Source organism: Apodemus sylvaticus, chromosome X (assembly GCF_947179515.1).
Source record: "Apodemus sylvaticus chromosome X, mApoSyl1.1, whole genome shotgun sequence".
NCBI lineage: Eukaryota > Metazoa > Chordata > Mammalia > Rodentia > Muridae > Apodemus > Apodemus sylvaticus.
Window position 1 is genome coordinate 2552453 of NC_067495.1, and position 72089 is coordinate 2624541.

At 38.4% G+C, this 72089-nt stretch overlaps 1 non-coding gene across 1 annotated transcript; it reads right to left on the reverse strand.

The window, feature by feature from the left end:
- Positions 1-30120: 30120 nt before the first annotated feature.
- On the reverse strand, positions 30121-30224 carry LOC127675873 (U6 spliceosomal RNA). Its single transcript, XR_007975560.1, has one exon. It is a non-coding gene; the product is annotated as a U6 spliceosomal RNA (small nuclear RNA).
- Between the last annotated feature and the right edge of the window lie 41865 nt (positions 30225-72089).

The window sequence follows — 72089 nt, forward strand, 5'->3', positions numbered from 1 at the left end:
GGCCTAGAACTCATGATCTATCTGCCTCAACTTCTGAGTGATCACGATTAGGATGCCTATTATTTTTTTATCAATCTATTTCAGATAATTTTTTTCATGAAAGTTTCCATTATTTCCTTTAGGAAGAATATAGAGGATTTAAAAGTAACCTCAAACTCAGATCAATAGTAAAAACATCATACTTTAGATTAATTTTAAATTGTTTTAATATGCATGTAATGGGAGGCATATATGGCCAGGGATACAGGCACCCATGGTGGCTAAGGGTAAAGGAACCCCCCAGAGCTGGGGTTATAGGCAGTTGTGAGCTGATGGAATGTCTTAAGTACTATTTACTTTTTTGTTGTTTGATTTATTTGTTTGTTTGCCTGTTTGTCCCTGGCTGTTCTGGAACTGACTCTGTAGAGCAGGCTAGCCTCAAACTCACTGAGACCCACCTGCCTCTGCCCCATGAGTACTGGGATTAAAGGCATGTGTCACCACTGATCACCCTAAGTACTATAATCTTGATATTACACAGTATCTACATTCTTCTAGGGCCCTGAATCAAGGCAGAGATTTTATTCTTTCTTATTTCTGCATATATTTGAAATGTATTTATATATTTCTGTATATGATTCTTTGCATCCATGATACTGGACATTCCCAGATTAACATAAACTGAGTTTTCAACAAGGTGATTCACACCAAGTAAATGTCAAAGGGAGTCTTTAAGATTAAAAGAAAAACACACTTTGGGGCTATAGAGATCGATCAAGAGCATTGGTTGCTTGTCCAGAGGTCCTGACTTCAATCCCCAGCAACCACACGGTGGTTCACAACCATCTGTAATGGGATCTGATGCCCTCATTTAACATGCAGGTGTACATGCTGATAGAGCACTCATATGCATAAAACATATAAATCTTTTAAAAAAATACTTAGAATTCAGTTAAAGAAATAAACAGTACTGTTAAACGTAGCTGCCAGATGGCTAAATATAAAAGCACCATGAATTCATTTTTCATCATTATTGTTTTTCTTCTATATGATGAAAAAGACAGAGAACTCATGATGCAACATATATAATTCTAACATGATGGCTATATAATATAGAAAGATGTATCTTTTGACAACATAAAGGGGGAAATTGCAATATATATGAGCCACTTTGTATGTACTCTTGAAGTTAATAGTGAGCTGAACTAGATTATTATGACTTGGGTTTATTGATAAAATAAAACTTAAATAAGCCTATATATATATATATATATATACACACACACACACACACACACACACACACACACATAAACTTCTCAAGTCTATCTCATCTATCTCTGTTATGTTAACTGATGCCATCTTAGCTGGACTGAGGCCCAAAGAATTCTATAGGTTAGAGAGAGAAAGATGAAAATAAAATTCTTATATGGTCATATGGTCAAAAGCTAGGGAAATTTTCATTGAATAAAGGAACACATTTAGGCTATAACACAAAGAGAAATCAATGTGCAGAAGCACGGTGACAAAGTAAGTTTTTTTCTGGTTTGCACTTTTCCCAAAAGAAAATACTGTAAATGCTTGCTAATTTAGCATTTCAATATTCAGTATATTGTAGAATATTTCAATAGTCAAATATTCAGTAAAATGTAGAAATTATAAATCTGGAAGGTTGTTAGCTGATTTTTTTTTTATTTTGAGCAAATAACTAACTTACAAATGCAAAATTCGGTTCTGTCTAAGGCTGGAGATCCTCTGCCACAGGGCTCCATACCCAGGTGTCCCAGGGAGATAGCTAGTCTTCCAGGAGTGCAGACAGGCTTGTGAGTACAGGTAGGAACACCACTGCTGCTCAGAGGAATCATCTTGGAACCCTCAGGACACAGGAACCCAGGGGCAGTCTGGGGTTGGAAGCTTCCAATTTCTGTATGCACCCAGAACTGATTCTGGGCCACAGAGCTATATACCAACTAGGAGAGAGCTGGTCTCTCAGGAGTGCCTACATACCTGTGAGTACAGATCTGACCCTGTGTCACAGCTCTCCATACCTAAATTTCTCACAGAGAGAACTTGTCTCAAAGGAGTACTGACACACAGACTTGCAGGACAGAAAAGCCACACTCAAAGACAGCAAGACAAGCTAAATCCAAGAGATAACAAGATGGCGAAAGGCAAGTGCAAGAACACTAGCAACAGAAACTAAGGCTACTTGGTATCATCAAAACCTAGTTCTCCCACCACAGCAAGCCCTGGTTATCCCAACACACCAAAACGCAAGATTCTGATTTAAAATTTCATCTCATGATGAAGATAGAGGGTTTCAAGAAAGACATATATAACTCCACTAAAGAAATTCAGGAGAACACAGGTAAACAGGTAGAAGCCCTAAAAGAGGAAACACACACACACACACACACACACACACACACACACCCCTTAAAGAATTACAGGAAAACACAAACAGGTGAAGTAATTGAACAAAAACATCTAGGATCTAAAAATGGAAGTAGAAACAATAAAGGAATCAAAGGGGGAGAGAAATCTGGAGATAGAAAACCTGGGAAATAAATCAGGAGTCATAGATACAAGCATCAACAACAGAATACAGGAGATAGAAGAGTGCAGATAATACCATAGAAAACATTGACACAACAGTCAAAGAAAATGCAAAATGCAAAAAGCTCCTAACTCAAAGCATCCAGGAAATCCAGGACACAATAAGAAGACAAAACCTAATGATAATAGGTATAGGAGAGAGTAAAGATTCCCAACTTCAAGGGCCAGTAAATATCCTCATCAAAATTAAAGAAGAAAACTTCCCTAACCTGAAAAAAGAGATGACAATAAACATACAAACAGCCTAGAGAACTCCAAATAGATTGGACTAGAAAAGAAATTTCTCCTGTTACATAATAATCAAAACACGAAATGTACTAAACAAAGAAAGGATATTAAAAGAGGGGAAAAGGTCAAGTAACATATAAAGGCAGACCTATCAGAATTACACCAGACTTCTCACCAGAGACTATGAAAGATAGAAGATCCTGAAGAGATCTCATACAGACCCAAAGAGAACACAAATGACAGCTCAGACTACTATACACAGCAAAATTTTCAATTAACATAGATGGAGAAAACATGTTATTCCATGATAAAACCAGATTTACACAATATCTTTCCACAAATCCAGTCCTACAAAGGACACTAGATGGAAAACGCCCACACAAGGAAGCAAACTTCACCCAAGAAAAATAAAGAAAGTAATCTTCTCTCAACAGACACAAAAAGGGATAGCCGTGCAAACAAAAAAATAATGTCAAAAAATAACAGGAAGCAATAATCACTATTCTTTAATATCTCTTAACATCAATCGACTCAATTCCCCAATAAAAAGACATAGACTAACAGACTGGAAACATAAACAGGACCCAGCATTTTGCTGCATACAGGAACAAGAAAACAAAAATAAGTGTCAAAGACAAATGCTTCCTCAGAGTAAAGAGCTCGAAACCTTTTTTCCAAGCAAATTGGTCCCAGGAAACAAACTGGAGTAGCCATTCTAATATCAGATTAAAATTGTCATTCAACCAAAAGTCATCAAAAAAGATAAGGAAGGATACTTCATACTCATCAAAGGAAAAATATACCAAGAACTCTCAATTCTGAACATCTATGCTCCAAATGTAAGGGTACCCACATTCATAAAAGAAATGTTACTAAAGTTCAAAACACACATTGCACCCCACACAGTAACTGTGGAGGACTTCACCACACTATCATCAAGGAGAGAAACGTGAAACACTCCCATTAAATTCAGGGACTAGACAAGGCTGCCTCCCCCTATCTATTCAATATAGTACTTTAAGTTCTAGCTATAGCAATTAGACAACAAAAGGCAGTTAAAGAGTTACAAATTGGAAAGGAAGAAGTCAAAATATCGCTATTGGCAGAAAATATGATAGTGTAATGAAGTGACCCCAAAAATTCCACTGGAGAACTCATAATCCTGGTAAATAACTTCATCAAAGTGGCTGGATATAAAATTAATTCAAACTAATCAGTAGCCTTTCTATACTCAAACAATAAATGGGCTGAGAAAGAAATTAGAGAAATGACACCCTTCACAATTGTTATAAACAATATAAAATAACTTGGTGTAACTCTAAGACCTCAGAAGAAGAAGACCTCAGAAATGGAAAGATCTCTCATGCTCATGGACCAGCAGGGATAATATAGTAAAAATGGCTATCTTGCTGAAAGAAATCTACAGATTCATTGCAATCCCCATCAAAATTCCAACTCAATTCTTCATAGAGTTAGAAAGAGCAATTCCCAAATTCAAAATTCACTTGGAATAATAAAAAACCCCGGATAGTGCAAACTATTCTAAACAATAAAAGAACTTCTGGGGCAATCAGCATCCTGAACCTCAAGCAGTACTACAGAGCAATAGTGTTAAAAACTGCATGGTATTGGCACAGTGAAAGGCATGTAGATCAGTGGAATAGAATTGAAGACCCAGAAATGAACCCACACACCTATGGTCACTTGATATTTGACAAAGGCATTAAAATCCTCCAGTGGAAAAAAGATAGCCTTTTCAGCAAATGATGCTGGTTCAACTGTTGATGAGCATGCAGAAGAATGCAAATCAATTCATTCTTATCTCTTTGTAGAAACTCAAGTTCAAGTGGATCAAGGACCTCCACATAAAACCAGACACATTCAAAGATATAGAAAAGAAAGGGGGAGAAGACCCTCAAGCACATGGGCACAAGGGAAAATTTCCTGAACAGAACACCGATAGCTTATGGTCTAAGATCAGGAATTGACAAATGGGACCTCATGAAATTGCAAAGCTTCTGTAAGGCAAATGACACTGTCAATAGGACAAAACATCAACCAACAAATTAAAAAAATATCTTTACTTATTCTACATGTGATAAGGGGCTAATATGCAATATGTGCAGAGAGAACTCAAGAAATTAGATGCCTGAGAAGCAAATAATCCTAGTAAAAATTGGGAGCATAGCTAAACAGAGAATTCTCAATGGAAGAAACTTGAATGGCTAAGAAGCACCTAAAGAAATGTTCAAAATCCTTAGTCATCAGGGAAATGCAAATCAAAAGAAACCTGAGAATCTACCTTACACTAGTCAGAATGGCTAAGATCAAAAATTCAGGTGACAGTAGAGCTGGCAAAGATGTAGAGAAAGAAGAACACTCCCCCACTGCTGGTGGGACTGCCAGCTGGTACAACCACTCTGAAAATCAGTTTAGTGGTCCTCAGAAAACTGGGCATAGTACTACTGGACGATCTTATTAAACCACTCCTGGACATATACACAGAGGATTCTCCAGCATGTAATAAGGACACATGTTCTACTATGTTCATAGCAGCCCTATTTATAATATCCAGAAGCTGGAAAGAACCCAGATGTCCCTCAACATAGGAATAGATATAGACAATGTGGTACATTTATACAATGGAATACTACTCAGCTATTAAAACCAATGAACTCGTGAAATTCTTAGGCAATGGATGGAACTAGAAAATATCATCCTGAGTGAGGTAAACCAATTACAAAAGATCACACATGCTACGTACTCACTGATAAGTGGATATTAACCCAGAAGCTTGGAATACCCAAGATATAATTCACAGACCAAATGAAGCTCAAAAAGAAGGAAGACTGATGTATATATATTCTGGTCCTTCTTAGAAGTATGGCTACTCTGGTCCTTCTTAGAAAGGGGTACAAAAAACCCACAGGAGGAGATACAAAGTGTGGATCAGAGTCTGAAGGAAGGGCCATCCAAAGACTGGCCCAGCTGGGGATCCATCCCATACACAGTCACCAAACCCAGACACTATTGCAAATGCCAACAAGTGCTTGCTGACAGGAGCCTGATATAGCTGTCTCCTGAGAGGCTCTGCCAGTGCATGACAAATACAAAGGAGGATGCTCTCAGCCTGTCACTGAACTGAGCACAGGGTCCCCAATGGAGGAGCTAGAGAAAGTACCCACAGACTTGGGGCTTTACAACCCCACAGAAGGAATAACAATGTGAACTACCCAGTACCTCCAAAGCTCCCAGGGACTAAGCCACCAACAAAGAGTACACATGGAGGGACCCATGGCTGCATATGTAGCAGAGGATGGGCTTGTTGAACATCAAATGAAGGAGAGGCCCTTGATCCTGAGAAGTCTCAATGCCCCAGTATAGGGGAATGCCAGGACAGGGAAGCAGGAGTGGGTGAATAGGTGAACAAGGGGAGGGGGGAAGGGTTAGGGTTTTTTTTGCAGGGGAACCAGGAAAGGGGACATTTGAAATGTAAATAAAAATGATTCTAATAAAAAAGAAAAAATGCAAAATTTGTGATGATTTATTTTTATTGATATGAATCTATTGCCACTTAAGTTAAAAATAAGCTATTAAAATTAATAAAACAAATGGTATACATTTTGAGGGTGACAGTAAAGTGAGAGAACTTATTACAAACCTTGCACATCTGGTAGTAAGCTGAAAGACTTAAAATATCACTAGGCTTAGTTGGTGATTTGGTGTCATAATTACTGATGAGGAAGTATATTATATTTTGTTGTGTGATGTAATTACCAACCCCATGAGATAAATACTTAACTAATATTTCTCTTTTCCCAATATGTATAACAAGCAGTGTATCCAGAGCATAAGTATACTCATTTAATTTTATTATTTTTTTTATTTTTTTAGAGCATAACCTAGTTATTTTGGTTATTTTAAACCAAAATAAATGCAATCTTGCATTCCACATAATTTTTGCTTTTTTTTTCCTTTTATTAAAAAGACATTGTTTCTCCATACAGTATATCTTGATTTCAGTTCCCCTCTCTATACTCCTTTCAGTTCCTCCTACCTACCCTCATATTTGGATCCACTTCATTTTTGCCTTTCATGAGAAAAGAACAGGAGTAATATACTATTGTTAAATGTACCATATTTTCATTAACAATGCCTGTTGAGGGACATGTAGACTGTTTCCAATCCCTGGCTATTATGAATAAAACAGCAATGAACATAATTGGGCAAGTGTTCTTCTGGAAGGATGAAGCTTCATTTGGGTATATGCTCAAGAATAATATAACTGGATCTTGAGATAGATCAATTCCTATCTTTCTGAGGAACCAGCATAGTGATTTCCATTGTAGCTGGACGAGTTTACACTCTCACCGGCATTGGAGGAGTGTTTCCTTTACTCCACATCCTCACCAGTACAAGTTGTCACTTGTGTTATTAATCTTAGCCATTCTTACAGGTGTAAGATTGATTTGTATTCCCTAAGGGCAAACAATGTTGAATATTTCTTTAAGTATTTCTCAGCCATTTGAGATTCCTCTATCGAGAATTCTCTGCTTAGATCTGTGCCCCATTTTTAATTGGGTTAATTTTTCTTCTTGATAGCTAGTTTCTTGTGTTCTTTATATATTTTGGATATTAGACATAAATTGAATGTGTAGTTGGGAACAATCCTTTTCCTTCTGTAAGCTGTCACTTTATCTGATTGATAATATCCCTTGCCTTATAGAAGCTTTTCAGTTTCATGAGGCCCCATTTAATAATTGTTGATCTTAGTACCTGTGCTACTGATGTTCTGTTCAGAAAGTCTTCTCCCGTGATTATAGATATTCCCCACTTCCTCTTCTATCAGGTTCAGTGTATATGGTTATATATATGTATATGGTATATGTTGAAGTCATTGAGCAATATTGGAGTTGAGTTTTGTGCAAGGTATGTATATATTTGCATTCTTCTACCAGTAGATATCCAGTTTCATCAGCACTATTTGATGAAGATGCTGTCTTTTTTTTCTATTGTATTTTTCTGGCTTTATAAAAAAAATCAGATGTCTATTGTCATGTGGATTTATATGTGGATGAATCTTTGATTCAATTCCATTTATTAACATATCTGTTTTTATACCAATGCTATGTGTTTTTTTCTTACTATAGCTTTGTAGCACAGCTTCAAGTAGGAAATGGTGAGAGCTCCAGCAGGTTTTTTATTTTTCAGGATCATTATAGTTATCATGCTTTTGTTTGTTTGTTATTACTTGTTGTTTTTGCTGCTGTTTCCATATGAAGCTGAACATTGTCCTTTCATGATTTCTGAAGATCTCTGCTGGAATTTTGATGAGGATTGCATTGACTCTGTAGATTGCTTTTGGTAAGATGACCATTTTCACTATGTTATTCTCACTGATCCATAAGAATGGGAGATCTTTCCATCTTCTGAGATCTTCAATTTATTTCTTCAAATCTTTGAAGTTTCTATCCCACTAGTCTTTCATTTGTTTGGTAAGTGTACTTCAAAATATTTTATATTATTTGAGGCCATCATGAAAGGGATTGTTTCCATAATTTCACTCTTAGTTCATATTTCATTTGTATATAGGAGTGCTACTGGGTTTTTTGTTGAGTTAATTTTATATCCAGCTACTTTGCTGAAAGTGTTTAATCATCTGTAACAGTTCCCAGGTAGAAATTTTGGTGCTATTTATGTAGATTATCATATCATGTGCAAATAAAGATATTTTTGCATTCTTCCTTTCCAGTTTGTATCCTCTTGATCTCCTTCAGTCATCTAATGCTCTACTTAGAACTTCAAGTACTATATTGAATAGGTAGGGAGAGAGTGGCCCGCCTTGTGTTGTCCCTGATTTTAATGGAATTACATTAACTTTCACTCTATTTAATTTGATGTTGGACATTGCTGTGTGTTGCTGTTATTATAAATGGGGATCTAATCAGAATAATCTAATGATCATAATAAGAAATCCCTGATCTCTCCAAGATTTTTATCATTAAGGGGTGTTAGGTTATGTCAAAGGCTTTTTCAGCATCTAATGAGATGATCATGTAGTTTTTTCTTTCTTTATTGATTTACATATATTGAACCATCCCTGAATCTGTGAAATGAAGTCTACTTTATCATGGTGGATGATCTTTTTTATGTGTGTTTTGATTTTGATTCCAAGTATTTTATTGAATATTTTTGCATCCATGTCCAGGGAGAAATTGATCTGTTATTCTCTTTCTTTGTTGAATCTCTATGTGGTTTAAGTGCATAGTGTTCATTGTCTTTCTATTTTCTGGAATAGTTTGAGGAGTACTGACATTAACTCTTCTTTTAAAGTTCGGGAGAATTCTGTGCTAAAATCATTTGATTCTTGGCTTGTTTGGTTGAGAGACTTTTAATGTCAGTTTCTATTTCCTTAGGAGTTATAGGTCTGTTTAAGTCGATTATATGATCAAATTTGACTGTAAAGTAGTATTTATCGAGAAAAATATTTATTTCCTTTAGATTTTCCAATTGGGTGGAGTATAGGATTTTATTTATTTATTTATTTTATCCGATATATTCTTTATTTACATTTCAAATGATATCCCCTTTCCTGGATCCCCCCTCCCCTAAAGTCCCATAAGCCCTCTTCCCTCTCCCTGTTCCCCAATCACCCTCTTCCCATTTCCCTATCTTGGTATTCCCCCACATTGCTGCACTGAGCCTTTCCAGTACCAGGGGTGTTTTCTTCCTTCTTCTTGGGCATCATTTTATATATGAATTGTTTCGTGGGTATTCCGAGCTTCTGGGCTAATATCCGCTTATCAGTAAGTGTGTTCTTTTGTGATTGGGTTGCCTCACTCAGGATGACATTCTCCAGTTCCACCCACTTGCATAAGAATTTCACAAATTCATTGCTTTTAATAGCTGAGTAGTATTTCATAGTGTAAATATACCACATTTTCTGTATCCATTCCCCTGTTGAGGGATATCTGTGTTCTTTCCAGTTTCTGGCTATTATAAATAGGGCTGCTATGAACATAATGGAGCATGTATCCTTATTACATGCTGGGGAATCCTCTGTGTATATGCCCAGGAGTGGTATAGTGGGGTCCTCTGGTAGTATCATGCCCAGTTTTCTGAGGAACCTCCAAACTGATTTCCAGAGTGGTTGTACCAGCTTGCAACCCCACCAGCAGTGGATGAGTGTTCCTCTTTCTCCATATCCTCGCCAGCACCTGGTTTTTTCCTGAGTTTTTTTGTTTGTTTGTTTGTTTGTTTGTTTTTGGTTTTTGGTTTTCGGTTTTTGGTTTTTTTCAAGACAGGGTTTCTCTGTGTAGCCCTGGCTGTCCTGGAACTCACTCTGTAGACCAGGCTGGCCTCGAACTCAGAAAGCCACCTACCTCTACCTCTCAAGTGCTGGGATTAAAGGCATGCACCAAAACTGCTCTCCCCCCCTCCCCCTGCTTCTCCTGAGTTTTTGATCTTAGCCATTCCGACTGGTGTGAGGTGAAATCTCAGGGTTGTTTTGATTTGTATTTCCCTGATGATTAAGGATGTTGAACATGTCTTTAGGTGCTTCTCAGCTATTCAATATTCTTCAAGTGAAAATTCTTTGTTTAGCTCTGTACCTCATTTTTTTCATTTTTTTCTATATTCTTTGTTTACATTCCGATTGCTTTCCCCTTTCCCGGTTCCCCCCTCCCCATCAGTCTCATATGCCCTCTTCCCTCCGCCCATTTCCCAATCACCCCTCCCATTTTTCTGTCCTGGTCTCTCATCCACTACAATGTTGGATCAAGTCTTTTCAGAACCAGGGCCCTCTGCTTCCTTCTTCTTGGGTATCATTTGATATGCTAATTGTGTCTTGAGAATTCAGAGCTTCTGGGCTAATTAATATCCATTTATCAGTGATTGCATTCCATGTGTATTCTTTTGTGATTGGGTTACCTCACTTAGGATGATATTTTCCAGTTCCAACCATTTGCCTAGGAATTTCATGAATTCATTGTTTTTAATTGCTGAGTAGTATTCCATTGTGTAAATATACCACATTTTCTGTATCCATTCCTCCATTGAGGGACATCTTGGTTCTTTCCAGCTTCTGGCTATTATAAATAGGGCTGCCATAAACATAGTGGAGCATGTGTCCTTATTGCATGCTGGGGAATCCTCTGGGTATAGCAGGGTCTTCCTGAAGTGTCATGGCCAGTTTTCTGAGCAACTGCCAGACTGATTTCCAAAGTGGTTGTACCATATTGCAATCCCACCAGCAGTGGAGGAGTGTTCTTCTTTCTCCACATCCTCACCAACACCTGCTATCTCCTGAGTTTTTAACCTTAGCCATTCTGACTGGTGTAAGGTGAAATCTCAGGGTTGTTTTGATTTGCATTTCCCTAATGATTAATGATGTACATTTCTTAAGGTGATTCTCAGCAATCTGAAGTTCTTCAGGTGAAAATTCTTTGTTTAGATCTCTACCCCATTTTTAATAGGGTTATTTGGGTCTCTGGGGTCTAACTTCTTGAGTTGTTTGTATATATTGGATTTTAGCCCTCTGTCAGATTTAGGGTTGGTGAAGATCCTTTAGGGTTATTTGGCTTTCTGGAGTCTACCTTCTTGATTTCTTTGTATATCATGGATATTAGCCCTCTGTCGGATATAGGGTTGGTAAAGATCTTTTCCCAATTTGTTGGTTGCCATTTTGTCCTATTGACAGTGTCCTTTGCCTTACAGAAACTTTGTAATTTTATGAGGTCCCATTTGTCAATTCTTGATCTTAGAGCATAAGCTATTGGTGTTCTGTTCAGAAATTTTTCCCCTACGCCCATGTGCTCAAGGCTTTTCCCCAGTTTCTTTTCTATTAGTTTCAGTGTGTTTGGTTTTATGTGGAGGTCCTTGATCCACTTGGACTTGAGCTTACTTAGTATATGGAGATAAAAATGGATCAATTTGCATTCTTCTGCATGCTGACCTCCAGTTGAACCAGCACCATTTGTTGAAAAGGCTATCTTTTATCCACTGGATGGTTTCAGCTCTTTTGTCGAAGATCAAGTGACCATAATTGTGTGGGTTCATTTCTGGGTCTTCAATTCTATTCCATTGATCTACATGCCTGTCACTATACCAATACCATGCAGTTTTTAACACTATTGCTCTGTAGTACTGTTTGAGGTCTGGGATACTGATTCCCCCAGAAGTTATTTTACTGTTGAGAATAGTTTTAGCTATCCTGGTTTTTTTGTTATTCCAGATGAATTTGAGAATTGTTCTTTCTAATCCTATAAAGAATTGAGTTCGGATTTTGATGGGAATTAAACTGAATCTGTATATTGTACAAGATTTTAGAGTATGTCCTTGTGATTTCTTGAATTTTCTCCATGTCTGTTGTTATATACCCCCTTTTCGTTATAGATTTTGTTAATAGAGACATTCTCCCTCCCCCTCCCCCTTCCCTCACCCCCCATCTCCTCTGTCCCTCCATCCCTCCCACACCTTTCTCTGGCTTTTTTGTAAGTTTGGATAAGGGTTTGACTATCTTGTTGATTTTCTCAAAAAACCTACATCTTATGTTCATTGATTCTTTGTATTGCTCTTTTTTTCCATTTGTTGATTTCAGCACTCAGTTCAATTATTTCTTTCCGTCTACTCCTTAAGGGTGTGATTTCTTGTTTTTGATCTAGAGCTTTCAGGTGTGCTATTAAGTTTCTAACGTGTGATCTCTCCAGTTTTTTTTCTTATGTACACAGTTAGTACTATGAACTTGCCTCTTAGAACAGAATTTATTGTGCCCCATAAATTAGTCTAGCATGCATGAAGCACTGGGTTTTATTCATAGCCATATCAAAAAGAGGAGAGGATAAAACTATTGTAGATCTCTTATAGAAGTGATGGTTAATAAGGAAGTTCTTATACTTTATTTTGATTTTTTGTTTCTAAATTTACACATTTTTATTGTATTTTCTTTTTCTTCCTTCTTCCTTTAGAAAAGAAAAGATAAAGGCAGGCATGGTTGCACACTCCTTAATCTCAGTGCATGGAAGGCAGAAACAGACAGATCACTCTGAGTTTGATGACAGACTGGTCTATATAGCAAATTCCAAAACAGTCAGTTCTACATGATGAGAACTTACATCAAACAGATGAAAAGATTTTTAAAATGTGGGTTTGTAATGTAGCCCAAACTAACTTTGAACTTACAATCCTCCCACCTTAACTTCCCCATATACTACATTTGCAGAATATAGTAAAAGTTCCCTCTTATAAAGTTAGTATATTAATACAGTAAGAATTGTAATTGCCATTCTATTCTATTACAATATTTTTAAGTTATGTCAAAGAAACTGGATATGTTGGTGTTCCTGTTGAGTGTAATCAGTATTAACTGAAAACACCCACACAATCACCAAAGCACAGAAGGATAGATGATGAAGGAGGGCACAAACAAGCTAAAATTCAATTAGACATTAGAAATGAGTCTGAAGAACACTTTCTAGCCCACAGAGAAATATAATGCCAAGACAGATTATAAAATTAGCCAAAATAATAGGAATTCACTATGATTAATTTAACATACACAATAATATGAAAAAAACAGCAAAATAAATGAATTTGGGGTGCTCAAAGAGACCAAAATAAGGATAAGTCCTATTACTGATAATAAAGCCTTAAAGCAATGTAATAAATGAAATAACAGACAAGTAGTTTAAAAATGTAATTTTATTAAAAATGCCATCAAGGTGTTAGGGAGATGTGTCGGTAAGTAGTAACATTTGCTGCTGTGGTCTTGAGGACCTGAGTTCAGACTCCCAGTGCTCAAGTCAAAACTGGATGCAGAATTGCAGGTCTGTAATCCGAATGCTTGGCTAGGCAGAGGCAGAGGCAGAGGCAGAGGCAGAGGCAGAAGCAGAGACAGAGGGCAGAGACAGGGTGATTATTAGAAAAACAGTCATGATTAAGTCCAGGAAGAGACCCTATCTTGAAGGAAGAAGGCAAAGAGTGATAAAACACAATGAACAATGTCCTCATGTGACATCTGCTCATGCTCACACAAACATATACACCCACATATATTCATGCACTCAAGCAAAAATTAAGTTAAAATATAATTAAAGTAAAAAGTTTGATAGCTAGGATAAATAAAAGGATGAATACACTGAAAGATCACAAAAATAGGGTAGTCTTTCAAAATAAAATAATTTGAGAGTATTACAAATAGGCTGAACAAAATTAACACAAGACCAGAAGGTTTCCCTGAGAAGAAATGGACACAATTACATGAGAACCCATATTTTGCTCACTTACAAAATAAGAGCATGGGTTGGATATGTAGCTCAGTAGGTAGAATGACTGCCTAACATATAGGAAGTCCTGATTTCACTTCTCAGCACCCAATAAAGTGGGAAAGTTGTTATATGTCCATCTCCTCAAAGACACTGTCCACTTCACAACAAGTTTGAGGCCAGTGTGCTACAAAAGACTAAAATAAAAATAATGTATAACTTTCAATAATTGGAAAGACATAGAAACCCTCAGGTGAATAATGAAATTTGTTTAGAAGAATAAATCATTACATATTGATTGAAACAAGAAAAAATATAAGAAAACAGCAAACCATCAGATTCGGAAAGTTGATCTTTAAGGTCATTTGGAAAGCTACATAAGAAATAAGGCAAGTTACAGAGAGCAAGATTTATTTTTCAGCAAAAGATAAGGCTATCTTTTAAAGACTGGATGGAAATATTTTCAACCAGATTTCATAAACAACCCAATTATCACCCAAAAAGAAAAAAAAAAACTTGGGATTTGTAAGGAGGAAGCAATATGGATAGATACTAAAATTGATACTACATGTTGAATACTATAAAAAAATGAGTTGTTTTCTCTTGAGAAATAAAACATTTATGGCTGGGGAACATGTTGTATGGCCCATATAATGATCTAAAATAACTATGCTTTGTGTTTTAAATGAGCGAGTTTATTAAGCATTAGTAAGCAGAAGTTAAATAGGCAGTGAGTACCAGATAGAGAGAAGCAGCATAGTAGTTTTATAGTGAGGCTTCATCAAACTGGGAGTTCACAATATTCAGTAGAGATGGCTGGAGTAGCCTTATTGGGAGAGCAAATAAACACGACACCCAACCCAACTTACAAACATCCAGCAGAAATTGGCTGGGGAAGCATTATGGCGAAGGCCAACAGGAGTTTTCAATTTAGAGAATGTCCCGTGCTTAGCAGAATGTCCTCTTGTGTGAAGTTTCCAAGCAAAAGAACAAATAGCAGCAGACAGATAAGGACACTAGAACAGGTACATATAATCATCCAAGAGAAACTCACTGGGGAAGTTGAGGCTGTCAACTAGAGTACCCCCACACAGTATCTGGTGCAGAGTCCTCTCTGTCCTCTCCATGTATGTGTGCTTTCCATGGCTGAATGTAGGTTTCATGCTCCCACTATAGGCATTTTTATATCATAAGGTAGAAATCATAACCTCTGTTGGAAATGGTTGCATTTTAGCTGTTTTCAAGGACACAATTGTTTTTACTATTAAGCCGTTTTGCTGTTCTTTTTCTCCTGCTCACAGAATTGATGGAACCAGCCTACTTAATACAAGAAATTGTGGAGGATACTCTAAAATGAACATGCTTGGGCTCAAAATAGAGAGACCAATGGGGGAGGCTGCCAGCCTTGCTTTTCAGTGAGCTCAAACAGCACAAGACATTTTGCCAATTCATGACAGGAAGATGACTCAGTTGGAAAAGCAGTTTTGCCACGCTTAAGTACAAGCACGAAAATCCACATATAAGTCAACCATGGTGGTGCCTTCTGTAATCCCAGGGGAGGGGAGGCAGCGACAGGGGGATCCTAGGGCATCTCTGGCCAGCCAGTCTAGCTGTGACACACTGCTTTAAAAACTAATGTGGAAAGTGATTCAAGAAGACCTATGTCACCCTCAGGTCTTAAGATATACCAACACACAATGTACTGGCTGGTTTTCTGTCAACTTGACACAAGCTGGAGTTATTACAGAGAAAGGAGCCTTCCTTGAGGAAATGCCTCCATAATATCTAGCTGTAAAACATTTTCTCAATTAGTGATCAGGGGGGAGGGCCTAGCCCAGTGTGGGTGGTACTATCCCTGGGCTATTGGTCTTATAAGAAAACAAGCTGAGCAAGCCAGTAAGTAGCATCCCTCCATGGCTTCTGTATCAGCTCCTGTTTCTTGACTTGCTTGAGTTCCAGTCCTGACTTCTTTTGGTGATGAACAGCAACATGGAAGTATAAGCTGAATAAACCCTTCAGTAACCAACTTGCTTCTTGGTCATAATGTTTTGTGTAGGAACAGAAACCCTGACTAAGACAAATTGGAACTAAAACCAGGACAGCCAATTTTAGGGACTGAAGGAGTTGGAAAAGAGGAAGCTAGTAATAATGTAATAGAACAAGTTCCAGTCACAGTAAATAGTAGAACTCAGCAACTTTGGCCATGCGTCTCTGGTTTTATTATCAAGAGGAGAAAGGGGCTACTGGGATAATTGATGCTGGTTAGTTGATGCTAAGAAACTAGAGGTCATTAAGAAGAGACCAGCATCATTGAGGTGAAATCTTCTGGGAAGTGTTTTCTGAGAGCACAAAAAAGCTATGTTCCAGAGATAGCCAAGATTATACCTGGTGCTGCCACTGTACGTGGTAATGTGTAAGAGTCACCCAAGTGGTTCTGGTTTTGAAGGTGTGAAGGGGTCATGAAGAGCTGCCAAGCAGATGATGCTTGGCAATGTGAGAGGCCATGGAAGGCCATTGGTGATGTTGCAGATTCAGTTGTAGTTGATTGCCCAGGACTGAAGGGATCATGCAGAGGAGTTAAGGCTTGGCACCATGAAGAGAGTCTATGAGAGGCTATTGGTGAAGCCTAGTTGAAGTGAAAGACCCCAGTGTATTGGAGATGCCAGATCCATGGGATGGTCACCAAGAACAGCAGCAGCAGTGGAGTAGATCAACCTGAGCTTAGGGTGCAACAGAGGGCAGAGCTGGTGGCACTAGCTCTTTGGAGGATCCCAGAAGATCATGTGTGGATCCAGCCATTGAAACAAGAAGTGGTAACATTGAAGTTGCCTTGAAGACCCAAAGATGTTCAAGAGGCCAGAGCTGTAGGATATCTGATGAGGAATTCTGATAACAGGGAGTAGAACCAGCCCAGGAGAAAGAAGTTCGTTGTAGTTAACATAGATGAAAAAAGAGTTAGAGATCTGAAGACTGCTTTGACATCAGACATAGAGATTCAGAATTTGGAGTTTCCTCAGCTGATTTTCTAGCTTTATTTTGGGAATTACAGTTAAGTGATTGGATGGATCTCAGAAGAGACTTTTAACTTTGGACTTTTAACATTTTTGAGACTGCTATAGACTATGGGGACTTTGGAAGTTGGACTAAATATATCTTACATTATGCTATGTTTACATATGCCCCCGATAGACTCATGTGTTTGAACAAGCCTATGAGGGCCAGGGACTGGAATGCCATGGTTTGAATATGCTTGGCTCAGGGAGTGACACTATTTGGAGGTGTGGCTTTGTTGGAGTAGGTGTGTCACTGTGGTTGTGGGCTTAAGACCCTCATCCTAGCTGCCTGGAAGTCAGTCTTCCCCTAGCAGCCTTCAGATGAAGATGTAGAACTTTCAGTCTTGCTTGCACTGTGCCTGCCTAGATGCCAACATGCTCCTACCGTGAGGATAATAGACTGAACCTCTGAACCTGTAAGCTATCCCCAAATATATGTTGTCCTTATAAGACTTACCTTGGTCATGATGTCTGTTCACAGCGCTAAAACCCTAACTAAGACACACAGAAAACAGACAAACATACACACAAATATATGTACATACAAAATAGCAGTAAGTGAACATTAATCATAATATTGGCCCATATTTATTGTGTACTATATATTTCATTAAATGTTTTGCATGTAATAATGAATTTTTATTCTCACACAAATATATGTACATATAAAATAGCAGTAAGTGAACATTAATCATAATATTGGCCCATATTTATTGTGTACTATATATTTCATTAAATGTTTTGCATGTAATAATGAATTTTTATTCTCACAAAAAGGCCTATGAATTAAAATACCTTCATCACCATCACTATCAATGCCCTGTCATCATCATCCTTTCAATTTTGGAAATTCAAGAAAATCTTTCCTTATAATTATAAAATATAAATGGGAGAAGACAGATTTGAAGACCACAACACTTAGGGACAGAAGCAGGTAGATCTCTGGAAGTTCAGGGTCATCCTGAACTACAAGACAGGTAGGGCTATACAGTAAGTGCCTGGCTCAGGGGGTCAACAAGACCAGGTCACAGACTCCCTAAGAACAACACTCAAGGTTGACTCTTGGCCTCTACATGCACATGCACATGCACACACATGTGTTTGCACATGTTTACTCACATAGGCAAAGGAAATGAAAGTCAACTGAGGAAGTATGGGCAGAAATGTTGAACTAACTCCAAACATTAAAAAAAAAAAAAAAGAATGAAAATACGTAAGCTATGGATTTACTCCAGGAAGCTAAAATAAATAAGTAAGTAAGTAAGTAAATAAATAAATAAATAAATAAATAACAAATCAAACCTTCATGTTGGTGCATACCTTTAATTCCAGTAGTCAGGAGGCAGAGACATACAGATCTCTATGAGTTTGAGGTGAACCTGGTCTACAAAGTGAGTTCTGGGACAGCCAGGAATACCCTTGACTTAAAATTAAAATAAAATAAAATAAAATAAAATAAAATAAAATAAAATAAAATAAAATAATAGGATTGTAATAACAGTCTAAGATCATATACCAATAAAGTGGAAATGAAGAAAGTGGCATCATGAAATGAAAGGCACACTTAAAATACTAAGAAAATGGTCCAGTTTCTAGTAAAACTAGTTAATATTGAAAAGAAATAAAAGGTAAAACCTACAAGATTAGGTAGGGGGTTAAGACAGAGACCTAATCACCTGCAGAATTTTAATTTAAATCAAAAATAAGTACTGTAAATACTTATTTTTAGAGCTAATAAAATTTATATCTTTTATACATTAGTTAGTTTTTCCAAATTGGCTCATGATAAAATAGCAGCTAAAATGAATAATTAACTTTAAAATGTTTAAATTTTAATCAAACAATCGTCAAAGTCAAAGAACACAAATTTTAGATGATGACCCACGTACTCTTAATTAATTCTAAATATTTAGGAAATGAGAAACATCAGAGTTATATATGAACTCTCATACAACTTTAATCAAAAATAATAATGATAATAAATAATCACAAAAATTCCAAGCAGCCTATATTTTGAATAAACTTGTTTTCATTAATCTCAAAAGATTAATAAATCAGGGGCTGAGGACAAGGCTCCTTCCCCATGGAAAGAGCAGCTGCTCTGAAATCAAGAGGACTTTAGTTCAAAGTCCCAGAAGTCATATAAAAAGCCTGGAATGTGTGTGTCTACAACCCCTGGCATGGAGACAAGTGGACCCCAGGAGCTAGATGGTTAGCTAGCCTAGAAAACAGTGACTTTGGGTTCAGTGAGATACACAATCTCAAAATAAGATGGAGAAGCTGCAGATATAGCTCAGTGTTAAGAGCAAGGCCTGCTCTTCCAGAGGACCTGGGTACAATTCCCAGAACTCACACAGTGGCACACAACCATCTGTAATTCTAGTCACTGGGGATCAGATACCTGTTTCTGATCTCCAGGGATACTGCATATATGTGATATACATACATACATACATACATACATACATACATACATACATACGGGCAAATTACCCATATATGTTTAGAATATTTTTTATCCTAAAGAAAAGATGGGCTAGCTTCCACAAGTTCCACATACAAGCACACAAATGTTCATATGATACACATACAATGAGAAAGGGGGAAGGAAAGGAGAGAGAGAAAAAGAGAGAATGAGTCAGAAAGAGAGAGACATAGAGAAAGACAGAGAGACAGAGAATTTGGCCGCACACAGTGGTATACAGCTATAATCCAAGCATTGGGAGACAGAGGTGAGATAAGGAGTTTGAAGACAATCTTCCCTACATAATGAGTTCTAAGATCAGTATGATATACATAGTAGACTTCTGTTTTTAGGAACTTAACAGCCTAATGAGTAAAAAGATTAATAAGACATGATGGTTCACAGTGGTTCACATCTGTAATACTGGCACTTAGGAGAAATAAGTAGGAGAATTGCCATGAGTTGAAATTCACTATGGTCTATATAGTGAATTCTACGACAACCTTAACTATTGAGAAAAACCAATAGTCTATAAAAAGTAAATAAACTACTGAGCAAGATTGTTCCTAGAAATTAAAAATATTTAATATTCAGGGCTAGGGAGTTCAGCAGTTAAGAGCACTGATTCCTTTTCCAGAGGAATTGAGGTAAATTCTTGGCACTAACACAGCAAGTCACAAACATCTGTAACTCTAGTTCCAAGGGATCTGATACCCTCTCTGTCCTCTGTGGGCTCAGCACACATGATGCACAGATATATAAAAGCAAAAACACCCATATGCATAAAATAAAAACTAATATTTAAAAGAATATTTAAAATTCAAAATACACTGAATTATTTTTAATGAACTAATAAAAGAAGAAAATGAGACAATCATAAAAAACAATGAAAAGCTATTCAATTGATGACAACATTAATCTGTAATTCTAAAATTACCAGTCTGTGGAGATGGTTCAGTTGGTAAAGTGCATGACACACATACATGAGGAACTGAATTAGATCCCCGGAATCCACATAAACATGTCAAGCACAGCAGCATGCACTTGTAACCTCAACACTGGAAAGGCAGCTAAAGGATGGTAGCTGGAGCTTGTTGCCTAACCAGGCTAGTAAAATTGGTGAGTTGCCCAGGTTCTACTGTCTTAAAAAATAAAGTGGAGAATGATGAACTGAAACATCTGATGTTGACTTCTGCGTGCACAGAAATATGAACATGCTACAGAAATATACTTGTACATGTGTATGCACACATGAATGAACCCAGGAACACACACACAAAAAAAACCCCCAGCAAATTAGGCTCAAACTGGAATATATTTTCTTTTGCATAATGCATCTTTATATATGCTATAAAATGTCACATTTTATAATTATATATATATATATATGTACCTACAAATAAAATTATAGAATTCAAGTCAGGTATATATGAAGAGTACCTCTTATTTAGTGTCATACTGGATATCCTACCTAATTCAGTAAAACCATGAAAGAACTAAGAGTTACAAGAATCAGAGGCTGGAGAAATGGTTCAGCATTTAAGACTGCTTACTGCTCTTGCAGAAGACTTGAGTTCAATTCCCAGTACCCACATAGAGGCTTACAATTACATCTAACACCTGGTCCAGGGGATCCAATGCTCTATTATGGCCTTTGTGTACATCTACATGCACATGCACATGCACATGCATACACAAATCATTACACATATACATACACATGAATAAAAACTTTAATAAATATTTTAAAGAATTCTATGAAAATCGACAAGAGAATATCAGTATCTCATTTTTAGACAATAAGGATCTTGCATAGACAAATCAAGGGACTGTTCACAATAGAAGCTCAGAAAAGTTACCATTTCTGTGGTTGTTTAAATGAGAACTGTCCCCCATATGATTCAGTATTTGATTACTTGGTCCGTAGTCAGTAGCACAGTTTGTGGAGGTTTTAGGACATATGACCTGGCTGCAAGAATTACATTGATGGGAATAGGCTTTGAGATTAAAAGATTCATTCCACTACAGTTAGCTCTTTCTCTCTGCCCCTTGCATGTGGTTCAAGAAGGGAGCTCTTAGCTTGTTCCTGCCACCACACCTGTTACTTATTGCCATGGCTCCATTCTACCATCATGGACTTTTGTCCCTTTGGAACTATAAGCCAATATAAGCTCTTTCTTCCTTAAGTTGCCTTAGTCGTGGGGGTTTAGCACAGCAACAGAAAAGTAACTTGAATACAGAAGTTGGTTCTAGAGAGTGAGTAGGCATTGTTAGGAAAAATCTGACCTTGTTGTTGTTTTCTGTTGTTGCTGTTTTACCTTTCTTTCTTTCTTTCTTTCTTTCTTTCTTTCTTTCTTTCTTTCTTTCTTTCTTTCTTTCTATCTTTCTTTCTTTCTTTCTTTCTTTCTTTCTTTCTTTCCTTCCTTCTTGGAATGTGGAGGATTTGGGGAAAGTAGACGAATCCTATAATCAAAGCATAAGGGTCCATTCTAGTAGTAACTTGGAAAATAGTAGTGCTGAGAGCAAGAAGATCTGTGAAGGCACAGATCAAGAGGTTGTTCAGAGATGAACATGGTTAGTCATTGTGATAAAGGCCATTATTGTGGTATTTTGACAAGAAATATAGCAGGCTTCTGTCCTTGTCCTAAAAACTTTCCCAACATTAAATTACAAATGCACTAATTTCTTTGGTGGATGCAATTTCTTTTTTTTATTATTGATATATTTTTTATTTACATTTCAAATTATTTCCCCTTTTCTGGGTCCCCGCTCCCCACAAGTTCCATAAGCCCTCTTCCCTCCCCCTGTTCCTCCATCCTCCCCTTCCCAATTCCCTGTTCTGGAATTCCCCTATACTCTTGCACCAAGTCTTTCCAGAACCAGGGGCCACTCCTCCATTCTTTTTGGACATCATTTAATTTGTGGATTATGTCCTGGGTATTCAAAGTTTCTAGGCTAATATCCACTTATCAGTGAGTGCATACCGTGATTGATCTTTTGAGACTGGGTTACCTCACTTAGTATGATGTTATCCAGCTCCATCCATTTGTCTAAGAATTTCATTAATTCATTGCTTCTAATGGCTGAATAGTACTCCGTTGTGTAAATATACCACATTTTTTGTATCCATTCCTCTGTTGAAGGACACCTAGGTTCTTTCCAGCTTCTGGCTACTACAAATAGGGCTGCTATGAACATAGTTGAGCATGTGTCCTTATTGCATGCTGAAGAATCCACTGGATATCTACCCAGGAGTGGTATAACAGGGTCCTCAGGAAGTGACATGCCCAGTTTTCTGAGTAACCACCAGACTGACTTCCAAAGTGGTTGCACCATCTTGCAATCCCATCAGCAGTGGAGGAGTGTTCCTCTTTCTCCACATCCTCGCCAACACCTGCTGTCTCCTGAGTTTTTGACCTTAGCCATTCTGACTGGTGTGAGGTGAAATCTCAAGGTTGTTTTGATTTGCATTTTCCTAATGATTAATGATGTTGAACATTTCTGAAGGTGTTTCTCAGATCTCCGAAGTTCTTCATGTGAAAATTCTTTGTTTAGCTCCATACCCCACTTTTTAATAGGGTTATTTGGTTCTCTGGGTTTTACTTTCTTGAGTTCTTTATATATATTAGATATTAGCCCTCTGTTGGATTTAGGGTTGGTGAAGATCCTTTCCCAGTCTGTTGGTTGACGTTTTGTCCTTTTGACGGTGTCCTTTGCCTTACAGAAACTTTGTAGTTTTATGAGGTCTCATTTGTCAATTCTTGATCTTAGAGCATAAGCTATTGGTGTTCTATTCCAGAACTTTTCCCCTGTGCACATGTCCTCCAGGGTCTTCCCCAGTTTCTTTTCGATTAGTTTCAGTGTGTCAGGTTTTATGTGGAGGTCCTTGATCCATTTGGAGTTGAGCTTGGTACAAGGAGATAAGTATGGATCGATGCGCATTCTTCTGCATGCTGACCTCCAATTGAAACAGCACCATTTGTTGAAAAGTCTATCTTTTTTTCCACTGGATGCTTTCAGCTCCTTTGCCGAAGACCAAGCGACCATAGATGTGTGGGTTCATTTCTGGGTCTTCAATCCTATTCCATTGATCCGCTTGCCTGATATTGTACCAATACCATGCAGTTTTTCTCACTATTGCTCTGTAGTAGAGTTTAAAGTCTGGGATACTGAATCCCCCTGAAGTTCTTTTACTGTTGAGAATAGTTTTAGCTATCCTGGGTTTTTTGTTATTCCAGATGAATTTGAGAATTGCTCTTTCTAGCTCTATGAAGAACTGGGTTGGGATTTTTATGGGGATAGCATTGAATCTGTAGATTGCCTTTGGCAAGATGGCCATTTTAACTATATTAATCCTGCCAATCCACGAGCATGGAAGGTTTTTCCATTTTCTGAGATCTTCTTCGATTTCCTTCTTCAGAGATCTGAAGTTCTTGTCATATAGGTCTTTCACTTGTTTGGTTAGAGTCACCCCAAGATACTTTATGCTGTTTGTAGCTATTGTGAAGGGGGTCATTTCCCTAATTTCTTTCTCAACATGCTTATCCTTTGAATATATAAAGGCTACTGATTTGCTTGCGTTGATTTTGTAGCCAGCTACTTTGCTGAAGTTGTTTATCAGCTGTAGGCGTTCTCTAGTAGGGTTTTTAGGGTCACTTAAGTATATGATCATATCATCTGCAAATAGTGACAGTTTGAGTTCTTCCTTTCCAATTTGTATCCCTTTGACTTCCTTATGTTGTCTAATTGCTCTAGCTAGGACTTCAAGAACTATATTGAAAAGATATGGAGAGAGGGGGCAGCCTTGTCTAGTCCCTGATATTAGTGGGATTGCTTCAAGTTTCCCTCCATTTAGTTTGATGTTGGCTACCAGTTTGCTGTATATTGCTTTTACTATGTTTAGATATGGGCCTTGAATTCCTGTCCTTTCCAAGACTTTTAGCATGAAAGGATGCTGAATTTTGTCAAATGCTTTTTCGGCATCTAATGAAATGATCATGTGGTTTTTTTCTTTGAGTTTGTTTATGTAGTGGATAGCATTTATGGATTTCCTTATATTGAACCATCCCTGCATCCCTGGGATGAAGCCTACTTGATCATGGTGGATGATCGTTTTGATGTGTTCTTGGATTCGCTGGGCAAGAATTTTATTGAGTATTTTTGCATCGATATTCATAAGGGAAATTGGCCTGAAATTCTCTTTCTTAGTTGGATCTTTGTGTGGTTTTCGTATCAGCGTAATTGTGGCATTGTAGGAGTTGGGTAGTGTTCCTTCTGTTTCTATTTGGTGGAAAAGTTTGAAGAGTATTGGTGTTAAGTCTTCTTTGAAGGTCTGATAGAATTCTGCACTGAAACCATCTGGTCCTGTGCTTTTTCTGGTCAGAAGCCTATCTATGACCCCTTCTATTTCTTTAGGGGTTATGGGTCTGTTTAGATGGTCTATTTGATCCTGGTTTAATTTTGGTAATTGATAATCTGTCTAAGAAAATGTCCATTTCCTCCAGATTCTCCAGTTGTGTTGAGTACAGGTTTTTGTAGTAGGATCTGATGGTTTTTTTGAATTTCCTCGGTTTCTGTTGTAATATTTCTGTTTTCATTTCTAATTTTGTTAATTTGGATACTTTCTCTGTGCCCTTTGGTTAGTCTGGCTAAGGGTTTATCTATCTTGTTGATTTTTTCAAAGAACCAGCTTTTGGTCTTGTTGATTCTTTGTATGGTTCTCTTGGTTTCTACTTGATTGATTTCAGCCCTGAGTTTGATGATTTCCTATCTTCTCCTCCTCCTGGGTGAATTAGCTTCTTCTTGTTCCAGGGCTTTCAGTTGTTCCATTAATCTTCTAGAATCTCTCAAATTTCTTTTTGGAGGCACTCAAAGCTATGAGTTTTCCTCTTAGCACTGCTTTCATTGTGTCCCATAGATTTGTGTATGTTGTGCCTTCATTTTCATTAAATTCTAAGAAATCTTTGATTTCTTTCTTTATTTCTTCCTTGACCAAGGTATCATTGAGTATTGTTCAGTTTCCATGTGTATGTGGGCTTTCTGTTGTTTTTACTGTTACTAAAGACCACTTTTACTCCATAGTGATCTGATAGGAGGCATGGGATTATTTCAATCTTCTTATATTTGTTGACGTCTGTCTTGTGACCAACTATATGATCTATTTTGGAGAAGGTACCATGAGGTGCTGAGAAAAAGGTATATTCTTTTGCTTTGGGATGAAAAGTTCTATATATATCTGTTAACTCCAATTGGTTCAAAGCTTCAATTAGTTTCATTGTCTTCCTGTTTAGTTTCTGTTTTCCTGATCGGTCCATTGGTGAAAGTGGAGTGTTGAAGTCACCCACAATTATTGTGTTAGGTGCAATGTGTACTTTGAGCTTTAGTAAAGTTTCTTTTATGAATGAGGGTGCCCTTGTACTTGGGGCATAGATGTTCAGGATTGAGAGTTCTTCTTGTTGGATTTTTCCTTTGACCAGCAAGTAGTGACCTTCCATGTCTCCTTTGATGACATTATGTTGAAAGTCAGTTTTATCTGAAATTAGAATGGCAACTCCGGCTTGTTTCCTGGGACCATTTGCTTATAGAATTGTCTTCCAGCCTTTTACTCTAAGGCAGTTTTTGTCTTTGACACTGAGGTATGTCTCCTGTGTGCAGCAAAATGTAGGGTCCTGTTTATGTAACCAGTCTCTTAGTCTATGTCTTTTTATTGGGGAATTGAGTCCATTGATGTTAAGAGAGATCAAGAAGTAGTGGTTATTGCTTCCTATAATTTTTGATTTTAATTTTATACTTGTGTGGTTATCTTCTTTGGGTTTGATGAAAGAAGCTTAATATCCTGCTCTTTCCAGGGTATAGTTACCCTCCTTGTATTGATGTTTTCCCCCTATTATCCTTTGTAGGTCTGGGTTTGTAGAAAGATATTGTGTGAATTTGGTTTTGTCATGGAATATCTTGGTTTCTCCGTCTATAGTAATTGAGAGGTTCACTGGGTATAGTAGTCTCGGCTGACATTTGTGTTCTCTTAGAGTCTGCATGAGCTCCTCCCAGGATCTTCTAGATTTCATGGTCTCTGGTGAGAAATCTGGTGTAATTCTGATAGGTCTTCCTTTATATGTTACTTGCCCTTTCTTTCTTACTGCCCTAAGTATTCTTTCTTTGTTTAGTACATTTGGGGTTTTGATTATTATGTGACGGGAGGTATTTCTGTTCTGGTCCAGTCTGTTTGGAGTTCTGTAGGCTTCCTGTATATTCATGGGCATCTCTCTCTTTAGGTTAGGGAAGTTTTCTTCCATAATTTTGTTGAAGATATTTGCTGGCCCTTTAAATTGTAAATATTCACTCTCATCATTGCCTATAATCCTTAGATTTGGCTTTCTCATCGTGTCCTGGATTTCCTAGATATTTTGGGTTACAAGCTTTTTGCATTTTGCATTTTCTTTAACTGTTGAGTCCATGGTTTCTATGGTATCTTCAGCATCTGAGATTCTTCTATCTCTTGTATTCTGTTGTTGATATTTACGTCTATGGTCCCTGATTTCTTCCCAAAGTTTTCTCTCTCCAAAGTTGTCTCCCTTTGTGCTTTCTTAGTTGTTTCTACTTCTCTTTTTAGATCCTGGAAGTTTTTGCTCTGTTCTGTCATTTGCTTGTTTGTGTTTTCCTCTAATTCTTTAAGAGATTTTTGTGTTTCCTCTTTCATGGCTTCTGCCTGTTGATCAAGGTTCTCCTGTATTTCTTTAAGTGATTTTTGTGTTTCCTCTTTATTGGCTTTTGTATACTCCTGAATTTCTTTCAATGATTTTTGTGTTTCCCTTGTAAGGGCTTCTAATTTTTTATCCATTTTCTCCTGAATTTCTTTAAGTATGTCCTTCATGTGTTCCTGTACCAGCATCATGACCAGTGATTTTAAATCCAAATCTTGTTTTTCTGGTGTATTGGAGTATCCAGGACTTGCTAATGTTGGAGAATTGGGTTCAGATGCTGCCATAATGCCTTGGTTTCTGTTAGTAATGTTCCTATGTTTGCCTTTAGCCATCTGGTTCTCCCAGGTGTTAGATGGTCTTATTATCACTGGCTGGTGCTTCAACCTACTGTGGAGCTTTAAGGTTATCTCTGCAACACTGCATGACTGGGTTTCTTCTGGCACAGATTACTGATATGCTGCCTTCCTCTTTTGTTTCTTTGGAGCCCTTCTCAGTCTTGCCTCAAGCAATGTTATACTTAGGTTGTCAAGATCAACCAGTTGTTCTCTGTCTGCTTTATTATGGAGGGAAGATGTTGTGGTGGGGGTCACTCCCTCTGTTGATTCTCACATAGGACACAGGTCCTGCGATAGACTGGCTTGCAGATGAACCGTCTATGTGCTCAGTTCCTGAGTGCAGGCAGACCCCTGGAGGTTTGCACCACCAGAAATCTAAAGCTCAGGGTGATACAGTACCTAGTGATCCTTTTCGGTCCCGGCAGGCAGCAAATATGGCCTCAGGGCTTCTCTCCTTCCACAGCTCCCTGGGCAGGACCTCGATTTCTTTTTTTAATTAATTATTTTATTCATTTACATTTCAAATGATATCCCCCTTCCCAGTTACCCACTCCACAAACCCACCAGTGGATGTAATTTCAAAACAGCATAGTATTGAATTGATGTTATCATTATTAGTAGTAACTTATTCAGGTCCACAGTGCTAAAGAGCAAGTGGGGCAGAAAGAAACAAAAGGTACAGTTTGAAGAGAAAAAAAAAAAACCAGGAAACAATGTTGGAGCCAACATTAAGCTCACTGAAAAAGATAAGGAGCTTAGTGCCTTGAGGAGAGCCCACTTCTTTAGATCTGGAATAAAGGGAAGGGCGCCCTTAGGGCAAGACCCCAGTCAACTAAGCTTCCAAATCCTGAAAACACCATTATATGTGCATTCATTTCAGATGAAATTAAAAAATACAACCCACCTCTGTGACCATCTACACCATTCCCACAGCTCACTGTCTGTCAGCCATGCGGTCTTTTTATTTTGGGACTGTTCCAAGTTTTCTATTTTACAGCCTGTGCATCAGTTCTCTCATCTTTGTCCAGGCTCCACTTACTGAAGAGTCTGTCAGCAGGCATTTGTAGCAGCAGAGTCTGGGGTGGGGGCATAGTTCTACCTGGGGTCTGCCCTGCAATCCTGGCATCTCCTTCCTACAGTCCAAGTTTCTGCAATGTTCCTCTTGAATTGATTAATTGTAAGGCCCAATAGTGTATTTATATTTTACATTTGCTTACTTATTTCTATATGAATTAACTTTGACTTTTTTTCAGGACATCTGTACAGCCCACCTGTCCTAAAACTCACTATGTAGATCAGGCTGGCCTTGAATTCAGAGATCTGCCATCTTGTGCCTCCCAAGCTTTGGGATTAAAGGCATGAGCCATCACCATCTGGGTATTAAGGGAAATTTTTATATTCACACCTTTACATTTTTTAATTAAAATTTAATTACATCACTCCCCCTTCCTTTTCTTCTCTCCACCCCAGTCAATATGCTTCACTCCCTACCAAATTGATGGCCTCTTTTTTATTTACTATTGTTATACATATATAGTAGTTTAAATAATAATGGGTTCCATAGGCTTATCTATTTGAATGATTAGTCACCAGTGTGGCACTCTTTAAGAAGTATTAGGAGGTGTGACCTTGTTGATCTCTCTCTCTCTCTTTCTCTCTCTCTCTCTCTCTCTCTCTGAGTGTAGATTAGGATGTAGCTCTCAGCTATTTCTCTAGCACTGTTCCTGCCTGCCACCATGCTCTCTGCCATGATGACAATGGACTAAGCCTCTGAAACTGGAAAATAAGCCCCAAATAAATGCTTCCTTTTTTAAGAGTTGCTTTGGTCATGGTGTCTCTTTACAGTTATAAAATAGTGACTAAGACACTATATAAACACATACATACAACCTACTGAGTCCACCTTATGTTGCTGTATGTATCTTGTCATCTCAGAGCTGACAACTTTGTATCAGATAACCAAACCAAATATTGTGCTTATCTTTGGGATAGGCTGATTCTCCTTTTCTTAATAGTTGCTAGGTGTGTATGGGGTAGCACATAGGTGTAATTTCCCACTGTCATTGTGCAGGTCTTGTTTAGGCAGCCATACTGATCTTCCCTATCATTTCTAGAAGAGAGAATCTCACAGAAGTCTTCCTGTTCTGACTCTTACAATTTTTTCACCCTTATTCCTCAATGCACTGCAGGCTTCAGTACACAGTTGTATTATAAATGTATCTATAGAGGCTGGCCTCCCTATAATTAGTTGATCTCTATATCATGACCTCTGGTGGTTTTTCTGTATAATGGTCTCCATTTTCTGAAAGGAGATGTTTCTTTGGATGTGGATGAGAAATACACTTATTTGCAAATTTCATTATTCCTTTTTTCTTTACAGCTGAATAGTATTCCATGGTATATATGTACCACACTTTCAATATTCATATGTTGAGGATATTTAGGTTGTTTCCATTTCCTAATTATTGTGAATAGAGTGACAAAAAACATATGGACCATGTCAGGGATCTGTATGTGATCTTTGTCCAGAGGCCATGCTAATCTCAGTACTGTTCTAATTTCAGTACATGTGCCTCCAAAACAAGCACAGGCACAGTGTTTTAAAATAAGTTACTCTTTCTCAAAATGTTATGTATTCAAGATAATTCTACTCCTAATCCCAGAACAGCTTTAAACATAGAACTAGAAGAGCTGATTCTAAAATTTACATAAAAGAGATAAAGGCCAAAAATTTCCAAGAGAAAATGTGAAGGAAAAAACTAAGTTGCATATCTTACCAGAAATAAATCTTTTTAAATAAAATCATATTGATTGCTGTTATTAGTTAAAGCTATGATGAATAGACCAATTCAGATGATTTTTTGAGTGGCTGTTAGGACTGGGGAGATGATTCAGTGTATGAAATGCTTGTCTTGAAACCATGAGTACTTAATTAAATCCCCAGAGCATAATCATAAAAAGATCACTTTCCTGGGACTAAACATATTCTAACAACTTTAGATCTGAGAATACTGATTTTCGAGGCTATGGTACAAGGAGTTTCTCATCCTCTGATAATGAATTTAAACTAATGTAACCACTCAGTTCAATCTGGAAGGATCTGATGAAGTGGAAAATAAGGAAATACATCAATCTAGCAATTCCAATTATAGGCACATACACTAGAGACAATCTAAAACATATGCACAAAGAAGCATCAGTGTCAGTTTTTCCAGCACTTTTACAGCATTGACAAATTAGGAACTGAAGAAATATAGAAAATTTTTGTTTAATCATCAAGTGTAAGGCTGTGTGGCACTAAAGAAGTATAGCTACATGTATTCTCATGAATAAATCTCATAATATAGTGTTCAGTACCGAAAGAAAATTCTGGAAGAATGAAAAGAGAATGATATCTATAAAATTTGAGAATAAATCTGTAAGTTCCTAGAGAGAGGGTTTCTGAGTTACAGGAGTTTGATTTATGATTTTTCAATTTTATGATTGTGTGCTATATATTCAAGAAAACTCATAGCTTAAGTTTTAACTTTTGATCAAACCTTTTCTCAGTCTAGTGATATGTGGTCTGATCTTTGCTTGCAATGCTATAGTTAGCCATTACCCAGACAGTGATGTCACTACCATAGGAAATCACTGATATTGTATGAAATACTGCGTGGCTAAACTGTAATGTTGATAGGTTAGGTTACTAAATGAAAATTTTTTTCTGGTTAAACTTTTTTTTTTATTTTCTAAATTCTTTGTTTACATTCCAAATGCTTTCCCCTTTCCCCATATGTCCCATAGGCCCTCTTTTCTCCACCCATTCTCCAATCACCCCCCTCCCTTTTCTCTGTCCTAGTACTCCCCTACAATGCTGAATCAAGCCTATCCAGGACCAGGGGCCTCACCTTACTTCTTCATGGGCTAAATGAAATTTTATTTACAATATTTTCTGTCTTCTTGTTTTTATTATTTAGTAAGCAGTAAGCAGTGAGTGACTTTATTTTGGAGATGGTATCTTACTATATATCCTTGAATTCACAGCCCTCCTGCCTCAGCATCCCAAGCACTGGAATTACAGTAAACAACACTAAACCCGACTTCAACTTATTCTTAAAGTAAAAACAATTCTGCCAGCTTCTCACTACATAGCTCACGCTTGTGTGGGTGTGTGTATGTGTGTGTGTGTGTGTGTGTGTGTGTGTGTGTGTGTGTGTATGAGAGAGAGAGAGAGAGAGAGAGAGAGAGAGAGAGAGAGAGAGCTGAGCTGTTATTTTCAGTTAAAAATTTTTAAATCTGGATATAATCTCCACAAAGAGGAGGAATTGAGTGTTGTACAAGACTCAAACACTGAGTCCTTAACTGAAGCCAAAGAAGAGGCAAGAGAGTAGAGAAGGCCATATCTCTGAAGCCCAAAGAAATGATGGAAACTTTACCTGGAAGTTTCTTTCTTTTTTTAAAAATTTATTTTTTATTTTTATTTGATATTTCCTTTATTTAAATTCAAATGGTATCCCCTTTCCTTGTTACCCCTCCGAAAATGCCCTACCCCACCCCTTCTCCTCCTGCTTGCCAATCCCGCTTCCACTTTCCTGACCTGGCATTCCCCTACACTGGAGCATCAATCCTTCATAGGACCAATGGCCTCTCCTCTCATTGATGTCTGAAAAGGCCATCCTCTGCTACATATGTAGCTGGAGCCATGGGTCCCTCCATGTGTACTCTTCTTTGTTACTGTCTAGCTTCCATAGTGCAAAAAAGTTTTATCTGTGCTACTGGAGGAACAAAGCAATTACCAGTCTTACCCAGCTATAAACCCTTTGAGCTACAATAATGATTGGCCTAAGTCATCACCATTGGTACAATCATGACACAAATGTCATGGGAGTAACTAAGCACATTCTGACAAGATTTAAGCTCTATTCCACATGTGGAAACCCATACCTGGCACCAATATTGGAGTCAAGAACTTGTGAATAGTAGGTAATCGACCTCAGGGGAGACCCTATTATTACTCTGCTAAAGGGATATAGTATTAAATTGAGTTTTAATGACTTATCATTATACCCAGAGATTAGTGTATCTCTCATCCATCAGCAGATGATGATTAACACAGAGACCCACACCTTGTCAAGATGCAGAAATAATGACTTAGAAATGTGCTTTAAATGAAACATTCATATTACAACCCCTCCTCCCAAGGTGCAGGGATCATTTCTGAAGAGGAGACAAAAGAGTGTAAGGGGATAGATGACAAGGAAACTGCTTTATGGACACATCAGGCCAGCTGTACATATAAAGTCACAGCAGTTGAAACAGCATGTGCAAGGATTGTGTAGACTCAAGTCAGGCAAACACCCAACATAGAGATGGGAGGTGGGCACAAATTCCCACTTACTGCTAAGAGCTATTGAAAATTGATAGACACTGAGCAAAAGAAATTCAATATAATTTAAGGTTGTGGCCCATGGTAGGTTGACTGGGCTCCAGTGGAGGGCTACAAATCAAGAGGTATATGGGAAGCACAAACAGTATTTGCTGGGGTAAGAAGATAAAAAAGATACAAAATCCATTTTATAGGAAAGGTGGGATGGATTTGGGAAGAGGTAAGGGAAGTGTGACTGTGATCAAAATGCATTGTTTGAAATTCTCTAGTAAGTAATAAAAATAAGAAAACAACCTTAAATCTGAATATAAAGCCACCATAAGCCTAAATACCAAGCTAAAGAATGTCTCATAACAATTAATGATAAAATACTGCCAAGAAAGGAAACTGAAACAAAAATATAGAGAAACCTTTTTGTAGGAACAGCAAAAAGTCTTAAACCTAGACTCAAATAGATATTGCTCTATTAACCATGCTCCCCACCTGCCCTACGAGCAAGGTATCTGAATGGGAGTTTTAAGTCTATGTGTACTGAGGGTAACCATAGCAACAACAAATGCACACAACAAGCCAGGCTCCTAACGATATTAACAGAAGACTGTGAGCTAGATAAGGGCCTAGCAAAAGGAAAGCACTCCCATTTCCACACAGAAAAACTATTTACTTAACTTTGTACTGTCCTATGCCACATCTGCAGCTGTGGAGAAATATTGCAAGGCATGCAGAAAAGGAGGAAAAAGCAACACCTAGGAGGTTAAGTAATCATCATTAGTAGACTCAGATAAGGTAAAAAATGTTGGAACTATCGGACTGGGTATTCAAAAGCACTATGATTAATATATCAAAAATACCAGCAGAAACAGTGGCTAGCATGTACAGCAGAGTAGGCAATATAGCAGAGAAAACTATAAGAAATAATATTGAAATAATCAAGAATGAAAAACAGACATAAAGGGTATTTCTTCAGGGACTGGAGCAATGGTTCTGCAATTAAGGGTTCTTTCTTGAAGAGGACCTGGATCCATTCCCCCACATGTGTATCGAGTGATGCACAACTGCTTGTAACTCCAGTTCTAGGGTATCTGACATTGCCTTTTGGATTACATGGACACCTGCATGCATTCAATGCTCATACAGCAAACACAACATATGCACATAAAAATAAATATTAAAATTCTTTTTGAAAAAGTAGACATTGTGATCTTAAACAAGAATGATTTTTCTGGGCTCATTGGTACAATGAGCCAGAAAGCCACTGTCTTCCACAAACTAATGACATAACCTTGGAGAGAATTAGTGAACCTGAAGATAGATCAATGAAAATTACTCATACTGCAACACAAAGAGGGAAAATGTGAGAAAAGGAAAATATAAAACTATAGTGTCATATATTTGATCATATGTGGGATTTGTATCAATTCCAAAGAACATAAGAGAGAAAGAAATTATGGCTAAGTATTTCTCAAATTAAGGACTGATACGCAAGTTTATGTTCATGAAATCCAGAGAACCTCAAACAAGATAAAACAAAAGGAATAATAGACTCTTAATGGAAGTCATGGGAGTAGAAGGAACATCATTTGTAGAAATAAAGGCAAGAATGAAAGCCAACAGAAAATATCAAAGCTAGAAGGCAGTACAGCTACATGTTTTTGAGATTTTAAATTACTTTGTTGTGGTGGTGGTGGTAGTGGTGTGTGTGTGTGTGTGTGTGTGTGTGTGTGTGTGTGTGAGAGAGAGAGAGAGAGAGAGAGAGAGAAGCATACTTATGTATACCAGAAGACAGTTCTCTCAGAAAGCCTGTCTTCCACAAACTAATGAGATCTGAGCATCACACAGGTTGCTAGGCCCGTGTGTGAGCACCTCTACCCACTGAGTCATCTTGGATCTATACAACAAATTGTTCTATACAATGCAATTTGTATGAAAAAAAACCAGAAACAAAATATATGAGAAGTCCTTTATGTTATGCTTAATTTTGTAAAAAGATAACTAAAGAAATTTCATGTTTTGTAGTTAAATTTTTCCAGATATACAAAGAACACAAAGAGACAGGTGAAATTGATGACAGTATTGTTTCATTTATCACTACATATTCAAAATATTCTTGCAACATACAATCAATATGAAAAATAGCAATGAGATGTTTTACATTCTTTCTTTCATATTAAACCTTTGAAACCTGAAATGTATTTTATACTTACAGCATAGAACAAATCTGCTTAACTATCTTTGAACACCCAATATAGAGGTTTAGTATAGGCATGGCCGCTCAAGACTGTGTTCCTGACACTCAGAAATTTGCTATGAAATTAAGTGCAGTATGGGCTACAGAGTGAAATCTGGTTTCAAAATCAATTGACAAATAAACAATGAACTCCTTTAAAAAAAAAACCAAGCAATTCAAAAACAGCACTGTAGCCTAGAGTGGTGGCACTTGCCTTAGATGCAGCCTTTTTATACAGTGAGTTCTAAGACAGACAGAGCTACATAATGAACTCCTGTTTTGAAAAACAAAAACAACACAGAAAAAAAAAACCAGTACCATGAAGGTTAAAGAATCGGAGCTATGTATCCTCATGCTTCTGAGAGACAAAACTGAGACCTGAGACCTGATGGCTATAGTACTCCTGGACTGTCACATGTAGATGAATTACCAAAGGCACCCTCAGGCATAAAGGTCCAGGGAAATGAGAAGCAAAAACAGTACTAAAAGCAGGGATGGTGATAGGGAGTCAACAGCCAAGGTCTTCTACCCTTGATGGTCTCCAAATCTTAGACTGCTCTCTCCATAAACACACAGGACAGTTTCAGGAGTCTCTTACATTTATTTGCAACTATGCTCCAATTGGGATGTGGTTTATCACCTTCATTTTCCCTTTCTCTGTCGTTGCTCACATAGATGTTCAATATCTCTTTCCCATCTCAGCTAAGGGTGGAGAGGTAAATTGAAAGAGACTTTGTACAAGTATTTCATTTTTTTGAGGCATATAATTTTATATGTGGTCTTCCGAGGAAGACATTCACATATAAGATCTTTGATAGCCATCATCTCACGAAAACAAAACCTAGTTAAGTTGGCTCAGGCGCTGACATCAGAAAATTAAAAAGGGAGGTACAGCAAATAGTCTGATACTGAATCCAAATCCCCTCTTTACGTCCAAGATACTCATTTCCCTAACTGCCAGGCATGCTGGCTGCTACTGCTTCCCAGCTGTGTCCCTCCCCAGGCTGTTTCCTTCTGAACTGTTGCTTCCTCCTCACAGATCACACACTCCCATCAATTAACAGTAACTTCGAGGGACCATCTAAGCCCCAAGGGTTGTTACAAGCTTCGGACTGGGTTTTTCATAAGCCTGGATCTCTCCAACTATGCAAGGCTGGCTGGTTAGTGAGCTCCAGGGATCCACCTATGCAGACCTCCCCAGTTCTGGGACTATAAGCACAAGTCAACAGAACCAGCTTTTCTTTTTTAAATTTTTTTAATTTTTTATTCTATATATTTTTTATGTACATTTCAAATGATTTCCCCTTTTCTGGCCCCCCACTCCCCGAAAGTCACATAAGCTCCCTTCCTTCCCCCTGTTCTCCCACCCACCCTTTCCCACTTCCCCGTTCTGGTTTTGCCCTATACTGCTTCACTGAGTCTTTCCAGAACCAGGGGCCACTCCTCCTTTCTTCTTGTATCTCATTTGATGTGCAGATTATGTTTTGGGTATTCCAGTTTTCTAGGCTAATATCCACTTATTAGTGAGTGAGTACCATGATTGATCTTTTGAGTCTGGGTTACCTCACTTAGTATGATGTTCTCCAGCTCCATCCATTTGCCTAAGAATTTCATGAATTCATTGTTTCTAATGGCTGAATAGTACTCCATTGTGTATATATTCCACACTTTTTGCATCCATTCTTCCGTTGAGGGATACCTAGGTTTTTTCCGATGAGGGATACCTAGGTTCTTTCCAGCTTCTGGCTATTATAAATAGGGCTGCTATGAACATAGTGGAGCACGTATACTTATTACCTGCTGGGGGATCCTCTGGGTATATGCCCAGGAGTGGTATAGCAGGATCCTACGGAAGTGATGTGCCCAGTTTTCTGAGGAGACTGATTTCCAGAGTGGTTGTACCAATTTGTAACCCCACTATCAGTGCAGGAGTAGAACCAGCTTTTAAAAATATAAATTTTAGGGATCAAAGCCAGGCCAGGTCAGTTTGCTCACACAGCAAGTACTTTATTCACTAAGCTATCTTTCTAGCCACAAAGACATTTTCACATAAGCATATATTGTACATTGAGTATATCCCACCTATCCCCCATGATTCCCTTTGTTTCCTACAAAATTTTGCTTCAACTTCCAACAGACACACAGATACACGCACACACACACACACACACACACATGCACACACTTGTCCTTTGAAAAGGTTAATTCACTTAATATGATTATTCTCCAACATATATTTTCCTGCAAGAAATATAGCTTTGCTCTTCTTCATGGCTGAAAGAAATTCCATTGTGTTAGATAAAGCACATTTTCCTTATCCATTTCTGTTGCTGCATACTCAAGTTGGTTCCATAACTTAGCTCTTGTGAGTAGTGCCTCAGTGAAATTAGATATGCAAGGATCCCTGTAATAACTTGCAGCCCTTTAGGTAAATACCCAAGAGTGGTATAGCTGGGTCAAACAAACACTTTGTTATCAGGAAAGGTATTTCAGGTATTTCTTACAAGTTAGGGCAAAGGTTAGCCCTCTCTTTATGCAAGGTTAAGTAAGCTATTTGCTATGAAAGGTGTAAGATGATGTTCTAAACAAAATGTACAAATTAAATTCTCATGGGTCCCATTACCTGGAATACCCAATGATAATGTAAAGAAAGGCATGCATATACTGTATAGCGTTCAGTCTCTCATTCTCTTAACATTAATGTTTCATGGATATACCCTTTACCATAGTAAAGGCAAACTAATTTGATTTTGATTTTGAAGGAAGCAATGGCTTTTACTACTTCTTATACTAAGCATTACATACTTTAAATCAGCCAGGTCTATAGAGTGAGATAATATCTCAAAAATCAAAAACAAAACAAAGCAAAACAAGCAAACAATCAAAACCAACTAACCAAATAAATAAACAGCAACAACAAAACATTTTAAGTTACAGAAGCAATGAGTTTGGAAGAAAATAAGTAATGTCGTTTCTGCTTTATTAAACTGCATTGTCACCTTTCATTCACTTGTGAGGATAAGCCTATCCCTAACCTCATCTGTGTTTGCTGCCTACAGATCTCTCTTGATATGCTTGTCTGGATATCTGGGTTGTGTGACTACTTAGGATCAGTTAAGCACATCAACCAGAGAGACAATGATTAATAATGAAGACCACAGGATACCCAGCCCTAATATTAGGGTGGCTATACCCTCCTCACCTTCTTCCCTAAAACCTTTGTAAAAAAAATCATATGTAAGATGTGCATAGCAACAAGAAAAAGCAGTCCCCATATTTATGATGTCTAAAAACAACAATACAAACTCTGAAGTCACCATGGAAACTGCCTCCCACTAGCATTTGCTTTTCAGAGGTTTTAGAAGCATTTATCCACAACAAATCAGCAGAGAGAAAAAAAAGAGACAGATGACCCCAATCATGCATGCCTATGGCAACTAGAGAAAGGTTTACCAGGAAAGAAGGGAGGCCTTCTGTCACAACTTCATTACACTTTTATTTTCAGAATCTTTAAGTCACATATTGCCCAGAAATATCCTCCAAAGGATCCTTTAAGATGCAGCTTTTGAAAGTTCTTGGTTTTATGTGTTTCATAAGCATTCATACTTGAAAGCAAGATGTATTTGTGCTTTCTTTTGATATCTATTTTATTAATAAAAGTGGTATTGTTCTAAGCTGTTGGGAATAGAAAGCCAACACAGTCATGGGGTAGTTTCAGAAATCCCAAGTTTGAGTCTTTCATAGCTATGCACATCTGTAATCATAGCACTTGGGTGGTAGAGGCAGGAAGATTACTAGGTCCAGCTCATCCTCAGCTACATAAGAAGTTGAACCCATAAGAAGTTGAAGGGTTAAATATGTCTATGTCTCAAAAGACAAAATGGGGGTGGTAGAAAGAAGTAGAAAGGTAAGGAGGGAGGGAGGAAAGAAGGAAGGGAGGCAAGGAGAGAGGAACGAAGGAAGGAAGGAAAGAAGGAAGGAAGAAGAGAAGCAAATGCAAGTTCAAGATAATGGAAGCTGACTTTAATTAGGAAGCAAGTATACTGGTGTACTTAATGGGAGAGTATTGAAGAGTGTCAGCCTGTAGAAGGGGGTAAAGGTTAGACCTAAGAGAAAGGAGTTGTTTGTTTGCAGAAGTTGGTATGTCAGGGCAGAAGGTCAGCTTTGTTGACAAATTCAGAACATTAAGAATATTTTACCTAAGTCAGACACCCGGTTTGGAACAGAGCTGTTACTACCCATAGCCAGGAGAACATGAGTGGAGTTTGTCCCACAGTGGTCATCAAAACTCCATTCCAGTTCCACCAGCAGTCTTTCTAGCATCTCCAGTGGTAACTAACCACTCCACCATCCCACAGCCTGCTTCATCTTTCCTACAGTACATTTTTATATTATGTTCCAGTTATTTTTGTCCCTCATTCTGGTGCTTTGACAGACATTTGAAAATACAGAGTATTTTTTATAGACATCTTCTATGTCCCAGAGCCTCTACCATAATTCCTTGAATGAAGCCAGGGTAGGACAGGGTGGAGGTAGACACAATACACACTAAGACACTTATGTGGTATGAATTATGAAAGTCTTCCTGCCTGTACTTGAGGGAAGGTTAATCCCAGGACATTTTTGAGTTACCAGGACAGCTCTTCCTGACTCATCAAAGGTTTTCCTAACAGAGTAATCAGGTAATCTGCTTAATGGAAAACTTCACTAATTAACTTTGTAATTTGCTTTGTTTCCTTAAGGACATCTAATATGGAAAGCAAAACACTTGCCTGTGTGAGGTATTTGGCAAATGATAACACACATACAACAATGTAGAGAACAAGAAGGAAATCCACAGTTTCCTGCTAAAATTGTCTGCTATAATATTTATCCCTCTACATGGTGAAAACAATGATCTTTCACTTTGAATTCATGATTCTTTTCCAGATCATGGATGGATTCTAAAAGTATGACAGCCTACAAATTGTGCATCAGTTTGTTTCACCTGGATGATCAACACAGGACTACAGGAGTTCAGTAACAGTCTGAAGAAGTAGTAGAGGATGGCCTTGTTGGACATCAAAAGGAGGAGAGGCCCTTGATCCTGAGAAGGCTCAATGCCCCAGTATAGGAGAATGTCAGGACAGGGCAGTGGGAGTGGGTGGGTTGGTGAGTAGGGGGAGAGGGGATGTGTTAGGGGGTTTTTGGAGGGGAAACCGGGAAAGGGGATAGCATTTGAAATGTAAGTGAAGAAAATATCTAATAAAGAAAAGAAGAAGGAAATATAGAATAAATACTAATTTTTCAGCTCAGTAACCATTTGCTGATAACATAGTTCTGTAAAGATTCCTGAATCAGGTGTTGCAGAGAAACAAAGATGTTTCAAATAGTTGCTATCACCTGTTAAGTAAAAGCTGGAAGCCAGGGGCTTAGATTCCTCTTCCCAGAGGCAACTCTACAACACTGGTACAGGAACTTCCATTTTATTAAGACAATAGAGACTCAAAGAAGTTATATAATTTCCCAAAATCTCTTTTCTCTCTCTCTCTCTCTCTCTCTCTCTCTCTCTCTCACACACACACACACACACACACACACACACACACACAGAGAGAGAGAGAGAGAGAGAGAGGGAGAGGGAGAGGGAGAGGGAGAGGGAGGGAGGGAGGGAGGAAGGGAGGAGAGAGAGAGAGAGAGAGAGAGAGAGAGAGAGAGAGAGAGAGAGAGAGAGAGAGAATGTGTCTTTATGGACTTTACAAGGAGTTTCTGTATAGTCATGTCTGATCTGCATTTAGTTTACTTTTTTCCTCAAGGAGATTTATGCATGCTTTGCTGTACACATGGGATTTAGTTAATTATCATTGAACTTTTTTTCACCAAATTGTGCTGTGCCTAAAATAAACTACCTGAAGTCAAACTCCAGACATTTGAATCAACACTGGCTACTGAGTTATGTTGACCCCAACTATTTTCTTGCCTCCTGTAGACTGTCACTCTGCAAGCTGAGGAGCTTGCAGACACCCCTGCACCTAGTGACCAAGCATTCAAATATATTAGCCTGGGGGGGGGGGCTTTCTTGTTCAAGCTACCACATCTTGTCTTGAACTAAATTATAAGCTCACAGAGAGCAAAGATCAAACTATGTTTCCTACAATGGTTTGATAAGTTTTCCCTCAGTCTGATTTCTGGGGAATAAGACAGACACTATAAAAATAAAGAACACTACCTCATTAAGTTAATAGTCTGATTGAAAACATATACTAATTTCACAATAGGAGAATGGATATCTCAAGAAGGAAGAACAGGAAGTACTTTGTATTTGTAGTAGGCTTTAGAGTCTTCTTTGAATGTTAATGTCAAAAGACAAAGAAATTTCCATGTGCCTTATTCATAGCATTCAGAAAAGCACTGAAAAGATTCGAAGGTTTTAAGCATTCACTGTATACTTACATGAATTAAAGACTCCCAATTCACCTGTGAATGAGTAATGCCAGCCACAAAAGCTACATCTCAATGATTTCAAACTGATCTGAAAAATTGTCAAGATAATTTTTAATAAGGTGTTGCAGGTTTTATAGTTTTAGTATTGCTCTTGTTTTGATCTCTGCCATCCAGAAACCTTTGAAAACAGCAGTCCTTCCCAATGTTCTAAATCCCCCCTCCATTTTCACCCATCTTATGGAGGACAATTGATGAAGCCTACAACATAAGGCCAAACTGGCCCAGATGAACGCTGGCCCCGATTTCAATGAAGTCTTGGCAGGAGTCTATAAATCTGTTGGAAGTAAATAAAATTCTTCAATCCAGGATATTTCCATCACTCTCTCCAAGAAGAGGTACTGTCTCCTTATGGGCTCTTAGAATTCATACATTGACCTGATTGAAAGTTTCCCTTAGTTTTGAACTGGGGCACAGGGGTTGCTCAGTTGGATTGCAAGTTTTGCTTGCTTTCCAAGCATGAGAATCCACTTTAAAAAAACTGGCTTGATAGTGAGTACTTGTAATCTGAGTACTGGAAAGGCAGAGACAGGATGACTTCTGGGGCTCACTGGCCAATCAAAGTAGGTGGTGACAGAAGAACAACACCTGAACTTGTTCTTTGAACTCTACTGAACTCTACAACCAGCAATATCCCCCACAGACAGACAGACACAGACAGACACACACACACACACACACACACACACACAGAGAGAGAGAGAGAGAGAGAGAGAGAGAGAGAGAGAGAGAGAGAGAGATCTGTGACCATGGTTATCAGGTACCTTGCACCCTATACAAAAGTGTCATGTCTCTAAAGGTGGTATGAACCGTGAGCTGAGGATATGCATTTGATGACAAAGCAAACTCTGTAAACCCACCAAAAATAATGATAATGATCCCCATAATAAAAAGGGTCTCTTATAAAACCCACCACCACACCATTTACAATTAGGTTCAAGCTCTCAACCTTCACAATTACCTTTCTAATTACAGTTCCTATCCACTTTGCTTAAGTGCAATGGTGAATATGATCCTCCTGGAATGCTTAGGACTCAGTCCATACCCTCACCAAGCAATGTGGATACTTTGTTCTATGCATTAAGTGTTATAGCTGTAGGCTTTTCAGCTCTATATTATTTTACAGTCCTTTAAAAATTGTCCTTGTAAACTGCTCTGCCCCAAATTGTATATCCTCCATGTTATCCAAGCAAACTATCTGTTGTTGTCCACTTACAAGTAGACTTGCCAGATTTCCACTCTTGATTAAAACTGTTTTACATTTTAGGTTATATATAATAAGCTTATTTCTTTCCTTATCATTTTTCTAATTATATAAACAGCCAAGAAATTCTTAACAAAGGAGACAGGGTTTAAGCAATGTGTTGTTAAGTGAGTCTGGATTTATCTGAACATAATATAGTACATTTACACAGAAACCTGCATGGTCTAGATCAATAACTATATATGTTGTCTTGTTTTAGTCAAGACACACAGTAACTCAGGGTATTAGCATACCTAAATCCAAGCTATTTGGGAAAGCTGGGTGGGATCATTTTTAAGACCAATAGTTCAAGACTGAATTAAACAAACAAAAATGTTGTATACATTTAAAAAAGAAATGCAATAAATTCAAGATGTATAAAGTTAGCATAGAAATAACATAGCACACTGTTTTAGAGTAAGCTTCTTTAATAAATAGAAGGACCATGGTAATTACAAAAATTTAAGTACTGTACATGCAGTTTAATCTGCTATAGTTTTATCCAATTGGCAGCATTACCACAAACATGTGAGCAATGCATTTTGATACATTCATATGATGGTTGTGATATTACTGGGTGATGAGGGTTTCCAGCTTCATTTTTATCTGGTGAGAGTGTTTCATCTTATATCTTTCATCTTTGAGCCATCTGTGAGACTATATAAATAATCTCATCATTATGCAGGTTTCCTATGACAAAAAAGAATCAGAGCTTGGGGAGATGGCTCAATGGATAAAGACTGAGGAGATGGCACAATGATTAAAGTGCTTGTCTGAGAACCTGAGGTCAAATTCCAGAACCCAGATAAAAGCTGGGTATCATAACATGTGCCTATAATGGCAAGACTAAAGACAGAGACAAGATAACCCTCAGAAGCTCACAGCCAGCTAGTCCAGCATACATACTGGCAAAGAACAAAAGAGAAATGGTTGTGTGACAATAGCCTTGAGGCAACAAGAATAAACATCTACTCAAGTCTAAATAAAGAATAAATGACATAACACAGTAAGGATACCAACAAACTCCATCTTAGTAAACCAATGAGTTGACTGGGGTTTCTCCAGGAATATGGGTAAAGTATCACTTACAGGAACAGAAATAACTCCGAGACAGCTGCACCAATAGAAAGCTCAGAGTAGTGACAGCTTGGATGAGCTGGAAACAGGCTGCATACTATACAATTTGCCTGCTGTTAACCAGGTTGGAGAATGTCTCTTCCCAGCAATTGATCTGATTGAAAAGGGGATCTCAACTATCCTTACTACTTATGTAAGCTCTGAGAAAGAAGGGTCCTAGAGAATCTGCTAAGTTCAGGGCCTTCCTGAAACTAGTGAGCTGAAGCTATGGCATGAACATACTGGCAAATCTCCTTGTGAAAAAGTAAGCATCAAACTGTACCCAACCGTCCCAAGCAATCTTTTTGTTTGCCTTCCATATAGCTAAGTCTTGCTTGAATTTATGCTCTTCGTGCCTCCATCTCCCAAGTGCTTGGATTACAGGCAATTTCTATCATACCTGGCTTTTACAAGCAACATTTTGGGGGCTTGAGAGACTGCTCAGCAGTTAAGAGCAGTGGCAGTTCTTCCAGAGGACCTAAGTTCAAATCCCAAGAACCACATGGTGGTTCACAACTATCTATGAGATCTGATGCCCTCTTCTGTCATGAGAAAATACATGCAAAATAGAGCATTTATATAAACAAACAAATACATCTTTTTTGAGAAACACATGTTTTAGGGTTTTGGAATTGACCAAATATAAAAAATAAATTAAGAACCTTTTATTCTTGAGAAAATACCTAAACTTGAACTCATAACTATGAGTCACAGGCTCATTCTTGCAGCTGGTCCCATACCCTGCTATCTTGGTGAGAGCTTGCTTTAACAGCATGGGGTCAGCTATCAGCACTGAGAGGTCTCCTGCTATATGTCAGGCACAGAGTAAGTAAAATATAGATCATAATTAGCACAAAGCATTAAATTTGGTAGGAAACAAATCAGAGAGTTCATAGTCCTTTTCATCTGAGCCTGAAGTCTTGGTAGGAGTTAACGGCAGAGAAGCAAGCCAGAAATTAAACTGAGATCATGGATATGACAGTCATAGAAGAGCTGAGAAATTCATTTCATAAAAGACTACATACAGATACCTAATAAACACATAAAAAATTTTTTCAGTAATTTTAGTCACTTGGGAAAGACAAATTAAAACCAGAGTGGGATACTACTTCATATCCATCAGAATCACTATGATCAAAAAGATTAACAGTGAAGTACTAAAAGGGCTGTGCTCTATTGATGGAAACATAAAATAGAATAACTTCATTGGAGGACAGTTTGGCAGTATTATTATTATTATTATTCAAATTTCCCTATAATCCAGCAATTTCATTTTAGGTTTTTACCTAAGTTCTACTCCAAGAGAAATGAAAACACACATCAAGATAAAGACTAGCCCATGAGTGTTCTGAGTCCATGATGGCCTAAAACTGGAATGAGGACAGGTGTGTGTGGGAGGGCATGCCTTTAATCCCAGCACTTAGTAGGCAGAGGCAGGCAGATTTCTGTGAGTTTGAGGCCAGCCTGGTCTACAGAGCCAGGAAAGTCAGGGCTACACAGAGTTACCCTGTTTCAAAAAAAGGGAAAAAAACGAAAAAATGTTTAAAAATGGAAAGAACATTAATGTCCATCAAATTATGGCTGGTTAAACAAAATATAATATATCCCAACAAGGTTATACTACAGAGCAATATCAGACTCGACTAAGCAAATTATTGATGCATATAACAATTTGAATGAAGCTAAAAACAATGTGATGCTGAGTAATAGGAACTGAATATAAAAGTACATATTTTATTATTTGATTTACATGAAATTCATAGAAAAGGCACAGAAACTGAGACAGAACAAGGGAAATAGTTGCTGGAGGCTGGTGGTTGGTTTGAGGTTCACTTGAAAATTATTACTAAGAAACTGTTTAGAGTGAAGGAGTTTATTCTAAGATTGGATTAGAATGGTTTCTGCACCACTGTAGGACTTAAATCTAAAGTTACAAATAGTATATTTACATTTGGGTGAATTTTATGTTTGTAAATTGTATCTGAATTAACTTTTCATACAAAGCAATTTATATATGCATACAGTATTAGGTTTCCTTTTGGCCTTAAATTTTTTTGTTGTTGTTGATTTTTCTCCCTCAACTTCTCCAACCTCCTTATTGGAGGCTTCTAACATTCTACCCCTTCTTCTAGCTTCCTTTCTGCTTTCAAGGTACGGATACCCTTTAACCCTCTTTTTTCCTTCATCAAAAATCTCTGTCTCTTGTTAAGGTCTCCTTACTAGTTTCGCAGTCTACACACACACTAATCTCCAGTAGATACAAGAAGTAGAGAACTCATCCTTACATTACCATGGGATTATCTAGATTGATAGGATAAGACAGAGAGCCTCCCAAAGGGAATAGATTATAGATTGAATTGACATTATTAGTGACTGGGATATCACAAAATAGTCAATCAACACATTTCATTGACCTTATATGAAAACAATCCATTTCTGACCCCATACCACTGACAAAAATAAAGTTGAAATGGATGTTTGCATAGGTCATAAAAAGCATACCTCACAAAGAAAAAAACTGATTAACTATATTAGATTAAAATTTCCAACCTCAATAGAAAGAATACATCACAAGTGACATTAAAAGTTGAAGTCACTTGGGGAACACACTTGCAATGAATTTGACTATCACATATTTGCTGTCCAGAAAATAAAAGGTTTTCTATTGATTAGAAATAAAAACAAGTTGGAGAAACTTAAATAAATTATGTGAACACAGGACTCAAGGATGAGGGCATGCAAAGAGCCAATATACTTGCAAAATACTACAGAGCTGTTATAAACAAACCAATTCTTTCCCCCAAAATGATTAAAAAAAAAAAAACAAATTCAAGGGCCAGAGACATACCTCAAATAACAGAGCAATTTGAACCCAAGGGTCCTGGGTATAAATCTCAACACCAACATAGCTTGAAAAAGAAAAAATTGTGCAATTATATCTATGCTACATTTAGGTTTGAAGGAGAATATCCTCCACAGGCTCATGTATTTGAATAGTTGTTTCCCAGCTGGTGGTGCTGTTTCTGGAAGTGTCACTGCCTTGGAGGGAGTCTGTCACTGGGACAGTCTTTTGGAGTTCCTATTAGCCTTGCCCTACTTCCTGGTAGCTCTCTCAGTTTCTGACTCCTGTTACCATATCTGCTGCTTATTGCCACACTTCCCCATGGTGATCTACCTTAGCCCTTTTGAGCCCTAAGCCAAAATAAACTTTCTCTTCCTTAAGTTGCCTTTGATCATGATATTTTATCACAACAACAGATAAGCAACTAATATACCATGAAACCATTTGCAAAAATCCACATACAGATATTTATGAAGCTCTCAGTGACATTTGAGGAAATTATAAAAGAATACAAGCTATAAAGAGTCTCGTAAAATTTCAGATGATAAAAGGTGTATGGTCCTAGAGAAAAAGTAGAAAGATAGCCTCACCTTTTGCATATGTTTTCAAGTTTCTGATGGAACTTGAAAATTACTTCAGTCATGGAATGTGTTCACATGAAATGAACTACTGTGAGAATAGTGAGATTTTTATTAACTATTTTATTTTTAATATTTTTAGTTGAATTTGAATTACAGTTTTCTTCCCTTTTTCTTCCAGCACCTCATAATTACCTTCCCATGACCTCCTTCCTTAACCTCAAAAACTCTCAAGATGACAGCCTCTTTTTCTTTGATTATATTTGTTACATACATATATATGTATGTGTGTTTATACAAATATATATGAATAGAGCCTGATGAGTCTGTTTTTGTTGTTTAAGCTTATATAATTTAGAGGCTGACCACTCTGCACTAGACAACCAATAAAGAGGCTCATCCCTGGGAGATGCTAATTTGTGGGAATATTGTTTAAGAACTGCTGTGTATAATGATTCTGAATTTTATATGAAGAAATACACTGTGTAATATAAAGTTACTTATGTATAGATGATGCTCTGGTGAGTTTCATGTCAACTTGACTCAAGGTATAGTCTTCTGAGAAGAGGGAACATCACTTTAGAAATATGCCTTCATAAAATTGGGCCATAGGTAAATTTATAAGGTGTTTTCTTAATTAGTGATTGGTGTGGGAGGGACCTGTCCATTCTGGATGGTGTCAACCCTGGGCTGTGGTCCTAGGTTCTGACAGAAAGCCATGATGAGCAACCCAGGAAGCCACACTCCTCCATGGTTTTTGCATCCGCTTCAGCCTCCAGGTTTCTACCCTGTTTTACTGTCCTGACTTCTTTCAATGATAGACTACAGTGTGAATGTGTAAGTCAAATAAACCCTTTCCACCCCAGTCTTGCTTTTGGTCATGGTAGTTCATTACAAAAACAACAAAAACATATATGATAGATATACCTATTTCATTTTTGTTTCTATAGTATTTGAAAAATTAAGAGTGCATTGTGTGGAAGGGTATGTACATATGAGCACAGGTGACCGCTGAGGCTAGAGGCATCAGATCCCCTAGATCTGGAGTTATATTTATGGTAGTAAGCTACCTGGCATATGTGCTGGGAATTGAACTTGTATCCTCTGGAGAGCATTATGTGCTCTTAGCTGCTGAGCCATATCTCTAGCTCTTGCTTCTTTAATTTTTAATTGATGTGCAACAACTGTACCTGTCTATGGGGTACCGCTTGACAATTGGATACTTATATACAACATTTAATTGTCAAATCAGGTTCATTAGCACTGATGGTTTCTTAAACATTTGTCATTTCTTTATGTTAACTTTCTAGCTTCTTTCTTCCAGTTATGTTTTTTGAGATTTGTTTTATTCTATGTGTGAATTGTCTTGTCTCCATGTATTTAAATGTACCATATATCTGCAGTGCTACTGAGTCCAGAAAAGGGTGTCAGATTCCCCATAGCTGGGGTTACACATGGTTGTGGGCTACCATGTTTGTGCTAGGAACCAAACCCAGGTTCTGTGCAAAAACAATAACTACTTTTAACCAGTAAGTCATCTCTCCAGACATCTTTTAACATTTTAAACATACATTTAATTGTTGTAAACCCTGCATTGTCACAGAACACTAGAATGTAAATACAGATTGTCCAATCTTTTTCCATTCTCCTTCCCCTACAAGTGCATGTCTTTCATTGCATAGTAATCATGTATCTAAAGCTGTTAAACATTGAAATTGTATAACAGTTTTCTCTAAATTGAAACATTCCTTCCAGGACTGGAAGAAAGAAGTACAGTTACTGCAAGAAGGAGAAGACTCATGAAACTGGGGGGGGGGGAGGTTGTCACATCTCTGGCAAATCAGAAACTAGAAATATTCTGCAAGGTCTCTTCCCTGAGGAGAGATCTCTTGGACTTTTTGCCTGCAAGCTGTATAGTGTAGAGAGTTTCAGGGCTGCAGCTTCCATACTTCCCCCCCGCCCCGCCCCCAGTTTCATGAGTCTTCTCCTTCTTTCAGTAACTGTACTTCTTTCTTCCAGTCCTGGAAGGAATGTTTCAATTTAGAGAAAACTGTTATACAATTTCAGTGTTGGGGTGGGTTTTTTGGAGATGCTGTTTGAGTCATTCCTGTTCTTTGTAAGTAGCCCTCACACATGAGTCTGTTAGCAAACCCATTAAAAACTCATTGCTTCAAGAAGTTGGACTTTAGTACAATTGTTATTTTGTTCCATAGTGGGGTGAGTAGATGTGCCTGTTGTCTCTCCCTAGGAAGTGTGTCACACAGCCAAGGGCTCAAATCTAAGGGATCACTCAAAGGAAAATTCTCTGTGCTACCCTGTGGGAGTCCACCTGCCAAGGCAGAGAACCAAGATCACAGATTGATAAAGAGCCTTCTAGGGAGAAGGAGAAGGTAGGATAACCCATTCTAAAAACAAACAAACAAACAATAAAAACCCAGCTAAGATCTCTCACACAGGCACTGGGTGGCACATGATAAAATAGAGGAAATACAGGGAGCAAGCTGTGTGGAGAAACAGCAGCTTTACAAATTTTTCTGCCTCAGAGATCCCTAAAGGATGCCCCAGGAGCCTTGTTGTCTTAAAGAGTTCCAGTCATGCACGGGTGACCATCTTGTTTTCTGATACAAAGCCACCACTGAGCCTGCTCTTGTTTTTCTTCTGGATGGAACTGTGGTTTATTCAGACTAAAGCTGCATATTGCACCCCACCGCCAACACACACACACACACACACACACACACACACACACACATACAAACACACTTTTTTCTTTCCTATGCAAAGAATTCCTGCTGAATTACAAGGAAGAAAGCAGAGCTGTTCTCAAGCAATGGTGAACCAAGTTGTCTTTAAAAGCCCTTTTTATTATTCTTATTCCTTTTGTTATTCCGGCTTCCAGCTGCTCTCTTTGAAGCATTGTCTCAATCACAGCAGAGATGTTCTGAGTACCTTCCATTAGCAAGCACAACACCACAAAACAGCAACAGCCAGCTTTGGCTTCAGGTAGTGAGAAATCGATCATCCTACATACTTCAGGAAGTAAACAAACGTCCAAGCACTGGGCTGAAGATGTACTTCAGTTGGCAGACTACATGCCTGCTGTCTCAGAGACTCTGGCTTCTATCTCCATAAGCATACAAACCAGATTCTATTGTACATATCTGAAATCTTATCATTTGGGAGGTGCAGGCCTGAGTTAGTCCAGGTCATACTTAGCTAACTGGTGAATTGGAGACCAGCTGGGCTACTACAGGAGACAAAGAAGAGGAGGAGGAAGAAGAAGGGGAGGAAGAGGAGGAGGAGCCTGGTGCCTATGAGAATATCCTAAAGTACTTTAGAGAGTATGAACCGAAGGAGGCCACAAGTGGCCCAGGTCATAAAGGAAGCTTCATCAATTACACAAGGCTTGTCTTGGCTCTGCATGACAGCAGCATACCTTAGAATGCTTACTTTTCCCAGAAATAATACTTTTAGAACAAGGATAGAAAAAGGATATCATCTTGAGCAAGTGTTCCCATCAATAGGTGCCACATATGAAGAGTTAATTAGCCTTGTTTAAGAGATGGGAAGGGCCGGGCAGTGATGGTGCACACCTTTAATCCCAGCACTTGGGAGGCACAGGCAGGAAGATTTCTGAGTTCGAGGCCAGCCTGGTCTACGGAGTGAGTTCCAGGACAGCCAGGGCTACACAGAGAAACCCTGTCTTGAAAAACCAGAGAGAGAGAGAGAGAGAGAGAGAGAGAGAGAGAGAGAGAGAGAGAGAGAGAGAGAGAGAGAGATTGGAAGGAAATGTTATTTTTCTCTCTGATATATGTCATGGGTACAGCTCAAGTGGGTGGCAGCACCTGCGTGCCAGTTCTGTACATCCGGTCTATCTCCTGAGTGAAACCATGTGTACATCCTCTCTGTGTAGTCCTTTGTTCCACTCTGAATTCAAGATTCTCCTGTGCACTGGAAGACTTTTTACAGCACTCCACCTAATTACATAGCTCTTCAGGAAAGTGCTCTACCCTGAAGGTGCTTTCAATAGCTGCCTGGAATGTTATTGAGTTAGATGGCTTTGTTCAAACTATTGCTCTAGGATTTGCTGTGTGGGTGGAATCTTGTGGGATGCGCACAGTTTGTGGGAATTTTGGATAGAAAGAACTGGGTTAATAAGGTCACCTTTTCTTCTTTTTTTAGCATCAGTATTATTCTACAGTGCATAAGTAGAAAGTCTTTCTTATTTCTAGAGGCTGCATTCAATATCTTTATAAAAGAAATCATTGTGACAGCATATATCAGGAAACTAGTCATGTATGATTTAAACTTCTAAAGACACTTTTCCTTCCAGAATCAGAACAATAATAATAATAACAATAAAACATTCTCGCACATACAAAAACTTGTCTGAAAGGTGATGCAATTTGACGTCTTTGGACTGTCAGGCAGACATCAAAGCCTATGGTGCTTTTCAAAGTGGATCAACAGAAAGCCAGAGAGAGAGAAAAAACAGACATGGGCTCTGTAGTCAGAGACCTTGGTGCAAATCCTGATTCCACCATTTTCTAACTGTGTGACTTTGCACATGTTCCTCAACTATGAAATGACAGTAACAACATCAAAAAGACAATAATTGATGATGATGATGATGAAGATGATGATGATATGATGATAGCAAGACAAGATTGCTTTGAGAGTTAAATGAGCTCACATAGTTCTGTCAATTCTGGATTGCTATCCTGCTCCTGTTATTAGAGCATCCTTCTCTGAATTCACCCCCTATGGCCTCTGTGATCCTCCCCATTCTGTCACCAAAGCCAGCTCTTCTAGGTTTGCCAGTTCTTTCAGCCCACCCATACCCCACCCAACCCCAACCCCCCAAACTTCAGGACTACCCCAGGCAAGCTACTGGCTGCTGCTTTTGCTAATAATTACAATCTTCAGAAAAGTATGTTTTGCGGAGACAGTTGAAATTTATTCTGAGGGACAGGATACTCTACTTCTTTTTATCCTAACCATGTTAGTAAATATTTATCTAAGACCATTCAACATCCACTTGTTTATTGTTTGAGAGCAGTACAAGAAAGAAAAGTCAAAAACATGGGCACAGAGTCAGAAACATGCAGTTTGAGAAGGAAGAAATGTTGAGAAATCTTGGGAAAATATCAGAAGGCAGAAGGTAAGGTAGGTATATCTCAGCAGGTCATATGTTTTCAGCAGAATAAATGAGGGAAAATAAACTCTGTGGCTTCCTTATCAGTTTGTAGGCCTCAAATGTTTCATTGTGTATCACTGTTTTGCAGGGGTGCACATGGCTTCTCTCATAGGCAGCTAAGCACATACTTAAGGCCTTTTAAGTCCCTCATGAAAACTCTACCTCTAGCAGAAGTCATTTTCAGACATTATTATGGTTCTGTTGGGGGAAGTCTTTATGTTTTTCAGGCCAGAAACGATTTCAAGTGTCGAAGTAGCCTCAACTTCCAGTGATCCGAATAAAGTTGGAGAGAAAGTAGGATTTTGAAGAAAATTTCAAGATGCCTAAGAGCAGGTGCAGAGTGCTACTTTTTAACTACCCCCTGCTTAGTGAGCAGTGGCGGTGGGCACTGAACTGAAAACAAAAGTGTTACTTGCATCTTGCAAGTACACCACATTCTCCTAAGAGAAGAGTTTTCCCCTTTGTCTTGCCACAGGGACACAAGGAAAGACCCCCACCTCAACAGCACATGAAAAAAGGTAAAATTATTTAATTTAGGAATCAATTGAATGACCTACACAACCATTCTTGATCATAATATCAAAGTACTTTAGTAAGACCCTTTGTGTAAACACACACATTGACACACATACACATTGACACACACACACACACACACACACACACACACACACGTAGAGATAGATAGATAGATAGATAGATAGATAGATAGATAGATAGATAGATAGATAGATAGATAGATAGATAGATGGGGAAAGAGTCTTATGGGTTTATGTGAAGATTTTTGAGTAGCTGAATAAATGAGGATATGGTAGGGAAAATGGTGTGCTGACATTTTTGTACTTCTGATATACATGATTTTTGAGAACTTCACCCAGAAACATCATCAGCTCAAGGATGATGTTGCTATAATTAATAGGAATTCATTAATATAATTGATCTGAATCATATGATGTATTTCTCAAAATTAACAGTTGAACATTCTTTTTTTAGGTAATTGCATCATTTTTTTCCTTTTCCTCCCTCCAAACCCACCCATATACTCTTCTTGCTCTCTTTCAAATTCATGGCCCTGTTTTTCATTAGTTGTTACTATTTGCATATATGTATATACATGTAATTTCCTTAAAATAGCTTGCTCAATCTGTATAACTCTACTTGTATTAGTGTTTAGTATCAGAGCTTACCATTTGGTTTTGGAAAACCAACCACTGTGCTCTTCCTTGGAGACTATTTCTCCCATGCTCAGAATTCCTTACTTTTCTGGAATTCTTTGTGTAGGGTTGAGGCCTCCAGGGCTTTCCCTGTCCTCTTTGGCGAGTGTATTGCTATTGTCCTTCTTCAGTTCATGCTTAAACAGTTGGAGTTAATGGTTGAAAAAGATTGCTGAGATTGTGTGTGGTTCGTATCTGTAACCCCAACACTTGGGAAAGCTGAAGCAGGGGAATCAACGTGAGTTTAAAGCCATTCTAGGCTACAATGGTGAAATCCAGGCAAGCCTGGAGTACATTGTAAGGCTCCATCTCAAACACATAAGCATCTCTCTTGGATCCATAAAGATTTACTATTTTGTTTGTTTGTTTGTTTCTGAGTTTCTTTAGTCCTAAGTTTTAAATACACTAAATTTACCAACTAGTGTCTCTTCAAAAATATCTTTGAATTGAGAGTTATCACCAGTAAAGAGCTCACAATCACTATAAAATAGTACATTAAATTCTTTGTATAACTATGTGTTTATATTTGTTGTCTTTTCTGATGATTTGATGCCTTGGAGCCTTGATCCCTGAAGGATTTCTCATCAATGTCACCCCAGAGCTGAATAACTCCTGGAGAGAACAGTTTGCATTCCAGTGTGCCTTTCCTATGCAAAGCAAACAATCTAAGAGCCTATGTTTTCAATTCCCCTCTTCATCAAATTTACACACCAAACCAATATTTCCTTTGTTCTAAAATACCTCAGTACTAGACAACCAGAGACCACCCTGATAGCTCAAAATGTGAAATAAATGTTGAAATTAGTGCATTCAGTGCTACTACTTCTGCTTTGCCCTCCCTATCCCTTCCTACAAAATACCAATGCAGGCTAGATCTTCACTTCTGCTCCTCTCTACCTCATCTATGACTGAGCCTGGTACTTCTCCATATGGCCCTGTGTTACAAAACTTTGTCCCTCCTCTGGGAACAGTGACTAATAAATTCTTTTTTATAAAAACAGTAGTCTCTGTCACCATTCCATACCCAATAGAAACAATTTCTGCATCTATCTGAAACCATCCTTAGACTCTGAAGTAAGAGCGCAATCTGAGACACTGTTCTAGAACAACCATTCTTGGGCTTTACGTGCACTTTCCACAAAGTTCCTAACAGCAGGAGAAGACGATGGGCTTTTTTTCCCCCCACTGGTTCAAGCTTAAAGAACAGGAAAATTCTCGGAGTTGAAATCCAGCAGTAAGTCTTCCTGAGGATCCTAATGCGGTATGCAGTTAGGAGAACGCTATTTGCTATAGTTTTATAGCAAAGTTTAAATGTTTATGAAAGTTTAAATTTCAATGGATCATTCCTCTTTCTTTCCTCCAATCTGTCTATATTATCTGTTAATTAATTTATTTATTTGGTTCTTCAAATGAAGCATAAGGTGTCATGCATACTGGATTGTGCTCCTCAGACCCATGATATTCATTTTAATATATGTTAGTAATTTAATTCCATTCAATCCTATTTACTTTATGACTTATATATCAATTCATTAACATTTGGAGGTAGGAATGGAACTCAAGAGCCTCATGAATATGAAGCAAAGGCTTGACCTCTAAGCTATCTCCTGCTCATGTCCTTTTCTTATTTGGGTCCCTGTGGTCTTTTTTCACTTTTCTATGCCTTTTTATCTCCTGCACCACTTTTTTCCACTAATACCTTCCTTCATGGTTTCTGTCTAGAAATTGGAGTTATTTCTTGGCCTTTAAGGCCAACTTTGTAAGCCATTCATTTCACACTTTGAAGGTGACCTTCTCTATTGCACTCTAAGGCTCAGTAGACTCAGGCCTTGGACTCCACAAAAGCCACAGGTTTATGTGAGAATAAATTCAATTTTCAAGCTCTAGGTCAGCTTAATATGGTGTCGCTCCCCTCCTATCTCAGATTTTAGCTCTATAGCAAGATTCTGTCTCAAACACAAAACAACAAAATAGACAAACAAAAACCCTTCTGGGTCAATGACTAGATTTCCAGTGGGTTTTTTTATGCCTTTATATAGTCATTTTTGTTCCATATGTAAAAGCAATTAACCTGTGCCTCAAAGTGAGACAGTTACAAAACTTGGGAAATCTATATTGTCTGCAGAAAGCACCAAACTGTAGTCCTTTTCAACTAAGTAGACAAAAGCGATTTCTCTTTTCCAGAAGTTGAAAACAAATTTACCCAGGCTAACATGCTTCAATTTATTAAGGAACATTATTAATGTAACATTACCTCTTTCTAATAAAATCAGAAGAGTTTTTTCTTCCTTCTGCTTGAATAAATGAATGTTCCGACTTCTCATCCACAAATAATGGCATCACAGGCTTCAGTTTGTTTGCTGGGTAAGCAAAACAGCATGGGAAAGTCTTGTGCACAGGTGACAGAGATGCTCCCTAATCATGGTACTGTCTTGCTCATTTGGATCCTAGCATAAGAGTCATTTTAAAAGCCCCCGAATGTTTGCTGGCAGGGCTTAAATTTCATCAGAAGCACAAGGAGGCAAAGAAGTGAGATGGAGCTCCAGAGGCTCCAAATACTTCTCAGTTCTGCCAGATCCCTGCTAGGATAACCATAGGAAAGCCATTTAACCTCTCAGGCCCACATTTCCTCCTTTTGTGTAATGTCTATAATATACTGAATTTAGATACCACAAACTTTCTAGTATATAGAGATACTTGGATCCTTTCTCCTCCCCAAGATCTTGGTCAGCTGGGAGAAAACTATAGTTTTGACACAGGTTGGGTACAACAAGGTAAGGTGGTGTAATTGTCCCCAAAGCAAAGTGGTTTGCGGTTGCTTCTTGCCCTGAGGAACCTGGAAGCTTCTGTAAGGTCAGTCCATTTGTGATTTTGAAAGATTCTTAGCCCTCCAACTTCCCCTGTCATCCCTTCAGTAGAAGGTGTGCAGCTTTATTTCACCATGTGGTGCAAGTGAAATCTCCTAAAATCATGACTCTCCATCTTTGCTGTGCAATCACACCAACTGGGGAATTATATATATATATATATATATATATATATATCAGTGTCAAGCTAGAGCTGGAACTCAGGCATAAAGAAGAATTCCATAGGATGTATATAGCCCCAGGTTTATTTTCCACTCTAACACACACACACACACACACACACACACACACACACACACACATACAGGTTCTGATACTCTGATCTTGGTCTAGAATATAAGCCTAGGCATGAAGATTTTGAAAAGCTTCCAGATGGTTCCAAAGGCAACTGCATTCCAGACTCATTATTGCACAGATGTAATAGAGGGATGAAAGATTAGCCTATGATCCTTCCTGAGAATGGATGGTGACACCAATGTGTAAGGAAACAAAAGAAATGTCTGGAAGGAGGTCTGAAACAGAAGTGTATGCAAATAAGGAAGGCCAAACAGATACAAAGCAATCTCCTGGATACTCAGGACCCAGGTGCTGAGCAAATACATCCTGCTGCTAGCACAGTGATCCTGGGCAGGTGGCTGACTACCTAGCTTGGCTTCTGGCTTCACCGGAGCTCAGGGGACATGGGCACTAATCCTATGCAGAGATATGCCTATTTTCCATCTGGCTCTCTACTATCTCTCCCTAAACAGCACCTGGCATGGTGATGTCTAAAGGGGTATAGTTTCTTTCTTTGTGCCACACTGGGTTTAGCACATGTCCTCAGGGATGTAGCTGGGCTGTACGAGACAGCGGCCAGGCTGCCCTGCAGGCCCCTTGATTTGGTAGCCAGTCGACCTTAGTCAGAAACAAATGATTGCAGGTCTGCACTTTAATTGCCTTTCCTCACAAAAACAGGTTCCCAGGCAGTTTAAGAGAATCGATCTGGTGAAGGCATTTCTCTGGTTGAGGTACTACATTAAAAGCAGTTGCTTGAAAGTACAAGTGATAGTATGCGAAACTGACAAGCCATAAACTTCAGGACACTCAGGCATCTTGTTTTATACAGCACTTTAACACTGAGCAGACACCCCTCCACACTCCAGCTCATTTAGGGCTGGTTTGGGAGCATCCTCCTATGAGGTGGATAAACTGCTTACTATCTCCAGCACATAAAGACAAAACTGCTCTGAGAGGTTTATTGAGCCGTCTAAAGTGTCACAGCTGTTGTACTGGTCCTAGATATATTCACATTGGGTGTATTGTGGTGTCTTTTCCTTTTCGTCTTTGTATGGAAAGAACTGGAAAAAGTACACACTGGTGGCATCCCCTTGCAGCACAGTGTGTTTGCTCCCTGCTGGGCAGATCTGTCCCAGGAGCAGCTTTCCAAATGTCTCTATCATAGCTACTATCTCCCTTTCTCCCTTCCTCCCTTTCTACCTCTATTTGTGTTTCCATGCTATCCACTAACTTCTGAGTTGCCAAGTGACTTCTTTGGCTTCAGAGCAATCTCTTAACCTGAGTAGCCAGCTCTCCTCAGTAAAGTGCTCTGAGTCAAACACTCAGAAGGTTCTGTTTACTGCCTAGACTCTGGCAGGATCCTGGCAGGAAACAGATGGTTCACTCAACAGGGCCACCAGAGAGCTGAAAGAAGGCACTGTTTATATAGATATGGGCAAACCAAAGAGGACCGACTGATGGGAGCATGATGAGAATCACTGGAGCCTCATATTCCTTAGGCCAATAAGAATATTGGGAAGAGGTTATCAGAACTAGGGTGGACCTACAGTTTTGGAAGAGAAATCTCAGAAGCAGCAATAACCACTACAGTCGCATCCTTCCAAGCAAGGATGGTAATAAGTGCACCTGTCTCTCTTCAACACTCTGTCTCCTGGTAGTGAGCCTAGCTGACCAAATCCGGCTTTTAACCTTACAGCAAGAGTGGCCCATTCCACACAAGCCAGTTTACAAGAGTAGTCCAGGCAAAGGACAGTGGAAGTCTGTGAGTGTGCTTGAGCCTGCACTTGTCAGGGCCTTAGAAGGCAGCAGGTGAAGAGCTGACTCAGGACTACCACCATCCTCACAGTTGATTTCAGGTCCCAAGTTCCTTTTGTTTCCATGACTTGATTAGACAAGAGAAATGATACAGAACTCTTATCTTAGGACTTGGGATGCAACTCAGAATTGGAGCATGCCCAAGACCTTGAGTTCTATTCTCAGCACCCAGAAAAACAGACAATAGTTACTATTATCATTATTATTTTTATACTTGCTGATGAAGAAATCTTTATTTTTCTCTGAAAAACAGTGATTTATTAGAATGAATAAATACAAGAGCATGGAAAGAAGAGGATGGAAGACTGAAAAAAATTAATAACTTGTATTGCACAAAATGCATTGAATATCTAGGAGACAGGGTTTCTCTGTGTAGCCCTGGATGTCCTGGACCTCACTCTGTAGACCAGGCTGGCCTTGAACTCAGAAATCCACCTGCCTCTTTCTCCCAGAGTGCTGGGATTACAGACGTGTGCCACCACTGCACAGCTGACTTTTAAATTTTTAATAGAAAAATTGTAAAGGAATACATTTATGGGATGCATTGGGATATTTTAATATATGTATCCATTCTCAAATGACTAAAGCAACTAATTAATATATCTACCACTTCCTATACTAATTATTTTAGCATGAAAATATTTAAAATTCACTCAGCAATTCTTAAATATTCACTACATTATCATTAATTATAGTTACTCTGTTGGACAGCAGTTTTCCAAAACGTATTACTCCTACCTAAATGTAACTCTTTAACCAACATCCCCCATCGTCGTCCACCCTTCTCTCCCAACTCCTGGTAACCTTCAGTTTCTGTTCCTGGTAACCATTCTTCTTTCTGAATTCAACTTTTCTTTTCTTGTAGGTAAATAAGATCATGCAGTATCTGTCCTTCTGTACCTTGCTCATTTCATTTAGCATAAGGCCTTGCAAGTTTGTCCATTTTTGTGACAAACCAAAGCATTTTGTTCTTTTTGGGAACCTGAATAGTATCCCAAGATGCCAGACTCTTTGATACCATGCATTCCTGGAGAGACACTTGGGTTGTTTGCATATCTTGGCTATTGTGAACAATACAACAATGACTATAGGCAATTCAAACATTTACCTGTCACCTTGTGATGCTCAAATATTCTCTCTGCATGTTGCCTGTCTTAGGGTTTTATTGCTCTGAAGAGACGCTATGACCACAACAACTCTTAGAAAGGAAAACATTTGGTTGGGGCTGATTTACAGTTTCAGAGGTTTAGTCCATTATTGTCATGGTGAAAAGTATGGCTGGAGAAGGAGCAGAGAGTGCTGCATCATGATCTGTAGGTATAGAAGGGGACTATACTCTACACTAGGCTTAGCTTAGGCATATGAGACCTCAAAGCCCACCTCCACAGTGATACACTGCCTCCAACTAATTGTAGGGTTTAGAAAAAAAAGTGGCTTCTTGGGGACGGCTATATCTTCAGCTCTTCAATCTCATTTGGATTTGGAGAGGCAGTAGAGTTGAGACAAAGTGAGACTCTGTACTCTAGGCTGGTCTGGAACTCACTATGTAGACCAGACTGTCATCAAAGCTGTGATGATCCTCCTGGCCCTGCCAGGGATCCAAAAATAGGTATCATAGGTTTGTCCCACTATGCTCTGCACTCTTTACTTTATTATAAACATTTCTGCATTTTAACAAATTTGGTACGTCTTTGTTGTACAGGCAAGGAAACCTGAGCCCCAAAGGGCAATGTCTCATCCCAGGCCTCCAACTAGTTAGAGGGACAGTTGGAATTAGCCCAAATCTTTCTATCTGCTGTTCACACCAGCAACTTTCTTCACCCAACCTTACATTCCTATTCAGCTCAAGGCCAAGCCTGATTCTGCATCTGCTAGAACAGTACCCCTGCCTTTTCCCTGAAAAATCTTCCATTAGACAAATATTCTTCAGATACAGGAGGTGCAGAAATGGAGGGCCAGCCAAAGGATAGAGGGTGAGCTGCTTGGAAAAGGAGTCAAGACACTGCTGACAAACAAGGCTGGCAGGGCAGAGAAAGGAGGCACCTGAGGATTCAGCAACCAACACACACACAAAAGCAAATTCTAAAAATGGTAACCTTCCATTGCAGTTCCCTCTTCAAATGCATCTGATTTTTTTCCCTCGCTAAAACTAACATCTGTGGAGCCGTGATGGGCTGGGGCTTTTGCCAGACTCAAAGTGCTTTGTTGTTTTCTGTGCACTGTGAAGCCTCCCTACCCCTACCAGGCAGCAGGGGCCTTTTATAGACACAAGCTTTGTCTCGGGAGTAATGTACAGTTGAAAAGGATTGCTTCATGTTCTAGACTAGATCATATCTGATAATGCCGGGAAAAAAAACACCAGAGAATGCTCCCTGTCATTTGACAGGAGCCCATTTCAGTGAGTTCACCGTGTTCCTGTGGGTCTGAAAGTCCAGGCTACTATGAATGCCTTATCAGTGTGGCCCAGCAGGGTGTTCTTCTTAAGTGGCAGAAAGCTCAGGAGTGGAGCACAGAGTAACCTAAGAGGAGGAGCAGGAGAATATGAAATATGGGGGAGAGGAAAGACAAGAGGGGAAATGAACAAGGGCCTTTGTCTGGTAAAGCTTTGCTCATAGTGCATAGGGCTGAGCACTCAATTAACTATAATCTTGACATTGCAGAATATTCTATCGACTATGACCTGAAGCAGAAAAAAAATAATGCCAAATGAACAAAATCCTTGCTACTCCTCCTTCCTGTTTCTACTTTCTGTCTCCTTCATACTTCCTTCCTACGGGCTACCCAGAGCATCCCAGCACAGGCTGAATTCTGAAATGTACAGTCCTTTCTCAAGCTTCAAATGACCTGCTCCTCAGTTGTCATCAACAGTCCCTCTCCTTTAGGGCTTTGTATTGGTAGAAATGGGCTTTGACATCTTCCCCTGTCATTTTTGTTTCTATACTTTTCATTACTGAGAGAACTAAGGCCATCTTTGCACTTATTGATAAGGTGATAGGGTTAGCAAAAGTCAGATTATTACACCTTCTGAAGATCTTTACACTTCTATAAATTTAAGAATGAAGCTAAGAGGGCAAGTGAGAGGCTGCATAGGCAAGCGTGGCAACTTTGTTTCAAGGCCTAGAAACTCTGAAGAAGGTAGGAGGGGCTGGGGAGATGGCTCAGCCATTAAGAGCCCTTACGATTCTTGTAGTGGACTTGGATTCAGTTCAAAGCATCACAAAGAAACTCACAACTGTCAGTCATTCCAGTTCCAGAGGATCAGGCACCATCTTCTTGATTCCTGGGGCATCAGGAACATACATGAAACATGGACATACATGCAGACAAAACATCCATACACTTAAGTAAAACTTGATTTAAAAATTAAAGGTGAAAGGAAAGAACACCATAAAGCTGACCTCTGGCCTATACATGTGCACCCCTAACACACAATTATAATAAATTAAATTTTTTAAAAAGAGTGAAGCTGTGATGGTTTGAAAAAGAATGGATACTATAGGCTCGTGGATTTAAATGCTTGGACACCAGGAAGTGGCACTACATAAGACAGTTTAGGAGGTATGGCTTTGTTGGAGGAAGTGTGCTACTGGAGATAGGCTACAAGATTTCAAAAGCCCATGCCAAGTCCAGAGTCTTTCTGTTCCCAGTGCCTGTAGATGAGGATACAGAACTCTCAGTTACCTCTCCACCACCATGTCTGTCTGTGTGCTGCCATGCTCCCTGCTATGATGATAATGAACTGGACCTCTGAAACTATATGCAAGCCCCAATTAAATGCTTTCTTTTATAAGCATCTCCTTAGTCATGGTGTTTCCTTACAGCTACAGAACAGTAACTAAGATAAAAGTTGATACCTGGGAGAAAGGTATTGTTGTGATAGGCCTGAGTATGCTATTCATTGGCAGAATGCAGACTTTGGAACTTAGAGTTAGAAAAGTAGTTAAATACTTTCATTGGGGCTTAATGGGCTATACTAGAAGCAGCATGAATGACAGTGATGCTGAGACCAATATAGATTATGCCAGCCCAGTTCAAGAGATTTCAAAGGAGAATATTAGACAGTGACATAGAGACCATTTGTTTGGTATTTTGGCAAAGAATGTTGCTGTTTTCTGCCCTTGTCCAAAAAAAATCTGTCTAAGGCTAAATTGAAGAGTTTTAGATTAATGGCATTGGTAGAGGAGATTTAAAAACAGTCTTGTATTGGCTCTGTTGTGTGCTTATTGTTGACCACTCTTATGTCTATCTATAAGAAAAAGAAGCAAACTAAGCAAGAAAAAATATAAACTATGAAGTTTGAGGAGAAGGAAGCTCCAAGAGGGGTTATGGACCTAAGTCCAGTGTTCAAGTAGATAAACCGATAAAAGAAAAGCTTGGTACTAAATGGAATAAAGGCAATGGTGGTGACCTTGGGTCAGGACCCACCTAGCTACGTTTCCAAATTATGAAAAGGAATTAAAGAAAAGCTTAAGCAGTGACAGAATCCATCAAAACCAGAAAGTTGATACAGATATAACTTAACAAGGGGGCAAAGTCCCAGCCCCATCAAACAGAAGAACTATCCATCTTTGACCACATGGGTCTGGCTTTAGAGTCAAGGATACAAGATATTGGTTGTGAAATCTCCTTTCATGGCTAAGCAAACGTGCTGGGGCCAGGCATATGTCCGGGCTATACCTGCATGGAGACCCAGAGAAGCCATTGAATGAAGCTGTGAAAGTGAAGCTTTGATTTCATTGGAAACCCCAAGATGTTGGAGATGCCACAGCAGTGGCATACCTGCCCAGGAGAGCTTCTAACAGGCTGTAGAAGCAACCCAAGAGAGAGAAGTGTGTTACAGTCAACAAAGCAAAAAAGAATTCTAGATCTGAAGAGCGCTTTGACATAAAACATGTTGATGCCAAGTTTGTAGTTTGCCCAGCTGGCTTGACCCAGTATTTCCTCACTATGTTCCCTTTTCTTCCTTTTGGAATGGTAATGTATATCCTATGCCATTCATTGCATGTTAGGAATATGTGGTCTGCATTTTTGTTTAAATTTGACAGGAAGTTACAGTTAAGAGATTGCCACGAGTCTCAGAGAAGACTTTGAACAGTGTTTTTACTGTTATAGACCAAGGGAACTTTTGAAGTTGTACTGGATGCATTTTTTACATTATGATGTGGCTACAAGCCTGTGGGGGCCACAGAGTGACCTGGATTGCAAATGTGGTGATTTGAATGGCAGTGGCCCCTATAGGCTCATAAATTTGAATGCTTGCTCACCAGAGAGTGGCATAATTTGAAAGGATTAGAAAGTGTGGTCTTGCTGGAGGAAGTGTGTCACTGGGAGTGGGCTTTGAGGTTTCAAACTCACATGCCAACTGCAGAATTTCTTGTTCGGCTGCCTGCAAATCAGAATGTAGATCTCTCAGCTCCTTCTCCAGCACAATGTCTGCCTGCTTGCTTCCATTTTCCCTGCCATGCTGATAATGGAATAAACCTCTGAAACTGAAAGCCAGCCCAACTAAATGATTTTTAAAACAAGAGTTCCCCTGGCCATGGTATTCCTTTGAATCAATAGAACATTGACCAAGACAGAAGCCAAGAGATAGACGTCAAGTGATATTCAAAGAGCTGACTGTGGAGTTACAAATTTTAGGTCTCAAATTGGCCATCCTAATGAATAACTAAACAAGTGACTTACATTGTTTTTCTCTTGCCAAACTTTACTCTCCTCAGCTCAAACTCTATGGATAATTAATTACCTTAAAAGATTTTCTGGAGATTATCTGGAGATTATCTTGTATATATAACTACTCTACAGTATAAATACTTTCTACCAGAGCAAGCTACTTTGCAATTCAATAAATGTAATCAGTCAGGGTAGAATTCCAAACACAGTGGTAGACCATTGCCTAGCTATTATGCACTCTAATTATAGTGGCATGTTCTAGATAGAATACTATCTTATAAAAATAAGACACCATTCATCAGGTCAAGGACTATTCATCTGGGTTTTTTAAGGGTAACCACTAAAATCATGACTTCATAGGAAGAATGGGATCATCCAAGTGTCTGATCTATAATGTACCCTGGGGGGTCTCTTTAGCTCTCAAGTTTATGAAGTTAACAAAACAATTATCCTAGAAAAAGTATCTAAGTCCTTATACAAATCCAATATGGGGTTAAGGGTATAGCTTGGTAACAGAGAATTTGCCTAGTATGAGTGAGTTCCGGGGTTCCATTTCCAGTATTGAACAACCTAATACAAAGAGGGGTGGTAAACACGGTCTCCAGAGAAAGAGATCAAGAAACTAGTTGGCAAATAAAAAGGAAATTAACCAGCAAAACAAAATGAGGTCAGACTACACATTCATTACCCAATATGTGATTCCTGCGTGGACAAATACTGAATCAATTTTGAGTGATACTTCTGCTTCTTCTCTTGCTCCTAACAAAAGAATTCTGTGTTTACTGATCAAATACACACCTGGGGAGCATTCCAGGGACACCTCTGGGTAACTCCAGACAGTGACCCGTATAGCACTGTCACTTTATCCTCACCCTGGCCTGAGCACAACTTCAGTTTTCTCCTCAACTTTGGCTTCAGATGTCTAACATACCATGTTTAGAACTTCCTATCTAATAAGAATATGCAGCCCAATGTAGGGAGGCTTTTAAACTTGCAAACTGCTTGATATCCAAAGACCAATAAGGAGACTTGCTCAAAATAGGACTTATGCTGAAATCTTTTGAATAGGCAATGTCAAAAAGCTTTCTGCAGTGATGAGTAGTTTTTAGGTTTGGACTTCCAATGTGGTAGCCATTAGCCATGCGTATATATCAAGTACTTACAATGTGCTTAGTTCAACTTGAGAAACTGTATTTTTTTGATTTTTGCAATTTTAATCATTTTTTTATGCTTATTTATTCAATGGTGAAGTAGGGGCCTACATGTGGGGATTGTGAGAAGACAACTTAGTATGTAGTAGAGTCAGCTATCTCCACCATATTGCTCCTCGAGATTAGAACTCAGTTCTTCAAGTTTGACAAGTGTCTTTATCCCTTGAGTCATTTTATAGGCCCACTTTATTTCATTTTAGTTAATCTAAATGTAGACAGCCACATGTAACCAGTTGCTCTCGTGATGGTGTAGATTCTGGGACAGGCAGTGGTCTTACTTCTGTATTTCTATTAATGTACATGCACTTTCTTTGTTATCTTTCTTCTAATACTCTAGGAACATAAAAGAATGATATCTGCTAACAGGAGCCTCCATACCAGAACTTAAATGTATCTCTTTGTGTACAACTACATCCTGTATAAACAAACACCTATGTCCTTAGAAGTCAACAAAGTGACAGTGAAAATACAGTCTTTAATTCTAGAACAGTATATGTCAGAGACTATGTACTTTATCAGCATGAAACCTGTCAGTACAGAACGTCTTGGTTATGTAGGTACTTATGTCAGCTCTACTTTACAAATAAGGAAATAAAACCTTAAAGGGGCCAATACCTTGCTTCAAGCAGAGCATGGGGTAAACAATTGTGATCTCAGCATTCTGATAGCTGATAAAGGAGGATTGCTGCACATTCTGGTCTAGCCAGGGCCTCACAGCAAGGCTCTATCTCAAATGAAACCAATCAATCAATCAAGCAAGCAATCAAACAAAACCAATTTGCTTTATGAATCATAGTTACGAATTAACAAAGCTGAGATTCAAATTTAGGCAGCTGGGCTTCAGAATCTCTCTTCCTAGGATTGGCTTCCAAGGTTTCAACTTTTCTAGAGCCATTTAATTGCCTTTAGCAAACATCCTCCTCTGAATTTCTACATTTTTCTCTGTACAAATGCATTAGCTCTGAATAGACAGGGACTATTGCTGTACCCTACAGGTTGCTAGGAGACGAAGGCAAGATTAGTAAGCTGTACTGCAGGTACTGCAGGGGTCCAAAATCCCCAGCTATTTAAAAAAAATAGAGCCAGGAGGAAACCGAAAAGGTCAGTCCCCTCCCCTCCACCAACAAGCCTGCAGGAAAAAGAAACTACCTTAAAGTGACTCGATTGGCTTTGCCTGAAGTTATACCTGCATTGAATCCCATGATGATGTTCTATCTAAATTCTCCATTACTGTTTCCCATTTCTTTCTCCATTTACACTGCTTGATAACCTGTTCTAATAATTCATCCTATTCAACTCCAGACGAGACATTCTGGACCATTACAAACATAAACTGCTCTCAAATCCACAATAATCAAAGCTAAACCTCTGAAATCTAGGCAACGTGTCATGAGCCAACTCATCCAAGCATGAAATGGACATCAGTTTTGATGTGGCAGTTGGCAAATTCTGCATAGAAGGGCTCCCGGAAATATTGGTAGTTTCATTTGAAACAGCAGACCAGGTTGAAACACTCATTTTCATGGAAGCATTGAGCTTCAACAAGAAGACAGGAATGTTAGAGGAAGAGATGGTTGGTTGGTTCAAAATGAAAACCACTTGCAACTAATAACCCTTGATTTGTCAGTAACAGGCAAAAGTGATTGACCAATCATGTTCCCCACTCTCTAATTATTGCTGTACTGTTAAGTATACAATGTTAGTTTACTAGACACTGCTTACCTTTGGGTTTAGGGTCCCAAGAAAACACGGATTTAGAACAATGTAGCTTGCAAAAAAAGCAACTGGGTGACATATTATTCATTAGGGAGGCAACCTGCTGTCTTTGATGTCAATGTGGAAATAAATGGTTAACATTCCAAAATATTCCTATCATGGTAGCTTTTAAAAAGCTTGTGGAAATAAATACAGATGTGTCCTGTTACAGATGAAATTTAGAGGAGAAAAAAGTTAGCTAAATAAAAAATAGAAGTTTGAGACAGAGATGTCTAACTGAACGGCATTTGAATTTGATGAAATTGGAATTCTTTGTTCTGTAATATCAGCCAGATAATATAATGTTCCTTTCCTCATTGTTCATTAGGTGCTATCACCAAGGTAGGACAAACAGTGAGTGCAAACTCATAGTTAACAATTGCTCCAAGAGGAAGCTGAAGAACATATGAACCATGGGATGGCTCAGAGAAAAAGACAAACAAGACTAACAGATTGGAAGCATTAGTGATGGATGAAAGAACAATTATGCCTGGTTCTACTCATTTCTGCTTTCACGGATTGTGACAAATATGTACTGTAGGATTTGGTGGAAAGCAATTTGTTTAGCTCAGTTAATAAATATGCAATATTTAATGAGGGATGTTTCTTTCTTACAAGACTGGTATACAAATTCAAATACACTCAGTTCATTAACAATTGGAATTTCATTTGGTTCTGGTAATAATATAATGACCTTGTCTCAGAGGAAATTAGCTCTTTTATTATGGCAGTTGGGTAGTAAAAGGAGATTTTTTAGACTAAAGATGCACAAAGACTGTTCATGAATTGTGATAGAGTGAATTTCTGCATTTTTTTCTTCTTAAATCACAAATTGTCTTGGTGCATTAGCAATATATCAATTGCAATTGCAGTGGAAATGACACTTTGACTTAAAATGAAGTGCTATTTCCTTCTCTTAAAAGATTTTCTTGAGGTAAAGAGAGTGCAGTGATAAGTAGTCTGGGTTTGCATTCAGGCCTGTGAGCTGCTTGCTTAATGGATGCCCACACAGCACTTTTAGCTGTCCTTTCCCCCACCAATAATGAAGCATTATATGAATACTATAGATAATAACTGTCTGATAGCTATTGATTTGCATATAATGTAATATGTTAAAATAATTAAAATTTAAATTACAAAGAGTTTTATTGTTATTCTAGTAATTAAAAAATAATGTCACAGGTTTATATGGCATACCATTCTTGCATATCTAATACCTACTGGAAATCTCTAGTTGGATTCTGGGTACCTGGAATTCAGATTTCTAATGTTAAGTCTATATTTACATCAAGTCTCCTCCTCTGTTCTGTAACTCAGTTAAGCCCATCATCTACTTGCCAAATTTAAAGGCAGATTGTGATCTTAAGTCCCTCCTTCTTGTGGTCGCAGCAGTTTCCCCCACAATGCCTGATCAAGTCTACATTTTCCATATCATTCAGCTGTGTCCCCTTCCATCCATCTTTATTATTACCTTCCTCTGTTGAACTAGCCCCAGATCCTGCCTAAAGAGTTAGAACTTTTGTTTCCTATGCTAGAGTTGGAACCCAGGGCTTTGAGCGTGCTAGAAGTGTTCTGTGCTAAGCTGCACATAACACTCATAGTCATTTAGTTGGACTCTCTGTCTCCAAGTTTTTTCTCACTTTGGTCTCAAGTTTATATCCACACTTTACATAATGCTCCACCAACCCAAAGCATTACCTCCTCATCTCTCCAGTTCCTTTTGACCGTCCCCTCTCTGCCAGTCATCCTGAGCATATCCTCCATGTCACTTACTCCTTACCACTATTCTTTATTCTTAAAAAACAATTTATTTTAAATTATGTGTAGCCCCTGGAGTAGGGGGCTACACATGTGAATGCAGCTACTCACAGATGCCAGAAAAGAGTTTTAGGTTCACTGGAACGGCATTGACAGGGGGTTATGAGCTATTTGCCGTTGATGCTAGGAACCAAATGTGGGCCCTCTGCAAAAGCAGCACTTGCTCTTAACTGCTTCTCCATCTCTCTATTGTTTTAGATCACTGGGAATTGCCTTTCCCATCCTTCTTTGTACTCCCAGCCTGTTTACTCATAGGTAGCATTTATTTCAGTGTACTATAATTGATAATTTCCTAATTCACAAACTACAGGCTGTCCCCAATTTATGACAGCTGGACTTATAATTTATAGACTTTATGATGATGCAAACCCCAACATATTCAGTAGAATTGGAGTACTGAGTTTGGATGTTCTGTTGGCTTTAATACTCTCTTTTGCCCTGCTGAAATGACATTGCCCGTGCCAGTCATGTGGTCACAAGAGAAGGTAGGTGAGGTACACTTGTCTACTTAGAATACTTTCCAATGTGTTGTATATTTACAGTATTTCAACATATGAGTTATCAGTTTGTAATCTTGTTGTAAAGCAAAGATCATTTATAGATGGAAAGCTTTGTCAGGGAAAAGAGTTTTTAAAAAAAAAAAACCACTGTAATTTTAAGAGCTACTACCTCTTTTATCAAGGAGGTGAGATTTGCAGTAAATACTCACTAACAAGTGAAAGAATACCCAGCACACCTCATATTTAGCATTCACAAGTTTGTTTCCATATGAATATTAGATTGCTTAGCCAAGTAAGGGCAAAGGTTGTGATGTTTCTGTGCATGAAGGCTTTCTTAACAAGGTCGTTGTTTCAAGTTTTTTTGCACAAAGCTCCTATTTTTTTTTTTAAAAATATTCTTTGCTAAGTTCATCTTTTGTTGTGCTATTTGGTCTCTGATTCTTCTTTCTAATAGGACCCATGAATTAGAAAATTCCCTTGGAATTTTCTGGGCAAAAGAAATGTTATGTTCTGATGAGATTTGATGAGAAGAGGTTTGATGAAATTTGGCATGGCATATATATGGGTAGGGGACTGGTCACCAGAAAAGATAGGCCATAAATAGAGGCTTGGAATTTCAGATACCATCTCCTATCCTACAGAAAAACGGAGTAGAAGGGTAGAGATTGAATTGATTATTTATCATGTATACATGATGAAACAGCAATTAAAATCTCTTAAGTGCAAGGTTCAGAAACTTTCTGGGTTGGGAGATATTGTCATGCCAGGCTGCCACTGTATCCTCTCTCTACAACAAAAGATGCTCCTGCGCATCTACATCACACTCTAGGCACTTTGTCACCTGGCCATCCAGATGGATACTCCATTACTGCCTTAATAATGAAACAAAGTATAAATGGTCCCCTTATTCCTGTGAGACAAAGAAACAAATTACTGGCCCTGTGGGAACTGCTGGTATAGAATTCTATCTATGCTGGCTAGAATTCTATCTGAGCTGGGGGTTCACTGATTGAGATAGGCTTTCAAAACGGGAAGTCTTAGACTGAGTCCTTAACCTGCTGCTTCTATACTAATTGTAAGTAGCTAGGTGTCAAACTCCAATTGGGCAGAAAGTTGGAAAACTGATTACTGTGGGAAAATCCTTCACATTCCATTGCTTGCTAGAAGTGGACTACAAGAGCAATGGAACAGTTTCTTTTAAGTTCAGGAGAACTTACTTGTTCTTCAGGAAAGAAATTTTGACAGAATAAAGGACATGGAATGCATGTTAAGACAATTCTCAAGGTCTCTTTATCTGTCTGTGTTTCTGTGTATCTTTCAAATAGAGATATTAGAGATTTTTTTCAGACTAACTGTTCTAGGGTTTTTGCTTAGTAAAATATCTTAGATGATAGAAATGATGCCTCCCTTTAGAGATGAGACAATATTTATTTGCTGTCCCATGATAAGAAAGGTATTTTCCCCCTCTGGAGTAAAGGTCAATTATAAACAGTGACTTACTAACCATTTAAAAGTTCCCTAGACTCAGGGTACCTCTCCTATAATGCAGTCCCTTTACTGTGCTGTGAGTACTTAAACTTTGATAGATAGTATAAATGCTGATATTTTGGCTACTGAGGCCACAATAAGGAATGAACTTAAAATTTAACTATACTAGACTAATAGTTAACTTATAAGCACAGTAAATTCATAGACCTTTCACAATCATTGAATCTGCTGTCTTGGAAGAACATAATCTATAGCCACTTCTGAGGTTAGGGTTATCCACTTGCCTAGCAAATGTAGCCTGAGCATTATATCAGATGTTTAATAGTAGTCATCTTCCATTGGAGGAATGGATTCGTTAGATATGTGAAAAGTCAGTTGCTCATTAACCTCACAGTTCACATTCCTGAAAGACTTCAGTTAACTAAGTAACAAAGGCCAAGATGGGCCCACCTCCACAGCTCAAACAATTGTCATCCCCACAAAAATGCATACTGCTTTAAAACAAATATTTTAAATGAACAGAACCTAAAATCTGGATTTTTTAAATAAAATGTCCTGATGAATATATTTTAAGCACTAGCTCATCTTTTAAGTAGCACACATTGCATTAAAGTAAATGAAAACCTACTACTATGGGCCACTATGGCCCATCAGAATAAGTGTAAAACTATTCAGGTCTTGTGAGCCACTTGCACACAGCACAGAGCCAAAAGAAAAGTAAAGATTTAAATATGGCTACCACAAAGTAGATTGAGATCACTGGATGTTATTAGGCAGCATTATTG